Raw genomic sequence first — 71,929 nt, 5'->3', positions numbered from 1 at the left:
ATTCTGGTTATTAATCCTTTACCTGTTGCATAGTTTACAAATATTTTTTTCCATTCTGTTGGTTGCGTCTTCACTTTCCTGTTTATTTTGCATACAGAAACTTCTCAGTTTGATGCAATCCCAAATGTTAATTTTGCCTTTGACTGCCTGTGCTTCTGGGGTCTTTTCCAAGAAATCTTTGCCGGTACCAATATCTTGCAGGGTTTCTCCAATGTTCTCCAATAATTTGATGTTGTCAGGTTGTAGATTTAAGTCTTTAATCCATGTTGAGTGGATTTTTGTGTAAGGTGTAAGGTAGTGGTCTTGCTTCATGTTTCTGCATGTAGAAATCCAGTTTTCCCAGCACCATTTATTGAATAGACTGTCCTTGCTCCAGGAATTGGTTTTGGACACTTGAGCAATTATAAGATGGCTGTAGATGTTTGGATTGATTTCTGGTGTTTCAATTCTGTTCCCTTGGTCTATCCATCTGTTTCTATACCAGTACCATGTTGTTTTGATTACAACTGCCCTGTAGTATGTCCTGAAATCTGGCATTGTGATGACTCCAGCTATGTTTCTGTTGTACAAGATTGCTTTAGCTTATTTGAGGCCTCCTGTGTCTCCATATGACTTTCAGCATCATTTTTTCCAGATCTGAGAATGTCTTCAGTATTTTGATTAGTATTGCATTGAATGTATAAATTGCTTTTGGGAGAATGGACATTTTGATGATATTGATTCTTCCAATCCATGAGCATGGAAGATTTTTCCATTTTTTGGTATCCTCTTCTATTTCTTTCTGTAAGATTTTGTAATTCTCATCGTAGAGATCTTTAACGTCCTTGGTTAAGTTTATTCCAAGGTATTTGATTGTTTTTGTAGCTATTGTGAATGGGATTAATCTTAGAAGTTCTTCCTCAACTGTGACATTGCCTGTGTATACAAAGGCTGTTGATTTTTGTGCATTGATTTTATTCCTGCTACTTTGCCAAACTCTTCTATGAGTTCCAAGAGTCTCTTAGTAGAGGTCTTTGGATCCCCTAAATAAAGAATCATATCATCTGCAAAGAGGGATAGTTTGAGTTCTTCCTTCCCCATTTGTATCCCTTTAATTTCTTTTTCTTGCCTAATAGCTCTGGCGAGAACTTCCAGAACTATATTGAATAGCAGTGGTGAGAGTGGGCATCCCTGTCTGGTACCAGATCTCAGTGGAAATGCTTCCAACTTTTCCCTATTAAATAAGATGCTGGCTGTGGGTTTTACATAAATTGCTTTGATTGTATTGAGGAATGTTCCTTCCATACCCAGTTTGCATCATGAAAGGGTGTTATTTTTATCGAATGCTTTCCTCTGCATCTATTGCAATAATCATATGGTTTTTCTTCTGCAGTCTGTTAATGTGGTGTATCACATTGATTGTTTTGTGCACATTAAACCATCCCTGCATACCAGGGATAAATCCCACTTGGTCTGGGTGGATGATCTTTCTGATGTGTTGTTGCATTCTATTGGCGAGAATTTTATTGAGGATTTTTGCATCTATGTTCATCAGGGATATTGATCTGTAATTCTCTTTCAGTGCTGCCTCTTTTTCCTGCTTAGGAATTAAGGTGATGCTGGGTTCATAGAAAGAATTTGGGAGGACTCCCTCTTTTTTGATTGTTCTGAATAGTTTGAAAATTAATTGGAATTAGTTCCTCTTTAAATGTCTGGTAGAATTCAGCAGTGAATCCTGATCCTGGGTTTTTTATGTTGGGAGGGACTTTATTACTGATTCAATTTCTGTCTCAGTTATGGGTCTGTTTAGGTTTTCTATGTCTTCCTGGTTCAATTTATGTAGGTTGCATGTGTCCAGGAATCTATCCATTTCTGATAGGTTTCCCTGTTTGCTGGCATACAAGTCCTTGTACTAATTTCTGATGATTCTTTTGATTTCTGTGGTGTCTGTTGTTACATTTCCTTTTTCATCTCTGATTTTATTGATTTGGGTCTTTTCTCTTCTTTTTTTAGTTAGTTGGGCCAATGGGGTGTCAATTTTCTTTATTTTTTCAAAAAACCAGCTCCTCGTTTGGCTGATTTTTTGTAATGTTTTTTTGGATTCAATCCTGTTGATTTCTTCTCTGATTTTAATTATTTCTCTTCTCCTACTAGATTTGGGTATGGTTTCCTGCAGATTTTCTAGATCCCTGAGATGCATTGAAAGCTCATTTATTTGGTGCCTTTCCATTTTCTTGATGTAGGCACCCATTGATATAAACTTTCTTCTTAACACTGCTTTTGCTGTATCCCTTAAGTTTTTATATGTTGTGCTGTTATCCTCATTTGCTTACAGAAAGTTTTTGATTTCTCTTTTGATTTCTTCTATGACCCATTGTTCACTCAGGAGCATGTTGTTCAATCTCCATGTGTTTGTGTATTCTCTAGGGATTCCTGAGTTGCTAATTTCCAACTTCATTCCACTGTGGTCTGAGAAGCTGCATGGTATGATTTTAATTCTTTTGAATTTGCTGAGACTTGCTTTATGACCTAGTATGTGGTCAATCCTAGAGAAGGTTCCATGTACTGCTGAGCAGAATGTAAATACTCTAAGTGTAGCTTGAAAAGTTCTGTTGGGGGGAGGAGGCAAGATGGCGGAATAGGAAGGGAGCACACTGATAGTCCAGGGAGAGACAGTTTAATAAAAGTGGAGATACTGCAGGTTCAAGGAAGAGTAGGGGAGGAAACAGCAGAAGAAACTCTTCCAGAACATGTGATTCACAGTGGACCTGTGTGGAGAGTGTGGGAGCCCACAGTTCGGGACACCAGCGGCAGACTCAACACACCAGCGCTGGAACGCGAGGTGAGCTGAACCTCAATAGCCTGAGACACCGGCAGGCAAGCAGAGAGAGGAGACTAGAGGGAACGACCCCCGGGGGGCAAAAGTTCACCAGGCTAACTGGAAGAGAGAGAGAGAGAGAAAAAAAAGGTGACTGGTACAGACACGGGTTTCTTTCTCTCTCCGCTCACCTCTCAAGGGCGAGCAAGACAAAGAGCAGGCGCATCTTGGACATACATCATAAGCAGAGTGACCTCAGGTCTGCACCGGCCCTGAGGCTAGCAGAAAAACCTGACTCTGGGTGGGGCGAATTAACAGATTAGGACCTAGTAAATTTGTGGTGCTACTGAACTGAGACTGTGAAAAAAGAGACAGTGGGGGAGAGAACTCATGGAATTCATGTGAGTACTCTCCAGAGACGCTACAATTCTGTAACTTTGGCAACCCAGTGGGAGACTGAAGGAGAATTTGAGCCCACTCTGAGGGCAGAACAGATTCCCTGTGTGGTCCTTGGGAAAGAGCTTCTGATCTCTGGCTCCTGTGGGTATATCATTTGCCTGCTAACTACCTCCAACTTTGTTCAGCTGTGCGGAATTAGTTCCCTTTTGAATCAAAGAAAGAAAGAGAGAGAGAGAGAGATCTACCATGCCTAACATGGGAGTGTCACCTTTGGTACACCAAACAGAGCTCTCAGGCCACACCCATCTCAAGCCTCTAAGGCTCCATCAAAAACAGACAGTCCACTTAATCTAGAGTCATAGTATAGCAAGAAAAAGCACCGCAGTGAAGAAACCAAATATCTACAATATGCCAAATAACAAACGCAAAAACCGAGGTAATAAAAACAAGGAAGTCACCATGAAGTCCTCAAATGAAAAAGACACCCCAATTCAAGATTATGAAGATGATGAGATAGAAGAAATGCAAGAAGCAGACCTCAAAAAATTGATAAGAACATTAAGAAGTTCTCAAAAACAAATTCTTGAACTACAAAAATCCTTAATGGACAAGGTAGAAAATCTCTCTCGTGAAAATGAAATATTAAGGAGGAATCAAAATGAAATGAAACAACTAGTACAACAGGAAACTGTGATAGTGACGAGAAATCATAATGAAGTGAGTAATTCAATAGATCAAATGAAAAACACAATAGAGAGCCTTACAAACAGAATGGGTGAAGCAGAAGAGAGAATATCAGACTTAGAAGATAGAGCACAGGAAAACATACAGTCAGACCAAAGAAAAGAAGAGGAAATTAGAAATCTAAAACATATTGTCAGGAATCTTCAGGATACTATTAAAAAACCCAACATTCGGGTTCTAGGAGTTCCTGAAGGCACAGAGATCGAGAAAGGATTAGAAGGCCCTTTTAGTGAGATATTAGCAGGAAATTTCCCTGGTTTGGAGAAGGACAGAGAAATCCTAGTACAGGAAGCTCACAGAACCCCTAATAAACACGACCAAAAGAGATCCTCACCACGACACGTTGTAATTAAACTCTCCACAGTGAAACATAAAGAAAAGATCCTAAAATGTGCAAGAGAGAAACGTCAGATTACTCTCAGAGGATCTCCAATCAGACTCACAGCTGACTTCTCATCAGAAACCCTACAAGCTAGGAGGGAATGGCAAGATATAGCCCAGGTACTAAGAGAGAACAACTGCCAGCCCAGAATATTATATCCTGCAAAGCTATCATTTGTGAATGAAGGTGAAATAAAGACTTTTCATAGGAAACAGAAATTGAAAGAATTTGTCGCCACTCGTCCAGCCCTGCAAAAGATGCTTAAAGATGTGTTACACACAGAAACACAGAAACACGGTCATCAATATGAAAGAAGGTAAAGGAAGGAAACCTCACAGCAAAAGATCACAGGGAATTCAAAGCATATATTAGAACTTATCTTTGGCAAATGGCAGGGCAAAGTGACCACTTTTCATTAGTCACATTGAACGTTAATGGCCTGAACTGTCCAGTTAAAAGACACAGATTGGCTGATTGGGTTAAGGAACAAAACCCATCTATTTGCTGCTTACAAGAAACACATCTTTCCAACAAAGATGCATACAGACTGAAAGTGAAAGGCTGGAAAAAGATATACCATGCCAACAGAAATGAAAAAAGAGCGGTTGTAGCCATCTTAATATCGGACAACATAAACTTTACCACAAAAACTGTTAAAAGAGACAAAGAAGGGGCACTGTATAATGATTAAGGGATTGATACAACAAGAAGATATAACTATTAATGTATATGCACCTAACTACAGGGCACCAGTTTATCTAAAAGATTTATTTAGTGACTTAAAGGGAGACTTAGACCCCAATACAATAGTACTGGGGTAATTCAATACTCCACTCTCAGAAATAGATCAACAGGACAGAAGATCAACAAGGATACAGTAGATTTAAATGACACTATAGCCCAAATGGATCTAACAGATATATACAGAACTTTTAATCCTACAGCTAAAGATTTTACATTCTTCTCAGAAGTACATGGAACCTTCTCTAGGATTGACCACATACTAGGCCATAAAGCAAGTCTCAGCAAATTCAAAAGAATTAGAATCATACCATGCAGCTTCTCAGACCATAAAGGAATGAAGTTGGAAATTAGCAACTCAGGAATCCCTAGAGCATACATAAACACATGGAGATTGAACAACATGCTCCTGAATGAACAATGGGTCATAGAAAAAGTCAAAAGAGAAATCAAAAAATTTCTGGCAGTAAATGAGGATAACAGCACAACATACCAAAACTTATGGGACGCAGCAAAAGCAGTGTTAAGAGGAAAGTTTATATCAATAGGTGCCTACATCAAGAAATTGGAAAGACACCAAATAGATGAGCTTTCTATTCACCTCAAGGATCTAGAAAACCTACAGCAAACCAGACCCAAATCTAGTAGGAGAAGAGAAATAATTAAAATCAGAGAAGAAATCAACAGGATTGAATCCAAAAAAACATTACAAAAAATCAGCCAAACGAGGAGCTGGTTTTGAAAAAATAAAGAAAATTGACACCCCATTGGCCCAACTAACTAAAAAAAGAAGAGAAAAGACAAAAATCAATAAAATCAGAGATGAAAAAGGAAACGTAACAACAGACACCACAGAAATCAAAAGAATCATCAGAAATTAGTACAAGGACTTGTATGCCAGCAAACAGGGAAACCTATCAGAAATGGATAGATTCCTGGACACATGCAACCTACCTAAATTGAACTAGGAAGACATCGAAAACCTAAATAGACCCATAACTGAGACAGAAATTGAAACAGCCTTTATTATTGTTTAGTATAAATAAATAAATAAAAAATAAATAAAATAATAATAATAAAATAAAATAAAAATAATAAAATAAAAAATAAATAAATAAATAAAATTTAGTATAAATAAATAAATAAATATTACTGTTTAGTATAAATAAATAAATAAAGGCCCTCCCAACAAAGAAAAGCCCAGGACCAGATGGATTCACTGCTGAATTCTACCAGACATTTAAAGAAGAACTGACTCCAATTCTTCTCATACTATTCAGAATAATCGAAAAAGAGGGAGTCCTCTCAAATTCTTTCTATGAACCCAGCATCACCTTAATTCCTAAGCAGGAAAAAGATGCAGCATTGAAAGAGAATTACAGACCAATATCCCTGATGAACATAGATGCAAAAATCCTCAATAAAATTCTTGCCAATAGAATGCAACAACACATCAGAAAGATCATCCACCCAGACCAAGTGGGATTTATCCCTGGTATGCAGGGATGGTTTAATGTGCACAAGACAATCAATGTGATACACCACATTAACAGACTGCAGAAGAAAAACCATATGATTATCTCAACAGATGCCGAGAAAGCATTTGATAAAATACAACACCCATTCATGATGAAAACCCTAAGCAAACTGGGTTTGGAAGGAACATTCCTCAATACAATCAAAGCAATCTATGAAAAACCCACAGCCAACATCCTATTGAATGGGGAAAAGTTGGAAGCATTTCCACTGAGATCTGGTACCAGACAGGGATGCCCACTCTCACCACTGCTATTCAATATAGTTCTGGAAGTTCTCGCCAGAGCTATTAGGCAAGAAAAAGAAATTAAAGGGATACAAATGGGGAAGGAAGAACTCAAACTATCCCTCTTTGCAGATGATATGATTCTTTATTTAGGGGATCCAAAGACCTCTACTAAGAGACTCTTGGAACTCATAGAAGAGTTTGGCAAAGTAGCAGGAAATAAAATCAATGCACAAAAATCAACAGCCTTTGTATACACAGGCAATGTCACAGTTGAGGAAGAACTTCTAAGATTAATCCCATTCACAATAGCTACAAAAACAATCAAATACCTTGGAATAAACTTAACCAAGGACGTTAAAGATCTCTACGATGAGAATTACAAAATCTTACAGAAAGAAATAGAAGAGGATACCAAAAAATGGAAAAATCTTCCATGCTCATGGATTGGAAGAATCAATATCATCAAAATGTCCATTCTCCCAAAAGCAATTTATACATTCAATGCAATACTAATCAAAATACTGAAGACATTCTCAGATCTGGAAAAAATGGTGCTGAAATTTATATGGAGGCACAAGAGACCTCGAATAGCTAAAGCAATCTTGTACAACAAAAACAAAGCTGGAGGCATCTCAATACCACATTTCAAAACATACTACAGGGCAGTTGTAATCAAAAAAGCATGGTACTGGTAAGGAAACAGATGGATAGACCAATGGAACAGAATTGAAACACCAGAAATCAACCCAAACATCTACAGCCAACTTATATTTGATCAAGGATCTAAAACCAATTCCTGGAGCAAGGACAGTCTATTCAATAAATGGTGCTGGGAAAATTGGATTTCCACGTGCAGAAGCATGAAGCAAGACCCCTACCTTACACCTTACACAAAAATCCACTCAACATGGATTAAAGACCTAAATCTACGACTTGACACCATGAAGTTATTAGAGAACATTGGAGAAACCCTTCAAGATATTGGCACAGGCAAAGAGTTTCTGGAAAAGACCCGGGAGGCACAGGCAGTCAAAGTCAAAATCAACTATTGGGATTGCATCAAATTGAGAAGTTTCTGTACTGCAAAATCAACAGTCAGGAGAGTGAAGAGATAACTGACAGAATGGGAAAAAATATTTGCAAACTATGCAACAGATAAAGGGTTAATAACCAGAATCTACAAAGAGATCAAGAAACTCCACAAAAACAAAACAAACAACCCACTGGAGAGATGGGCCAAGGATCTCAATAGACATTTTTCAAAAGAGGACATCAAAATGGCCAACAGGCACATGAAAAAATGTTCAAGGTCACTAGCAATCAGGGAAATGCAAATCAAAACCACAATGAGGTTTCACCTCACCCCGGTTAGAATGGCTCACATACAGAAATCTACCAACAACAGATGCTGGAGAGGATGTGGGGAAAAAGGGACACTAACCCAGTGTTGGTGGGAATGCAAACTGATCAAGCCACTATGGAAGTCAGTCTGGAGATTCCTCAGAAACCTGAATATAGCCCTACCGTTCGAGCCAGCCATCCCACTCCTTGGAATTTACCCAAAGGAATTTAAATTGGCAAACAAAATAGCGGTCTGCACCCTAATGTTTATTGCAGCACAATTCACAATAGCCAAGACCTGGAACCAACCTAAATGCCCATCAACGGTAGACTGGATAAAGAAATTATGGGATATGTACTCTTTACAATACTATACTGCAGTAAGAAACAATGAAACCCAGTCATTTGCAACAAAATGGAGGAATCTGGAACACATCATGCTGAGTGAAATAAGCCAGTCCCAAAGGGACAAATACCATATGTTCTCCCTGATCGGTGACAACTGACTGAACACCAAAAAGGAAACCTGTTGAAGTGAAATGGACACTATGAGAAATGGTGACTTGATCAGCATAGCCCTGACTATTAATGAACAACTTAATACATTATCCCTCTTAGTATTTTTTTTTTGTCTGTTCTACTTAATATGACTGGTTTAATTTTGTAATTAATACACAGTTATTCGTAAGTGTTGAATTTTAACTGAAATGTGATCCCTGTTGAACATAAGCGTGGGAATAAGAGAGGGAAGAGATGTACAATTTGGGACATGCTCAAGCTGACTTGCCCCAAATGGTAGAGTTAGAAACATACCAGGGGACTCCAATTTAATCCCATCAAGGTGGCATGTACCAATGCCATCTCACTAGTCCAAGTGATCAATTTCAGTTCACAATTGATCATAGTGAAAGGACTAAGAGTCAAAGGGAGCACATAAACAAGTCTAGTACCTGCTAATGCTAACTGATAGAATAAATAAAGGGGAGAGCGATCCAACATGGGAAGTGAGACACTCAGCAGACTCATAGAATGGCGGATGTCCTAAACAGCACTCTGGCCTCAGAATCAGCCCTAATGGCATTCCGATCTGGCTGAAAAGCCCATGAGAGTATTTCAGGCATGGAAAGCCAAGACACTCTGGGAAAAAAAAAAAAAAAAAAAAACTAAATGAAAGATCTCTGTGAGTGAGATCCCAGTGGAAACAACAGGTCTTCAAAGAAGGAGGTACCTTTCTCTGAAGGGAGGAGAGAACCTCCACTTTGACTATGAGCTTGTCTAAACAAGATAAGAGTCGGAGAACTCATGGGGCTTTATAGCCTTGGAAACTCATGACTGGTGCATAGGGAGATTACTGATGCCACAAACAGGAGTGTCAATTTGTTAAGTCAACAACAGGAGTCACTGTGCACTTACTCCTCATGTAGGATCTCTGTCCTTAATGTGCTCTACATTGAGACTTAATGCTATAGTGAGTACTTAAACAGTATATTTCAATTTGTGTTTCTATGGGGGTGCAAACTGTTGAAATCTTTACTTAATGTACACTAAAATGATCTTCTGGAAAAAAAAAAAAAGAAGAAATTATCAATTCCCAACTTGACTCTCACTGGGATTAAACATGACAATAGGTCTGATCTGATTTCATCATCAGTTAAGAAATCATCTATTATTTTTCACTTTATGTTTCTGTGTGGGAGCAAACTGTTGAAATCTTTACTTAATGTATGCTAAACTGATCTTCTGTATATAAAGAGAATTGAAAATGAATCCTCATGTGAATGGAAGGGGAGAGGGAGTTGGAAAGGGGAGGATTGCAGTTGGGAGGGACGTTTTGGGGGGGAAGCCATTGTAATCCATAAGCCGTACTTTGGAAATTTATATTCATTAAATAAAAGTTAAAAAAATGAAAAAAAAAAAGAAAAGTTCTGTAGATATCTGTTAGATCCATTTGGGCTATAGTGTCATTTAAATCTTCTGTCTCCTTGTTGATCTTCTGTCCGGTTGATCTATTTCTGAGTGTGGAGTTTGAAGTCCCACAGTAGTATTTTATTGGGGTCTAAGTCTCCCCTTAAGTCCCTTAATATATCTTTTAAATAAACTAGTGCCCTGTTATTAGGTGCATATACATTGATAATCATATCTTCCTGTTGAATTGATCCCTTCATCATTATATAGTGATCCTCTTTGTCTCTCTTAACAGTTTTTATGTTAAAGTTTATTTTGTCTGATATTAAGATGGCTATGCCCACTCTTTCTTTATTTCTGTTGGCATGGAATATCTTTTTCCATCCTTTCACTTTCAGTCTGCATGTATCTTTGTTGGAAAGATGTGTTTCTTGTAAGCAGCAAATGGATGGGTTTTGTTTCTTAATCCATTCAATCAGTCTGTGTCTTTTAACTGGAGAGTTGAGGCCATTAACATTCAGTGTGCCTGTTGATTTGTAGTAACTTTGCCCTGCCATTTTCCCAAAGAAATTTTCTAATATATGCTTTGAACTTCCTGTGATCTTTTACTGGGAGGTTTTCTTCCTTTTCCTTCTTTCATATTGATGGCTGTGTTTCTGTTTTTCTGTAACACATCTTTAAGCATATTTTGCAGGGCTTGATGAGTGGTGACAAATTCTTTCAATTTCTGTTTGCTCTGAAAGGTCTTTATTTCACCTTCATTCACAGATGAGAGCTTTGCAGGATATAATTTTCTGGGCTGGCAGTTTTTCTCTCTTAGTACTTGGGCTATATCTTGCCATTCCCTCGTAGCCTGTAGGGTTTCTGATAAGTCTGCTGTGAGTCTAAGTGGAGATTCTCTGAGAGTAATCTGATGTTTCTCTCTTGCACATTTTTAGAATCTTTTTTTTTTATATCTTACTGTGGTGAGTTTGATTACAACCTGTCGTGATGAGGTTCTCTTTTGGTCATGGTTACTAGGGGTTCTATGACCTTCCTGTACTAGGATGTCCCTGTCCTTCTCCAAACCCGGGAAGTTCTCTGCTAGTATCTCACTAAAAAGGTCTTCTAATCCTTTCTCCCTCTCCATGCCTTCAGGAACTCCTAGAACTCGAATATTTGGTTTAATAGTATCCTGTAGATTCCCAACAAATTTTTTATATTTCTAATTTCCTCTTGTTTTCTTTGGCTTGACTGTATGTTTTCCTGTGCTCTGTCTTCTAAGTCCGATATTCTCTCTTCTGCTTCACCCATTCTGTTTTTAAGACTCTCTAATGTGTTTTTCATTTTATCTATTGAATTCTTCATTTCATTTTGATTTCTCTTCACTATCACACTTTCATATTCTAGTAGTTTCTGCATTTCATTTTGATTCATCCTTAAGATTTCATTTTCACAAGACAGATTTTCTATCCTGTCCAGTAAGGATTTCTGTAGTTCAAGAATTTGTTTTTGAAAACTTCTAAATGTTCTTATCATAATTTTTTTTGAAATCCATATCTTGCATTTCTTCTATCTCATCATCTTCATAATCTTGGCTTGAGGTGTCTTGTTCATTTGGGAGTGTCATAATGTCTTCCTTGTTCTTGTTTCCTTGGTTTCTGCATTTGTTGCTTGGCATTGTGGAGACATTCTTTGGTTTCTTCTTCCCTCGCTGTGGTATTTTTTCTCGTTATACTATGACTGTATTAAGTGGACTGTCTGCTTTTGATGGATCCTTAGAGGCTTGAGAGGGGTGTGATCAGAGAGTTTTGTTTGGTTCTTTAGGTTTAAGGGTGTGCCAAAGGTGACACACCCAGGTTAGGCATGGTAAATCTCTCTCTCTCTCTCTCTCTCTCTTTTTTTTTTTTTTTTTGATTCAGAAGGGAAGTAATTCCACACAGCTGAGCGGAATTGAAGGCAGTCAATTTCTGATCTCTGACTCCTGTGGGTATAATATTCATCTGCTCTGTCCCAAGTACCACACAATGGATTTACGCAGTCCTCAGTGTTAGCTCAAATTTCTCTGCCATCTCCCACTGGGTTGCCAAGGTTACCAAGTTTGTGTACTCTCCCGAGAGCACTCAAGTCTCCGTGAGGTCTCTCCCACACCTTCAGTCCTTCACAGTCTCAGTTCATTAGCTCCACACATTCACACGGTCCCAACCTCCTATTATTTCACCCCACAAGAGTCAGGTTTTTCTAGTTAGCTAATGGTGGGCACAGCCCTGAAGTTGCGCAGCTTTTACGTATGTCCAAAATGGTGCCTGCTCTTTGTCTTGCTTGCCCTTGAAAGGTGAGAGGAGAGAGTCTCGTGTCCATACCTGTCCCCTTTTTTTTTCTCCTCTCTCTTCTAGTTAGCCTGGTGAACTTTCCCCCACAGGGCCTCAAGCCTCATTTCCTCTAGGCTCCTCCTTCTGCTTTCCCACCGGTGTCTCAGGCTACTGAGGTTCTGGCTCACCTCCCTTTCCAGCACTGGTGCATAGATTCTATGGCTGGGGTCCCGAGCCATGGGCGGCCATGCCCTCCACGTAAGTCCACCATGAACCAGCAGTTCTGGAAGAAGTTTCCTCTGCTGTTTCTTCCCTAACTCTTCCTTGAAACTGCAGTATCTCCACTTTTATTAAACTGTCTTTTCCCAGACTGTCAATGTGCTACCTTCCTCTTCCACCGTCTTGCCCCAAGTCTTTGTAACCAGTTTTAGAAGATTGCCCTGAGCATGGATTTCCTTTTGATCCTGATGCTATGTATGGATTGTGTGACATCAAAAAGCATATCGAAATTTTCCCAGTCACTGTCAGTAATTTCTTCTTGAAAATCTTGACCAATATTTAGTATACATGCAGCTTCAGAAAATTTCTGTGAGCTTTTTCCTGTTTTCTGAATAGTAAAATTACACTAAATCAGACTTCATGTGCTAATAAGTTTCTTAAAATATAAACAAAAATATGACCACATATAAGCAGAAATGTGAAGCATTACCTTATGATCGCCAATGAATTCACTTGCATGATTCCCAGGACTATTTTTAAAAAAATATTTATTTATTTGAAAGTCAGAGTTACACACAGAAGGAGAGGCAGAGAGAGAGAGGTCTTCCAACTTCTGGTTCACTCCACTGATGGTCACAATGGCCGGAGCTGCCCCAACCTGAAAGCAGAAGTCAGGAGCTTCTTCCTGGTCTCCCATGTGGGTGCAGGGACCCAAGGACTTGGGCCATCTTCTATCACTTTTCTAGGCCATAACAGAGAGCTGGATTGGATGGGGATCAGCCAGGACTTGAACTGGCACCCATTCGGGATGCCTACACTGGAGGTGGCAGCTTTACCCACTATGCCACAGCACTGGCTCTTGGAGGACTTTTTTTTTTTTTTTTAGTGTCATCAACTTTGGGGCTAAGATGCAATTCATAGGCATAGATCATGTTTATAGGAGCTTTTTTTCTAAGATTTTTTAAAAGTATTTGAAAGTGTTTTATATATATATATATATATATATATAGAGAGAGAGAGAGAGAGAGAGAGAGGGAGACACACTGATCTTCCAGCTGCTGGATCACTACCCCAGAATGCTACAATAAGCAGGATGAGGCCAAGCACTTCTTCTGGGTCTCCTGTATTAGTAGCATTTACCCAAGTACTTGTGACTTCTTCCAGTGCTTTTCTCAGTCCACTAGAAGGGAGCAGGATCAAAAGCAGAGCAGCCAGAATACAAAGCATATGGGGTTGCTTGCATTGCAGATGGAAATTTTACTTTTTATGTGGCAGTGCAGGTCTATATTTATGGAAACTTTTACGTGACTGAAATTCAATTAATTTTATTTTGCACTTTAATGGAACTTTCTCTCCTGCTCACCAGGGTGTATCAGAATTTGATGTAGGACAAATCAGAAAATGCAATAACATCATGGCTTAACAAATAGCCATTTGATTTATAATTCCAATTCAATATTTTGTGATGGGCTCAGATGGGCAGTTCCTATGATCAGCCTGTGATCAGAAATGAGGGTTTAGTCATCTTAGGAGCTGATTGACACTCATGACTTAGAGATGGCTTCATTTAAATGGCTGGTGGTTTGTGATGAATCTTGGTAAGATCCTATCTCTTCAATGGGCAGGACCCAGTGCTTTCTAAAAGATAAGGAAAATCTGACAAGACAAATACTTTGCAACCTATCTTTTTCTATCACATTTACTGATATCCCAGGGGGTTAAGAAAATGAAAAATGAAATCCAGAGTCTTATGAAGGCATGGATAAAGGGAATGGTTTCATTTGGAATCATTACTGGTAAAGTGTACTGCATTAAATATACATTATGTATATATGTATATATATATTTTTTGACAGGCAGAATGGACAGTGAGAGAGAGAGAGAGAAAAGTCTTCCTTTGCCATTGGTTCACCTTCCAATGGCCGCCGCGGCCGGCACACCGTGCCAAAGGCAGGAGCCAGGTGCTTCTCCTGTTCTCCCATGGGGTGCAGGGCCCAAGCACTTGGGCCATCCTCCACTGCACTCCCGGGCCACAGCAGAGAGCTGGCCTGGAAGAGGGGCAACCAGGCCAGAATCCGGCGCCCTGACTGGGACTAGAACCCAGTGTGCTGGCGCGGCAAGGCAGAGGATTAGCCTATTGAGCTGGGGCGCTGGCCCAAAATAACTTTCTTTAGTGTAAAATTTAGTGACAGTATAATGTTTATCTCTTCAATAACTTCATTTATTTGAACAATCACCCTTAAATTTTACTACTATTTTACAAAATTTGTAGACAATGCTTTCATTAAGCCAATGATGATTCTGTTTAATCTCTACTACTTAATAGAAGTGGATGTGCTTTCTTATATATTTCCACGTTTAAATGTTTATTCCTCCACAGGGAAGCTGATGTTTCCTCAGTTAATGTATTCATTACTCTTTATTCATTGTATCACATTTTTTCTTTTTTCTAGTTCAGTGTAAAAGGAAACCAGGTAAGTTTTCTTTTAACTCCTTCCATTTATCTTCTCTTCCAGGTATAATTTGGGTACCTCCACATATTTTCAAAACTAAACAAAATTATTACATCACCTGTAAAAGGTTTTCTTAATTATTCCTCAGCTTGCTGTCAGTTTTCATTTTAGGAGAATTTTAATAATTTATTAATTAAAATGGAAAAATAAACATAAAATTCACTCTTAGGGAGTGTACACAAACAAGATGAATGATGAATTTGCCATGATTATAAAACATTACAATCATCTGAGATACAGCAATTTGGCCTCTGGTCTTTCTGTTGCCATAGCAAAATATACATGTGTTACATGTTTTGAGTTGAAACTTACAGTACGATTTGCTAAATTTTTTGGGTCATGATGTCTGAAATAGCAAAGATGATGTAGTGATCAGTGTTTTCATGCTACCCTGGAAATAAACACTTAGCATTCTGCAAGGGTAAGAGTTACATAGTATTAAAAAACACAAATCAGTTAAGCTTGTATTTGAATTGTTAGAGTAATGCAATCCTTAATTGTTTTGAGAAGCTGAATTTGATTCAGGGATAGGATCAGGAATGTGTGGGGAAAAGAATGTACTGCAGGTTCTTTTATTTTTTTAAGATTTATTTATTTATTTGAAAGGCAGAGCTACAGAGCTTGGGAGAGATGAGCAGAAAGAGACTCCTTCCATCTACTGGTGCAATCCCCAAATGAACATAATGGCTGAGACTGGTTCAGACCAAAGCCAGGAGCCTGGAATTCCATCTAGGTCTCCCATATTAGTTGAAGGAGCCCAAATATTTAAGCAACATTTCACTGATCTTTCAGGAACTTTAGCAGAGAGCTAGATTGGAGTGGAGTACCCTGGACTCAAATAGTATGATACCATGAGATGCCAGCATTGCAATTGGAGGCTTAACTGTCTGCACCACACTGGTGCCTACTGCAAGTTCTTAAACAAATCTCTATGCATTTCTCTCAGTTAGTCACAAATCCAGATTACACTGCACACTTTCCCAAGTTCTGTTTTTGGGCAATTAATTCCATTGTTTTTACCTTAATTTAATTTTAATAATGTTATCTCAGTTCTTCAAATGTAAAATAAGCATAGTCAAAGTCAAAAGATATTTTCTATTCTTTGTCTTACTTGAATATTCTCTCTTATTTAAAAATAATTATGGGCTTGATTGAGAAAGAAGTTGATGGACCAAGAGAGAAATGAAGAGAGAGCTCCCATGCACTTATTCACTCCATAAATACCCATACCAAGAAAGGTTGGGCAGGACTGAAGCCAGAAGTCAGGAATGGAGTCTAGCTCTTTCTCATTGGTGGCATCACTACTGCTTCTGCAGCATTAGCTGGGAGCTGGAAACTGGAACTGGCACTGGAAATTGAACCTAGGTACTTTGAGGTAGAAGTAGGGTATCTTAGCTGGCATCATAAACACCAAGATGAATGCCTGCCCTCTTTTTAAAAATATTTTTTCTCTGCCATATTTGAAGTGACTTTGCATGGTGTTTTTCTGAAAATTCTTCTGTGTTCACTCCCAACATAGCTCCACTGATGGTTTCTTGTCTTTTCACCTGAATACTCTACATTCTTCCCCTTAACATGGCTTATTGAAGAGTCAATATTTTCTTCCTTTCAACCTGCTGTGCAATTCCCCTTGACATATGTGGCCCCTTGTGACCTGAAACTCCTGTTTTCTTCCAGTTGTGGCATTTTTAACAGTCTTTAGACCATAGGTTTGACTCCCTGCTGAATGCTTCTGTGTGGCTGTCCAAATGCTCAATAATTCTAAAATGAAAACCCATCCTTCCTTCTTCCTTCATACCCATGTACAAGATGAAAACTGTCAGTCTTTGTTTTGTGACAGAGTTAATATGTTGACCAGAAATGTTCTTTTACAGATGATGCTAACATTTGAAGACCTGGCTATTTACTTTACCTGGGAGGAATGGCAGAACATGAATAAAGCTCAGAAAATTCTGTACAGGGATGTGATGTTGGAGACCTACAATAGCCTGCTTTTCTTGGGTGAGTGACACCCATCACATATCCAATGATAGCATTTTCTTGCTATTTGAAAAATAAGTGAACACTTTATAAAGTTTAATGATGGGCAGGTATAGAATTTGATTCCATAAATAATCTGTATGTCTACCATCTAGGAAAGGATCCAAATTGGAACATTTGTTGCATAGCTCCTGGAATAAGCTGTAGTCTTTTAAATAACCCAAGATAGCAGTTTTACAAAATCTTACATTGTTTGCATTAAATAGGACACTGCATCACTAAGCCTGATTTGATCTTTAAGTTGGAGCAAGGAGGAGAGCCATGGATGGTGAACAAATGCCTAAATCAGAGCCTTCCAGGTCAGTACGCACATAACAGATGTTGACTGATGTTCTTTCCATGAAATTTTCCCAAGTGTTACTCCTGATGACACCTGGTTTTGTGCATCAGACAAGGGATTCTAGAGTTTCTAAGGATGCCATTATATCTCTAACTCTTTTTTCTTGATGAAGATGATCTTTGATTAAAAAAAATTCTAATCTTTTTCTGATGTTACTAAGGGTTTTTCTAGGTTAGATATAGTCCCCAGATTCTAACTTGTCCTTCTATAATAACTTTTCCTTCATGCATTTATTCTATTCTTCAGTTCTTTTTTTTTTAAGATTTATTTATTTGGCTTGAAAGAGTTACACAGAAAGAGAATGAGAGGTAGAGAAAGGTCTTCCATCTGCTGGTTCACTCCCCAATTGGCCACAATGGCTGGAGCTATGCTGATCCAAAACCAGGAGTCAGGAGCTTCTTCCAGCTTGGACCATCCTCCACTGTTCTCCCAGGACATAGCAGAGAGCTGGATAGGAAGTGGAGCAGCTGGGTCTTGAACCGGCACCCATTGGGGATGCCAGCACTGCAGGCGGGGATGTAGCCACCATGCCACAATGCCAGCCTGTCTTCATTTCTTATAAGTTGGGCAAGTTATAGAGACTTGTTTCAGATTGAGTCCCCACTCATGGTTTTGGCCAGGCACAGAGCTTGCTATTTTAAGCATCTCACAACTGAACCAATAAATGTGTACGCTTTCTCTTTCTCTCTCTTTTCTCTTTCTCTGTGCCTTTCAAATAAAATAAGAAAAAAAATAGGTTGCTAGAAACATTGGAGGAGAGAGCCTGTGGCTGGCAACCTTCTGTTTCATTCTCCCTTTTTGTCTAATTCTCCATCTCTCTAACTCTCAAGTATGTAAATGAATAAGTAAATGCTAAGAAATGGTCAGAAGTAGGCCTCTGTGCAATGACATCAGAAACCCTGAAGCTAAGCATGAACTTATGTAAAAACATGAAAATAAGTGATCCTAAACTCACCAAGAAAGTCTTGAGATTCTGAATCCCAAGGTCAAGTAACTTCATGGTTTCATGTTGAATGTCTCAGATTTGTTTAAAAGTTAGAAGCATGAATTCTGTCTCAAATAAACAATAAAGATAACAAAGGCATAGGAAATGAAAATTTCTTTGAAAATAAGAGACAGCTGATCAATTCCTCCAGAAACTCAAATTATCACACAAAAAAATGTTTATAGAAAAAACCTGAGGGGATATAACTAGGGCTCATGATTTCAGAATGAGCTAGAAAATACTTTTCAAAGAAAGTAAACACACTCTGGGCTGCAGAAACAAATTCTTTAAGCTGTCAGAAAGTGGTAGGGTGGCACATTGCTATATTTCTGTAACTGCTGTAGTTCTGAGAAGCTGAAGATGTTAGATTTCCTTAGGAATATGGGGAAGCTGTCATAGAGTGCAAATAAAAGTTTCTCATTTGCAAAATCCCACAAATGCTGTTTACCTGGGAAGACTGAACATGAGACAACCATAAATTCAAATCTTGTTCCTTAAACGTGATCCTGTTTAGAGTACAGACACATTTCACTCTTCTTCACCTGTAAGTAAATGATCCAGTAAAACATTCCAATATTTATGGTTGAAAAAGTACAGGAAAAAACTGGTTGCTAGGCAATGGGGGAATATATTTATTAAATATTTGTCCATTCTTTAAAATCTTATAGTTGTCTCATCAATGCTAAAGACTAGAATGACAATAAGAGGAGGAGAGACAGAGATTGTTTATTAGCTCACTCCCCTAATGCCTGTGAAATTTAGGTCTGACTAGTCTGAAGCCAAAAGTCTGGAATTTCATCTAATCTTCCCTAACATATCACAGGGTCCCAAGCACTTGAACCATTATTTGCTGCCTTCTAGTTTACATAAGCTAGAGCTTTATTGGAATCGGAGTAGCCAGGGCTTATACTGGCACTATTTTGGGATGAAGGCACCATAAGCAGCAAATTAATACATCTAACCAGGAAAGCAATTCTGCCATACTTGAATAAAATTCAAGTAGTAAACATGATCATGATTGAAAATTAAGAAATCTATTGGTACAACCTAATATATCAATGTCTTAAGGAAAAAAAAATCATAATGAGCATAAATAAGTGTCTTCCACTGATTATGTTAAAATCTTATTCCACTTAGATAACAAGAAACTTCATTCCCTTTACATCAGTATTCCAGGAGAAAGCACATATATGTGATTCAGTGATTTTTGTTTTCCTCATTTCAGTTGCCATGAAAAGTGATGACATAATTAGGATGAACCAGGAAATTCAAGAAAAAGATTTCAAGCAGGATGTTATGACAAATAGCAAGACATCAACTCCCAAGAGAGTTGAATTAATAAAAAGACTTAATTTAAGTTCAAGTCATGTTTCAAAACTGATTATCAAAAAGGGAAGTTATTCAGCAATGAAACCTGAGGAATGCAATGTATGTCACAATGTGCATCCCCATGGTGGGCCTGATGAGCTACAAGCTGGAGAGAAGCTTGATGCCGCTAAGGTACCTGGGAACTCTGTCCAGTGCTGTGAGCATCTTAGTGAGGATCACAAGATTCAGACTGTGAAGCCTTCATTTGAACATAGTGGACAGGGGAAAGACTTCAAAAGGAAGAAGATATTCTTTAGATTTTGCACGGTCCATATGGGAGACCCCTGTAATAAGTCAACAATTACTGTTGGAAAGACAACTCAAATAGAAGAAACTCTTCATAAAAATACTAACCTCAGTAAGCATCAACAAATCAACACAGGAGAGAAACTCTATGAAGATATGGGGTATGTGGAACCTCTCATTTACAAATCAGATCTTCCAATAGATCAGAGACAACATACAGAGAAAAAACCTTATGCATGTCAGCCTTGTAGGATCTCCCATGTGTGTAATGAATGTGGAGAAACCACGTACCAGAAGTTAGATCTCATTAGACATCAGAAAATTCACACAAAGAAGAAACCTCATGAATGTAATGAGTTCCAAAAAACCATTTTCCAGAAATCATACCTCATAACACAGCAAAGAATTCATACAGAGGATAAACCTCATGATTGTAAAGACTGTAGAAAAGCCTTTGGCAAGAAGTCACAGCTTGTAGTGCATCAGAGAATTCACACAGGAGAGAAACCTTATGAATGAAATGGCTGTGGAAAAGCCTTTCTGTGCAAGTCACAGCTCATCAAACATAAGGGAATCCACAAAGGTGAGAAACCTCATGAATGTAATGACTGTGGAAAAGCCTGTGGCTTGAAGACAGACCTAATCAAACATTGGAAAATTCACACCACGGAGAAACCTCATGAATGTAATGACTGCGGAAAAGTCTTTGGCTCTAAGTCACAACTCATAACCCATCAGAGAGTTCACACAGGGGAGAAACCTTATGAATGCAAGGAATGTGGAAAAGCCTTTGGCAAGAAGTCAACAATCACTAGCCATCAGAGAATTCACACAGGGGAAAAACCTTATGAATGTAATGACTGTGGCAAAGCCTATGGCTATAAGTCTGACCTCATCAAGCATCAGAGGATTCACACAGGGGAGAAACCTTATGAATGTAATGACTGTGGCAAAGCCTATGGCTATAAATCTGACCTCATCAAACATCAGAGGATTCACACAGGGGAGAAACCTTATGAATGTAATGACTGTGGCAAAGCCTACGGCTGTAAGTCTGACCTCATCAAACATCAGAGAATTCACACAGGGGAGAAACCTCATGAATGCAAGGAATGTGGAAAAGTCTTTGGCTATAAGGCAGATCTCCTCAAACATCAGAGAATTCACACAGGAGAGAAACCTTATGAATGTAATGACTGTGGAAAAGCCTTCACCTGTAAGTCACATCTCATAATCCATCAGAGAATTCACACAGGGGAGAAACCTTATGAATGCAAGGAATGTGGAAAAGCCTTTGGCAAGAAGTCAACAATCACTAGACATCAGAGGATTCACACAGGGGAGAAACCTTATGAATGTAATGACTGTGGAAAAGCCTTCACCTGTAAGTCATATCTCATAATCCATCATAGAATTCACACAGGGGAGAAACCTTATGAATGCAAGGAATGTGGAAAAGCCTTTGGCAAGAAGTCAGCAATCACTAGCCATCAGAGGATTCACACAGGGGAGAAACCTTATGAATGTAATGACTGTGGCAAAGCCTACGGCTGTAAGTCTGACCTCACCAAACATCAGAGGATTCACACAGGGGAGAAACCTTATGAATGTAATGACTGTGGCAAAGCCTTTGGCCGTAAGTCGGACCTTACCAAACATCAGAGGATTCACACAGGGGAGAAACCTTACGAATGTAATGACTGTGGCAAAGCCTATGGCTGTAAGTCTAACCTCATCACGCATCAGAGAATTCACACAGGAGAGAAACCTTATGAATGTAATGACTGTGGCAAAGCCTTCGGCTGTAAGTCTGACCTCATCAAACATCAGAGAATTCACACAGGGGAGAAACCTTATGAATGCAAGGAATGTGGAAAAGCCTTCACCTGTAAGTCACATCTCATAATCCATCAGAGAATTCACACAGGGGAGAAACCTTATGATTGCAAGGAATGTGGAAAAGCCTTTGGCCAAAAGTCCCATCTCATAATCCATCAGAGAATTCACACAGGGGAGAAACCTTATGAATGTAATGACTGTGGCAAAGCCTACGGCTATAAGTCTGACCTCATCAAACATCAGAAGATTCACACAGGGGAGAAACCTCATGAATGCAATGACTGTGGCAAATCCTTTGGCTATAAGTCACAGCTCATAATCCATCAGAAAATTCACACAGGGGAGAAACCTTATGAATGTAATGACTGTGGCAAAGCCTACAGCTGTAAGTCACAACTCATAATCCATCAGAGAATTCACACAGGGGAATAACCTTATGAATGTAATGACTGTGGCAAAGCCTTTGGCCAGACGTCACATCTCATAATCCATCAGAGAATTCACATAGGGGAGAAACCTTAAGAATGTAATGAATCCTGAAAAGCCTTTGGCTGGAGTCAGTAATCATCAAACATCAGAGAATTCACACAGGGGAGAAACCTTATGAATGTAATGACTGGAAAAGCCTTTGGCAAGAAGTCACATCTTATAATCCATCAGAAAATTCACACAGGACCCTAAGCATCTGTGCATATACATTTATTTATACTTGCATCTTCCTGTTGAATTGATCCCTTAATCATTATATAGTGCCATTCTTTGTCTCTTTTAGTAGTTTTTGTTTAAAGTCTCTTTCCTTTGCTATTAGCATTGCTACATCTGTCCTGTTTTGTGTTCCATTGGCATAGAATATCTTTTCTCATCCTTTCACTTTCAGTCTGCATGCATCGTTGTTGGTGAGATGTTTCTTGTAGGCAGCAAGCAGATTGGTTTTGTTTTTAATCCATTCAGCCAGTCTGTACCTTTTAACTGGAGAGTTGAGGCCATTTACATTCAAAGTGACTGTTGATAAGTAATGACTTTGTCCTGACATTGTTTCATAAAGTTTCCTATTGTTTACTTTGGATTTCTTTTGTACTTTTGCTCGAGTATTTTTTTTTTGCTTTCAGATTTTTGAAAGATTATTTATTTGTTTGAAAGGCAGAGTTACATAGAGCCAGAGTCAGAGGCCAGAGAGAGAGAGGTCTTCAATCCACTGGCATACTCCCAAATTGGCTGCACTGGCTGGAGCTGGGCCAATCTGAAACCAGGAGTCTGGAGCTTATTTCAGGTCTCCCATATGGGTGCAGGGGCCCAAGGACCTGAGCCCTCTTCAGCTGCTTTTCCAGGCACATTAGCAGGGAGTTGCATCAGAAGTGCAGCAGTCGGGACTTGAATCAGTGCCCATAAGGGATGCTGGTGCTGTAGATGGTGGCATTATCTGCTATAACACAGTGCCAGCCCTTCTCATTCTTTTATCATGATGACTATCTTTCTGTGTTTCTTAGTGTAGCACTTCATTTAAAACATCTTTTGTAATGCCACTTTGTGATTGAAAATTCTTCCTACTCTTGTTACAAATGGTCTTTATTTCATTGTCATTCTTAAATGAGAGCTTTGCAGGATACAGTATTCTGGGTTGACAATGTTGTATTAAGACTTAGACTATGTCTTGCACTCCTTGCCTGTAGGGTTTCTTATGAGAAGTCCATTGTAAGTATAATTGGAGATCCTCTGAAAGTAATTTGGCATTTTTTTGTGCACCTTTTTGGAATCTCTTTATATACAGAAGATCAGTTTAGCATACATTAAGTAAAGATTTCAACAGTTTGCTCCCACACAGAAACATAAAGTGAAAAATACTGTTTGAGTACTAGTTATAGCATTAAATATCAATGTATAGCACACTAAGGACAAAGATCCTACATGAGGAGTAAGTGCACAGTGACTCCTGTTGTTGACTTAACAAATTGACACTCTTGTTTATGGCATCAGTAATCACCCGAGGCTCTTGTCATGAGCTGCCAAGGCTATGGAAGCCCCCTGAGTTCACTGACTCTGATCATATTTAGACAAGGCCATGGTCAAAGTGGAAGTTCTCTCCTCCCTTCAGAGAAAGGTACCTCCTTCTTTGATGACCCATTCTTTCCACTGTGATCTCACTCATGGAGATATTTCATTTAGGTTTTTTTTCTTTTTCCCCAGAGTGTCTTGGCTTTCCATGCCTGAAATACTCTCATGGGCATTTCAGCCAGATCCGCATGCCTTAAGGGCTGATTATGAGGACAGAGTGCTGTTAGGACATTTGCCATTCTATGGGTCTGCTGTGTATCTCACTTCCCATGTTGGATCATTCTCTCCCTTTTTTATTTTATCAGCTAGTATTTGCAGACGCTATTCTTGTTTATGTGATCCCTTTGGTTCTTAGTCCTATCATTATGATCAATTGTGAACAGAAATTGATCACTGGGACTAGTGAGATGGCATTGGTACATGCCACCTCGATGGGATTGAATTGGAATCCCCTGGTATGTTTCTAACTCTACCGTTTGAGGTAAGTCAGCTTGAGCATGTCCCGAATTGCACATCTCTTCCCTCTCTTATTACCACTCTTATATTTAACAGCGATCACTTTTCAGTTAAGTTTCAGCACTTAAGAATTGTGTATTGATTACAGTATTCAACCAAAAGTATTAAGTAGAACAAACAAAAAAAATACTAAGAGGGATAACATATTAAGCTGCTCATCAACAGTCAGGGTGAGGGCTGATCATGTCACCATTTCTCATAGTGTTCATTTCACTTTAACAGGTTTCCTTTTTGGTGCTCAGTTTGTTGTCACCTATCAAGGAGAACAAGTGGTATTTGTCCCTTTGGGATTGGCTTATTTCACTCTACATAATGTTTTCCAAATTCCTAACAGGGATCACTTTTCAGTTAAAATTTAAACACCTAAGAATAATTGTGTGTTAATTACAGAGTTCAACCAATGGTACTAGAACAAAAAAAAAATACTAAAATGCATAAAGTATTACATTGTACATCAACCGTCAGGGCAAGAGCTGATCAAGTCACTGTTTCTCATAGTGTCCATTTCACTTCAACAAGTTTCCCCTTTGGTGCTCAGTTAGTTGTCGCAGATCAGGGAGAACAGATGATATTTGTCCCTTTGGGACTGGCTTAATTCACTCAGCATGATGTTTTCCAAATTCCTCATCTTGTTGCAAATGACTGGGTTTTGTTGTTTTTGACTGCTGTATAGTATTCGATAGAGTACATGTCCCATAATTTCTTTACCAAGTCTACTGTTGATGGGCATTTGGGTTGGTTCCAGGTCTTAGCTATTGTGAATTGAGCTGCAATACATTAATGTGCAGACTGCTTTTTTGTTTGCCCATTTAATTTCCTTTGGGTAAATTCCAAGGAGTGGGATGGCTGGGTTGAATGGTAGGGTTATGTTCAGATTTCTGAGGAATCTCCAGACTGACTTCCGTGGTGGCTTGACCAGTTTGCATTCCCACCAACACTGGGTTAGTGTCCCTTTTTCCCCACATCATCTCCAGCATCTATTGTTGGTAGATTTCTGAATGTGAGCCATTCTAACTGGGGTGAGGTGGACCTCATTGTGGTTTTGATTTGCATTTCCCTGATTGCTAGTGATCTTGAACATTTTTTTATGTGTCTGTTGGCCCGTTGGATTTCCCCTTTTGAAAAATGTCTATTGAGGTCCTTGGCCCATCTCTTAAGTGGGTTGTTTGTTTTGTTTTTGTGGAGTTCCTTGATTTCTTTGTAGATTCTGGTTATCAACCCTTTATCAGTTGCATAGTTTGCAAATATATTTTCCCATTCTGTCGGTTGTCTCTTCACTCTCCTGACTGTTTCTTTTGCAGTACAGAAACTTCTCAATTTGATGCAATCCCAAATGTTAATTTTGGCTTTGACTGCCTGTGCTTCTGGGGTGTTTTCCAAGAATTCATTGCCAGTACCTATATCTTTCAGGGTTTTTCCAATGCTCTCTAATAATTTGATGGTGTCAGGTTGTAGATTTAAGTCTTTAATCTATGTAGAGTGAATTTTTGTGTAAGGTGAAAGGTAGGGGTCTTGCTTCATGCTTCTGCATGTGGAAATCCAATTTTCCCAGCATCACTTGTTGAATAGACTGTCCTTACTCCAGGGATTGGTTTTGGACCCTTGATCAAATATGAGTTGGCTGTAGATGTATGGATTGATTTCTGGTGTTTCAATTCTGTTCCATTGGTCTATCCATCTGTTTCTGTACCAGTACCATGCTGTTTTGATTACAACTGCCCTGTAGTATGTCCTGAAATGTGGTATTGAGATGCCTCCAGCTTTGTTTTTCTTGTACAAGATTGCTTTAGCTATTCGAGGTCTCTTGTGCCTCCATATAAATTTCAGCACCATTTTTTCCAGATCTGAGAAGAAGGTCTTCGGTATCTTGATTGGTATTGCATTGAATGTATAAATTTCTTTTGGGAGAATGGATATTTTGGTTATATTGATTCTTCCAATCCATGAGCATGGAAGATTTTTCCATTTTTTGGTATCCTCTTCTATTTCTTTCTTTAAGGTTTTGTAATTTTCATCATAGAGATCCTTAACGTCCTTGGTTAAGTTTATTCCAAGGTATTTGATTGTTTTTGTAGCTATTGTGAATGGGATTGATCTTAGAAGTTCTTCCTCAGCCGTGGCATTGCTTGTGTATACAAAGGCTGTTGATTTTTGTGCATTGATTTTATACCCTGCTACTTTGCCAAACTCTTCTATGAGTTCCAAGAGTCTCTTAGTAGAGGTCTTTGGATCCCCTAAATAAAGAATCATATCATCTGCAAAGAGGGATAGTTTGAATTCTTCCTTCCCCATTTGTATCCCTTTAATTTCTTTTTCTTGCCTAATAGCTCTGGCTAAAACCTCCAGAACTATATTGAATAGCAGTGGTGAGAGTGGGCATCCCTGTCTGGTACCAGATCTCAGTGGAAATGCTTCCAACTTTTCCCCATTCAATAGGATGTTGGCTGTGGGTTTTTCATAGATTGCTTTGATTGTGTTGAGGAATGTTCCTCCCATACCCAGTACGCTTATAGTTTTCATCATGAAAGGGTGTTGTATTTTATCAAATGATTTCTCGGCATCTATTGCAATAATCATATGGTTTTTCTCGGCATCTATTGTAATAATCATATGGTCTGTTAATATGGTGTATCATAATGATTGATTTGTGCACATTGAACCATCCCTGCATACCAGGGATAAATCCCACTTGGTCTGGGTGGTTGATCTTTCTGATGTGTTGTTCCATTCTATTGGCGAGTTTTATTGAGGATTTTTGCATCTATGTTCATCAGGGATATTGGTCTGTAATTCTCTTTCAGTGCTGCATCTTTTTCCGGCTTAGGAATTAAGGTGATGCTGGGTTCATAGAAAGAATTTGGGAGGACTCCCTCTTTTTTGATTGTTCTGAATAGTTTGAGAAGAATTGGAGTTAGTTCTTCTTTAAATGTCTGGTACAATTCAGCAGTGAATCCTTCTGATCCTGGGCTTTTCTTTGTTGGGAGGACCTTTATTACTGTTTCAATTTCTGTCTCAGTTATGGGTCTATTTAGGTTTTCTATGTCTTCCTGGTTCAATTTAGGTAGGTTGGATGTGTCCAGGAATCTATCCATTTCTGATAGGTTTCCCTGTTTGCTGGCATACAAGTCCTTGTAGTAATTTCTGATGATTCTTTTGATTTCTGTGGTGTCTGTTGTTACATTTCCTTTTTCATCTCTGATTTTATTGATTTTTGTCTTTTCTCTTCTTTTTTTAGTTAGTTGGGTCAATGGGGTGTCAATTTTGTTTATTTTTTAAAAAACCAGCTCCTCCTTTGGCTGATTTGTTGTAATGTTTTTTTTTTTTTGATTCATTCCTGTTGATTTCTTCTCTGATTTTAATTATTTCTCTTCTCCTAGTAGATTTGGGTCTGGTTTGCTGCAGATTTTCTAGATCCTTGAGATGAGTTGAAAGCTCATCTATTTGGTGCCTCTCCAATTTCTTGATATAGGCACCTATTGATATAATCTTTCCTCTTAACACTGCTTTTGCTGCGTCCCTTAAGTTTTTGTATGTTGTGCTGTTATCCTCATTTACTTCCAGAAAATTTTTGATTTCTCGTTTAATTTCTTCTATGACCCATTGTTCATTCAGGAGCATGTTGTTCAATCTCCATGTGTTTGCATATGCTCTAGGGATTCCTGAGTTGCTAATTTCCAACTTCATTCCTTTATGGTCTGAGAAGCTGCATGGTATGATTCTAATTCCTCTGAATTTGCTGAGACTTGCTTTATGGCCTAGTATGTGGTCAATCCTAGAGAAGGTTCCATGTACTGCTGAGAAGAATGTGAAATCTTTAGCTGTAGGATTGAATGTTCTGTAGATATCTGTTAGATCCATTTGTGCTATAGTGTCATTTAAATCAACTGTCTCCTTGTTGATCTTCTGTCCTATTGATCTGTCTATTTCTGAGAGTGGAGTATTGAAGTCCCACAGTAGTATTGTATTGGGGTCTAAGTCTCCCTTTAAGTCCCTTAACAAATCTTTTAAATAAACCGGTGCCCTGTAGTTAGGTGCATATACATTGATAATTGTTATATCTTCCTGTTGAATTGATCCCTTAATCATTATATAGTGTCCCTCTTAGTCTCTCTTAACAGTTTTTGTGGTAAAGTTTATGTTGTCCGATATTAAGATGGCTATGCCTGCTCCTTTTTCATTTCTGTTGGCATGGTATATCTTTTTCCAGCCTTTCACTTTCAGTCTGTATGCATCTTTGTTGGAAAGATGTGTTTCTTGTAAGCAGCAAATAGATGGGTTTTGTTCCTTGAGCCAATCAGCCAATCGGTGTCTTTTAACTGGACAGTTCAGGCCATTAATGTTCAATGTGACTAATGATAAGTGGTCACTTTGCCCTGCCATTTGCCAAAGATATGTTCTAATATATGCTTTGAATTCCCTGTGATCTTTTGCTGTGAGGTTTCCTTCCTTTACCTTCTTTCATATTGATGACCGTGTTTCTGTGTTTCTGTGTGTAACACATCTTTAAGCATCTTTTGTAGGGCTGGACGAGTAGCGACAAATTCTTTCAATTTCTGTTTGCTATGAAAGGTCTTTATTTCACCTTCATTCACAAATGATAGCTTTGCAGGATATAATATTCTGGGCTGGCAGTTGTTCTCTCTTAGTACCTGGGCTATATCTCGCCATTCCCTCCTATCTTGTAGGGTTTCTGATGAGAAGTCATCTGTGAATCTAATTGGAGATTCTCTGAGAGTAATCTGACATTTCTCTCTTGCATATTTTAGGATCTTTTCTTTATGTTTCACTGTGGTGAGTTTAATTACAATGTGTCGTGGTGAGGATCTCTTTTGGTCGTGTTTAGAACCCAAATGTTGGGTTTTTAATAGTATCCTGAAGATTCCCGACAATATGTTTTAGATTTCTAATTTCCTCTTCTTTTCTTTGGTCTGACTGTATCCTTTCCTGTTCTCTGTCTTCTAAGTCTGATATTCTCTCTTCTGCTTCACCCATTCTGTTTTTAAGGCTCTCTAGTGTGTTTGTCATTTGATCTGTTGAATTCTTCACTTCGTTATGATTTCTCGTCACTATCACAGTTTCCTGTTGTACTAGTTGTTTCATTTCATTTTGATTCCTCCTTAATATTTCATTTTCTCGAGAGAGATTTTCTATCTTGTCCATTAAGGATTTTTGTAGTTCAAGAATTTGTTTTTTGAACTTCTTAATGTTCTTATCAATTTTTTGAGGTCTGCTTCTTGCATTTCTTCTATCTCATCATCTTCATAATCTTGAATTGGGGTGTCTTTTTCATTTGGGGGCATCATAGTGACTTCCTTGTTCTTATTACCTCGGTTTTTGCATTTGCTGTTTGGCATATTGTAGATATTTGGTTTCTTCACTGTGGGCTTTTTCTTGTTATACTATGACTCTAGATTAAGTGGACTGTCTGTTTTAGAGGCTTAAGATGGGTGTGGCCTGAGAGCTCTGGTGTGCCAAAGGTGACACTCCCATGTTAGGCATGGTAGATCTCTCTCTCTCTTTCTTTCTTTCTTTTTTTGATTGAAAAGGGAAGTAATTCCACACAGCACATGTTCCAATGCTGGTGTGTTGAGTCTACTGCTGGTGTCCTGAACTGTGGGCTCCCATGCTCTCCAAGCAGGTCCACTGTGAATCACTAGTTCCGGAAGAGTTTCTTCTGCTGTTTCTTCCCCTACTCTTTCTTCAACCTGCAGTATCTCCACTTTTATTAAAGTGTCTTTCCCTGGAGCATCAGTGTGCTCCCTTCCTATTCTGCCATCTTGCCAGAACACTAAAGGATTTCTCTTAACACTTCAAATTAAACAAGATAGTTCCATTTACCTTTGGTTCTCAGTGGTGTATTTACATATGCCTGGTTTATAGCATTATGACAGTTTTACATTTTAAGGAAAATATATTTTTATACGTTGTGGCTTAACCTATTATAACACAACAGTGGCCCATTTCTGAGTTTTAATCATCAGTATTTATAAGATAGAATAAAATTTGATGACTTGGTAAATCTAAGCTGAACACATTGTAGAATAATTTAATTATAATATTTTTCCAAAATGAAAAAGTATTACTGAGTAAAATCAAAATCATTAACTGTAAATGTTATTTATATTTTGTGCCATTCTTGTTTCTATAAAATGTAGACATAAATGAATTTTTCATCTTATGTGCTATCAACATATTACTGAAATGTCAATCATTTATTTTTTGGCTGTAAGTTTATTAAGAGCTCCAGTAGAGTTAGAGGATAGAATATCCACTAACATACAATGTTATGCTTGACATTTTCAGCACACTTTAATCAACTTGGTATCATCAAACTCTGTTCCAGATGGTAATAGAATATTTGGCTTGGAGAAATGCTCATCTGCAGCAATAATACTGGTTTTATCAGAAAGTCTAGTTTGCTGTTAGGATCCTTTTAAAGGATATAGGAACTACACAGAACATTGAATTTGGAAAATAAGCAGCTTTCAGTCAGATCATGCCTAGTCCAGGACTTCACCAATTATGATTTAATGTTCTTGGGAACCAAGTTACTTAGTTTCTTTAGGCTTCAGTTTCATTTAAAATTTGCTTTAAAGTTAAGATAATAGAAGCAATCCAATTTTTTCCTGAAACCATAAAGTGTTAGAAATATTGTTTAGTATAGAGTAAATATTAGCTGTTATTTTTACCATCTATTTTTATTTTTACTATCTAAAAGAATCTAAATGTCACTTCTGCATGTTATATTGTACAAATTTAGGTACAACTAAAAATATTTGAAACACATTTGTGTACATTCAACTTATAATTTGAAACTTCATATTTTACATTTAATAATACACTCCTTTCACTTCCTGTTTAATTAGATTAATAAGGCATCTCCTACATAATTTCCTAGATACTGTAATTTATTTACTCTTTGCTTTTTGTGATGGTACTTTCATATTTTGGAAAAAGAGTAATTAAATGGTGCCATTTTCTTGTTTTAAAAATGACCATTGATTTTTGGGGCCAGCATTGTTGCTTAGCAGGTAAAATCATTGCCTGCAATGTTGGCATCCCATATGTGTGCTGGTTAGAATTGCAGTTTCTCTACTTTGATCTAGCTCCTTGCTAATGGTCTAAAAAAAGCAGCAGAAAATGGCCCAAGTGTTTGGGTCCCTGCACTCTTGTGAGCCATTTTCCTCTGCATCTAGCCAGATGAAGGGAAACAAAAGCAAGGAGGTGCACACTCACCCTTAAAGGCTCTAGCCTGTAAGTGATACACATCACTTCCATTCACATTCTGCAAGGAGGGATGTTAGCTCATTGCTTCACTACTACAGAGGAGCAGAATAGGGACACAGCTGGGAAATGTATTCTGGCCATTTGTCCTAGATTCCCGTAACTTTGGAAGGTGGCAGTAGGTTGTGGTAGATGGCTAGCAGTCTCACAAATGCTTCTGGTATGTATTATTAACTGAACTGTGATAATCATCCTTGTTTACAAGTCTTGGTGTACCTGGCCGAGGGGAGCTTCTTTGTATACACTGCAGACTGAAACTGCCCAGACGGTGCATCATCAACTTTAGTAAATATGGCCAAATTCTTTTCAAAGTGACTGCTAACATTCCAAACCATGCAGCAATTTACTTTGTTCCAAAACCTTGATACACCTCATACTGTCAAAATTAGTTTGTTGATTCTAATGAATCCTAATGAATTTGTTTTTTTAAACTTTTCCAAAAAGTGTAACTCAGTGTAATTAGTATTATTTATATTGGGGCTAGTGCTGTGATGCAGTGGGTTAAAGCCCCAGCCTGAAGTGCCAGCATCCCATATGGGTGCCAGTTCTTTTTTTTTTTTTTTTTTTTTTTTTTGACAGGCAGAGTGGACAGTGAGAGAGAGAGAAACAGAGAGAAAGGTCTTCCTTTTGCCGTTGGTTCACCCTCCAATGGCAGCTGCGACTGGTGCACCACGCTGATCCGATGGCAGGAGCCAGGTGCTTCTCATGGTCTCCCATGGGGTGCAGGGCCCAAGGACTTGGGCCATCCGCCACTGCACTCACTGTTAGTCAATGACGGGTAAGATCCCCTGGGGGACAACCTAAGACAGGCACAGCTGCGTATGGGGACCACATGGAAACGGGGTCAACAATGGTATGGCCAAGAATCATGCCTTCCGTTGCTCAAAAATAAAAAGGGAGAAATGTGGTGGAATGAGAAGGCCATGCCAAGGTGGCCACTGGCAAGTGAGTGTAAGTTACTCAGGAATGGCTTTGGAAACTGCCTGGCAACAGGCCGTGATTGGATGGCTTTGGAAACTGCCTGGCAACAGGCCGTGATTGGATGGCTTTGGAAACTGCCTGGCAACAGGCTGTGATTGGTTGGGGCATAGACCACCCCTTGACCAGATTGGCTGGTCTTGGCCATATAAGATGTTGTACCAACTGAAATAAATGAGTCTGCAGGCTGCACACCTCAAGCCTGCTTTCACCTGACTCCTGGGGTCTGTGTGGTGACTCCGTGCTTCTTGCCCCCACCATGCTGCTCCTCACAGAAACAAATTCACTGCAACATCTGGCGCGCCAGCATGACTGAGAGAAAGACAGTGTGTTGGACTCGGTGAGGTCCCCCCTGGATTTCGGCAAGTAGGCGCCTTGGTGTTTTGTGTGCTGTTTGGTTCTGTGAGGGTGAGCACAGAACCCCCTCCTATGCCCCTTTCCTTGTCCTTGGCCTCAGTCTAAGTGACCCCAGGGTAGGCACACACTGCCCAGAAGCGTACATCACTTCTTGGCTACTCCTTTTACTTTCAGTTCACCTGGCAAATTCACATAAGGGACTGATCTTCCCAGAATTCGGAACCAAGTCATCTTCCCTCACTCAAGAGAGGTGACGCTCTGGAGACACCATGTGGGCATATGGCCTTGACCTAATGAGTCAAGGAAGTCCCCCACTAAGCACAGGACATACTTACAGCCTGATACACCACTATCTATTTGTCTAATGTAGGGAAACCTCCTGCAAAATGCCATCAACAGCTGAGGTGCTAGGAATTTGCTTTGTTATGGCAGCAGTGCTATACATGTCTTTCCTTTGGCTAGAGTTGGCGTGCTGTGCCGCTCTTATGCGTTCAGACATGGGAAAGAAACCCCCCTCTCAGAATCCTGTGCAGATTATCATAGTGAATCTGTGTGATAAGAGCCTGACACTCCAGGTCCCTGTCTCGCAGACAATGGTTGATGACTTAGGGAGAGAAAACTCTCTGTGAAAAAAATAAGGTAGCAATGCCTAGTCAGCCACCCCCCATATACCTGTGGGATGAACTTAAAGGACCTCTAGACAATAACTCATGCAAGGTCATCCCATCTGCACCCAGTGAGGATCCCAACATTTGTGGCAGTACTCAGACACCCCCAGCTCTTTGGGCAGCAGCTGGACCCCGTACTACCTGCACATTTGCTGTTAATGTAGGAGAGGGTGCAGAATTCAGGCCCTGGATTCCAACACCCATAAAGGACCTTACTATGCTAAGAAAGGCTTCTCAAGAGTCAGGTCCTGACTCTCCCTACGTTGAACAAGTGCTCACACAATGGGCAGCAACCCTTCAAACTCATTTTGACTGGGTTGCACTGCTCAAAGCATGTTTGTCGAGACTACAGTTCTTACAGTGGAAAGCCTCCTATGAGGAAGAGGCTGAAACTGTGGCAAGGAATGATGCTGTCTATGGAATAGCAGTAACCTTTGATATGCTTACAAGCTGTGGCACCTACATTTATCCTCAAGAACAGGTCCGCATTGGAGTAGTTGCCTATTTTGATCAGGTCAGAGATTTGGCACTTAAAGCCTTAAAAAATATAAATCCTCCTGATTACAGTCATCTCTTTAGAAATCTAGTTCAAGGCCCAGGTGAATGGTTCCCCAATTTCCTTGCCAGAGTCTTGGAGGCAGTAGAGAAAAGATTACTGCCTGGCCCCAATCAAGACAATTTGGTCAAACAATTAGCTTGGGAAGGTGCTACAAAAGAGGCAAAAGCAGTAATTGCCCCAGTCTGTAATGAAGACATTTCTAAATGGATAGTAGCCACAAAGGAGGTAAACCCTGCCGATACACCCATAGAGGCCCTAACTGCAGCCATTAACAAATTGAGCACAAGGAAGTCTAATGACCTTCCAGTTTGTTGGGGATGCCAGGAAATAGGACACCTATGGCTAAACTGCCCAAATGCAAAAAGATGGGGCAAGCCCAAAACGCTGTGTCCCAGATGTAAAAAAGGCTTTCATTGGGCAAAAGATTGCAAGACCAAACATTTAAAGTCCCAGTGGGGCGGCCCTCAGCCCAGCAAGTAAGAGGGAGTCCCACCACCATTAACTGGTCGATCTGAGGCCAAAATTGACCTTATATTTAGATGACATTGCCTTTGTGGGTTTAATTGATACTGGAGCAGATGGTACTGTCTTAAAAGCTAGGGATGCAAGAAAAATACAACATTGGAAGACAGCACCTGGACCTGACCTGGACTGCCTCAGTGCATCCCTCCCAGCAATGAGGGTGGGAAGAAGAGCTTTTCAGAAAAAAAGAGATCCAGGAGATGAGGCCAGAAAGCTCCCAGCTGGTCAGCGGCTTCTGACCTGATCTGTGTTTGGTGGGGTGTGGCCTGTCCCCATCCCCTCCATCTGTGAGTGGGACCTCTTCCCCTAGCTGCAGCTCTACAGGAAGCTCCTGACGCAATCCTTGTGTTTAGCTCCTGACCCAATCCTTGGTGTCTGAAAGGATTCGGCAACTAAGCCTCTGCAGGGTGTGTGTGGGAGTGTTTGCTGTCCCCATTAAAATGTAGTAGTGGAGAAACTGTCACCAGACACATCTGGATGAGCTCTGCACTTACTCTGCCCTCTTCTCCAGGGACTCATCCAGGATGTACCACTTCTCCATGGGCTCCTCCAACTTTTTATGTTTTTAAAGATTTCACTCATTTATTCAAGAGGTAGAGCCACAGACAGAAGGAGAGGCAGAGATGGAGAGATCTTCCATCCACTGGTTCACTCCCCAAATGTCCACAATGGGCAGATCTGGGACAATCTGAAGCCTGGATCCAGAAGCTTCATCTGGGCCTCTCATGTGGGTACAGGGGCCATCTTTCACTGTTTGTCCAGGCTATAACAGAGAACTGGATAGGAAGAGGAGCAGTTAGGACTTCAACTGGCACCCACATGGAATGCTGGCATTGCAGGTGGAGACTTGGACTACTACACCACACAGTTCAAGTCCTATTTTTCTTTATGGGAGGAGAGGGTGTGGGTAGTACAAAGCTCTAGGACCTGCCTGTGTGCTAAGTGGAGGTAACCATGGAGGACCAAAGAAGTTATACCCTAGAATCCCATGGTTCTATGTCTGTCCCTAGCTCTCTGCTTCTTCTCAGGTTTTTTTTTTCTCTTTCTAGTTGTGAAACATGTGTCTGTCATCTAAAGACTGTGAGTCCTGCATCAGCTGCAGACACTTTTGTCTGTGGCTGACTGGTTCAGGTGTTTTGCATTCTTCTGCTGTCTCCATGCTGCCTCAGAGAGTGCTGGCCTTTGGTCATTACAACTTTTGACAACTGGAGTCTCGCCTACAGTATTTAGATAAGTATGTCTCATTTAAAATAATTTCTGTGTTTAGAAATAAAGAGGTTGTCATTACTGGTTTGACTACATGCCTATTTAAATGACTAATTCCACCTTGACTCAATTACTGATCTCCCAGTTGGAAGTTAATACATAATTTACCAACTAATACCTTCTCTTCAACTCTAAAACACTGCTGCCTGGCTTCTGAGTGACCTGCCTAGTTCCCTACTTCTTTACCAAGACATCCCTGATACCAACACTTCTGGCACCTGCATTAGCATTTATGCTTAGCAAGTATCTATGCACTTGGATTGCAACAGGTCTTTTAAATGTTCAAGAATTTATTTTGAATGGCCATCTTTGTGATGCAGTAGGTTAAGCATGTGATGTTGGCATCCCATATCAGAGTGCAGTTGGAGTCCCAGGTGTTCAGCTTTTAATCCAGCTTCTTGCTAGTGTATCTGAGAAGGCAGAGGAAGATGGTTCAACTACTGGAGACACTACCACTCATGAGGGAGACTCAGATGGAATTATGGTTCCCAGCTTCACCCTGGCCCAGATCTGGCTATTGTGGACATTTTGGGAGTGAAACAGTAAAGGAAATATCTGTATCTTCTCCTTCCCAACCCCCAATATAATTGCCATTCAAATAAATAAGAATTTTTTTTAGAAGTTTAAAATCCATGTATCATTTTGCATAATATGCATTTTGCTTAAAGTTTTTAAGGAGGATTTCAAAATTTGTTGCATAAAATAAACATCTTTTAATAATAATTTTCCACAAATTTTCTGAAAACCTCTCATATTTGCTTTTATATTTTCCTATAAATAATACATATATTTGCATGTCTTGCAAAGCATGGATTGTATTTCCTTCCTCATTTTGGCCTTACTGATATCACCCTAGTTTTATTTTCATTTCTTATCTGCAAAATTTTATTCTGTCTTGCAATTTCTTCTCATCTCAGTCTATCCTATGTGAAGTGATCAGATCAAACTTGTTGGAGAACAGTTTTTATCTTGTTACTCTCTTGTACAAAAGTGACTAAGAGAACAAAAAGGCATCCATATTTCATTAAGAATCAAGTACAAAATCTTTAGTCAAATGATTATGGATGTCATAAATCCAATGGCCTGTTAACTTTAAAAATAGGCTTATTTATTTGAAAGGCAGAGTGACAGGGAGGGAAATAAAGGGATGGAGGGAGGGAAGGACAAAGAGAGGGAGGTAGAGGGGCAGAGAGAGAGAGACAGAAAACCACAGCGCTGGGAGGGGTGTTTCACCTGCTGATTCACTTGCCAAATGCCCACACAGCTGGAGTTGGGTCAGGCTGAAGCAAGGAGCCAGGAATTCCATTCAGATCTCACACATGGGTATTAGAGCCCTAGGTACTTGGGCCATCATCTGGTGCCACCCATGCACATTAATAGGAAGCTGGGTTAGAAGCAGAGGCAGGATTCAATCCCAGGCATTCTGATATGTGTTGTAGGCATCCCAAGTGGTACCTTAACCCACTGCACCATAATGCCATCTCTAGCATTTTATTTGACATTTCTTTGATATTTTGAATTGTTTTACCTAACTTTATTTTTCAGAGCTAGTATTGTGATCCAGCAGGTTAATCTGTTGCCAGTGATGCTGGCATCCCATATGAGCACCATCTTGCATCTCGGGTGCTGCATTTCCTATCCAGCTCCTTGCTAATGCATCTGGAAAGCAGCAGAAGATGATCCAAGTTCTTGAGTTCCTGCCTTCCATACAGGAAACCTGGATGGAGTTCCAGCTACTGGATTTGGCCTGACCCAGCCCCAGTCAAAGTGGCCATTTGGGGAGTGAACCAGCAGATGGGAGCTGGATTTCTCTCTCTCTCTTTTTCTCTCTCTCTCTGTATCTCTGTCTCTGCCTTTCAAATAAGTAAGTAAATCTTTTAAAAAGTGAATTTTTTTTCAAGTTTTTTCTCTAGCTTCTAGAATAGCATTCTCCCTTGGTGCTACAGCAATCTGTTGACTTGTCCTTCTCAATCTCTGAATAGAGCACAACACATCTCCCAAATGTTGACATCCTGTCACAGATGTTGGCCTCTTCTGTTCTCTAAACTACAGACTCTTGAGCACCTAAATAACTTTCATGCATTAACTTGCATACACATACCCGAGGACTCCAAAATCTTAGATTGCAGGTCTGACTTAGCTTTTATTTTCAAATGACTGATGAGAAAGCATGTCAGGAAGACAGCATTTAGCCTTGTGGTTAAGATGCCAGTGTCACATACTGGAGTTTCTGGGTTTGATTCCAAGTTCTGACCCCTGACTGCAGCTTCCTGCCAATGCAGATCCTGGAAGGCAGCAGTGTGATGGTTCAAATGATTGAGTTCCCTGCTCCAAGGCCATCCCTGAACATTGTGTACATTTGAGCAGTGAACCAGAGGGTGAATCTTTCTTCTCTGTTTTTTTTTTTTTTTGCCTCTCAAATTAAAACACAAAATAAAACAAAAAAACAGTGTCTGTGTCTTCCAATAAAATGGCTTAATGGCTAAAAGTATTTTCATTGTTAAATTCAGCAAAAATAATTCTTGGATGTAAATGATATGTGAATAATGTATAATTATAAATCAAACTTACATAATGGATAGAGAAGAGAGAAGATGTGGGCAATAATTTTTACATTTGGATTTGATACATTTTTGTCATGTAACCTTAAAAAGTCCATGTGAATGCATTGTGCCTAAGTTTGATGTCCTTAAAATTATGGGCTCATCTGGTTGAGGCAGGTAATATAGGAGAGGTACCTGACAACTCATCTTGCTTCTGCCCTAGAACAGCTAAGAGACACTGGCAAGTCATTTTACCTCTCTAGTTCTTTCTCCTTTGTAACATAAGAAGACTGTCTATTTATTTCTTTTTTTTTTCTTTCTTTTTTTTAATTTAATGAGCATATATTTCCAAAGTACAGCTTATGGACCACAATAGCCTCCTCCCCCCCGTATCTTCCCTCCCACCCACAACACTCCCCTCTCCCACTCCCTCTCCCCTTCCCCTTCACATCATGATTAACTTTCAATTATCTTTATATACAGAAGATCATTTTAGCATATGTTCAGTAAAGATTTCCACATTTTGCTCCCACACAGAAACACAAAGTGTAAAATACTATTTGAATACTAGTTATAGCATTAATTAAACACCTAAGAGTAATTGTGTATTAATTACAGAGTTCAACCAATAGTTTTAAGTAGAATATAAAATGCATCTTTTGTATTGTTGTGGCTTCCCCCCTGACCTCCCTCCCTCCCGTGGCCCTCCCCTCACCCACTCCCTCTCCCATCCCGCCCTTCATCATGTTTCATTTTCAATTACCTTCATATCTTGAAGATCAACTTAGTATATACTAAGCAGGGATTTCAACAGGTTGCACTCACACAACCGAACCAGGTATAGGGTATTGTTCGACTAGTAGTGTTGTTTTTGAGTTTCATAGTTAAACATATTAAGGACAGAGATCCTGCGTGGGGAGCATGAACCCAGTAAATCCTGTTGTTGATTTAACAATTGGCACTCTTACTTATGATGTCAGCAATCACCTGAGACTCTTGCTATGAGCTGTCTAGGCTATGGAAGCCCCTTGAGTTCAGCAACTCTGAATTTGTTTAGTCAAGGCCATATCACAGTGGAGGTTCCTTCCTCCCTTCAGAGAAAGGTGCCTCTCTCCTTGATGGCCTGATCCTTCTGCTGGGGTGTTGTTCACCAGGATCCTTCATTTAGACTGTTTTTTGCCACCGTGTCATGGCTTTCCATGCCTGTGAGACTCTCATGGACCTTTTAGTCAGATCTGAATGTCCCAAGGGTTGATTCTGAGGCAGGAGTGCTGTTTTGGGCATTTGCCATTCTATGAGTCTGCTGTGTGTTCTGCTTCCCCCGCAGGATCATTCTCTCCCTTTTGATTCTATCTTTCATTATTTGCTTACACTGGTCTTATTTGTGTAATCTCTTTGACACTTACCCTATCTTTTGGATCAGTTGTGTATTTATATTTGTCACTTTACCAAGTGTGCTGGCATTGGTACCTGCCTCCTTGGTAAGATTGAGTTGAAATCCCCTGGCACATTTCCAGTTCCACCATTGGAGGTAGGTCTGAGTGAGTATGTGCCGTCCTATATATCTCCTCCCTCTCTTATTCCCACTCCCATGTTCCGCAGAGATCAATTTTCTGTTAATTTTTAAACACTTAAGCATGGTTGTGCATTGATTGCAGAGTTCAACCAGTGGTCTTGTGTAGAGCAAACCGAGCAACAACAACAACAACAAAAATACTAAAGGAACAAAATAGTAAGTTGTTCCTCAACAGTCTAGACAAGGGCTACTCATGTCATTGTCTCTCATAGTGTCCATTTCACTTCAATGGGTATCATTTTAGGTGCTCATTTAGTTGCCATCGATCAGGGAGAACATGTGATATCTATCCCTTTTGGACTGGCTTATTTCACTCAGCATGATGTTTTCCAGCTTCCTCCATTTTGTTGTAAATGCCCGGATTTCATTGTTTTTTTTTTTTTTACTGCTGTATAGTGTTCCATAGAGTAGATATCCCATAGTTTCTTTATCCAGTCATCCGTTGATGGACATTTAGGTTGATTCCATGTCTTAGCTATTGTGAATTGAGCTGCAACAAATATTGAGGTGCAAATGGCTTTTTTCACCCCTTTAATTCCATTTGGGTATCTTCCAAGGAGTGGGATGGCTGGGTCCTGTGGTAGTGCTATATTCAGGTTTCTGAGGACTCTCCAGACTGTCTTCCATAGAGGCTTTACCAGTTTGCATTCCCACCAACAGTGGATTAGTGTCCCCTTTTCTCCACATCCTCACCAGCATCTGTTGTTGGTTGATTTCTGTATGTAAGCCAATCTAACCAGAGTGAGGTGGTATTTCATTGTGGTTTTGATCTGCATTTCCCTGATGGCTAGGGATCCTGAGCATTTTTTCATGTGCCTGTTGGCCATTTGGATTTTCTCTATTGAAAAATGTCTGTTAAGGTCCTTGGCCCATTTTTTTATTGGGTTGTTTGTTTTGATTCTGTGGTGTTTTTTGATCATTGTGTAGATTCTAGTTGTTAATCCTTTATCTGTTGTGTGGTTTGCGAATAACATCTCCCATTCTGTTGGTTGCCTCTTCGCTTTCCTGACTGTTTCCTTTGCTGTTAGGAAACTCTTCAATTTGAGGTAATCCCATTTGTTTATTTTATCTTTGATTACCCATGCCTGTGGGGTCTTCTCCAGGAATTCTTCGCCTATTCCGATATCTTGAAAGGTTTCCCCTATGCTCTCAATTAGTTTCATGGTGTCGTGGCGCAACTCTAGTTCTTTGATCCATGTTGAGTGGATTTTTGTATAAGGTGTAAGGTAGGGGTCTTCCTTCATACTGCGACATGTGGACATCCAGTTTTCCCAGCACCATTTGTTGAAGAGGCTGTCCTTGTTCCAGGGGTTGGTTTTAGGTCCTTTGTCGAATATGAGTTGGTTATAGATGTTTGGATTGATCTCCGGTGTTTCTATTCTGTTCCATTGGTCTATCCATCTGTTTTTGTACCAGTACCAGGCTGTTTTGATTATAACTGCCCTGTAGTATGCCTTGAAGTCTGGAATTGTGATACCTCCGGCCTTGTTTTTATTGTTAAGGATTGCTTTAGCTATTCTGGGTCTCCTGTTTCTCCATATGAATTTCAGCATCATTTTTCTAGGTCTTTGAAGAATGACTTTGGTATTTTGATTGGTATTGCATTGAACTTGTAAATTGCTTTTGGGAGAATGGACATTTTGATGATATTGATTCTTCCAATCCATGAGCATGGCAGGTTTTTCCATTTTTTTGTGTCATCTTCTATTTCTTTCTTTAGTGTTTTGTAATTTTCATCATAGAGGTCTTTGACCTCCTTGGTTAAATTTATTCCAAGGTACTTTATTGTTTTTGTGGCTATCATGAATGGGATTGATCTTAGTAGTTCTTCCTTGGCCCTGGCATTGTCTGTGTATACAAAGGCTGTTGATTTCTGAGCATTGATTTTGTATCCTGCTACTTTACCAAACTCTTCTATGATTTCCAGTAGTCTCTTATAGGAGTTTATTGGGTCCCCTATATATAGTATCATGTCATCTGCAAAAAGGGATAGTTTAACTTCCTCCTTTCCCATTTGTATCCCTTTAATTTCTTTTTCTTGCCTGATGGCTCTGGCTAAGACTTCTAGGACTATATTGAATAGCAATGGTGAGAGTGGGCATCCTTGTCTGGTGCCAGTTCTCAATGGAAATGCCTCCAACTTTTCCCCATTCAATATGATGCTGGCCTTTGGTTTATCATAGACTGCCTTAATTGTGTTGAGGAATGTTCCTTCTAACCCCAATTTGCTTAGGGTTTTCATCATGAAAGGGTGTTGTATTTTGTCAAATGCTTTCTCTGCATCTATTGAGATAACCATATGATTTTTGTTTCTCAATTTATTAATGTGATGTATTACATTGATTGACTTTCGAATATTGAACCATCCCTGCATACCAGGGATAAATCCCACTTGGTCTGGGTGAATGATCTTTCTAATTTGTAGTTGGATTTGGTTTGCCAGGATTTTATTGAGTATTTTTGCATCTATGTTCATCAGGGAGATAGGTCTGTAGTTTTCTTTCTCTGTTGTGTCTTTTCTGGGCTTAGGAATTAAGGTGATATTGGCTTCATAGAAGGAATTTGGAAGGATTCCCTCTCTTTCAATCTTTTGGAATAATTTGAGAAGAACTGGGGTTAGTTGTTCTCTAAATGTCTGGTAAAATTCGGCAGTGAAGCCATCCGGTCCTGGGCTCCCTTTAAATACTTTAGTAATTTTTTCAGGTAGCCAGGCGCCCTGTAATTAGGTGTGTATACATTTATAATAGTAATATTTTCCTGTTGGATAGATCCTTTAATCATTATATAGTGCCCTTCTCTGTCTCTTTTAATAGTTTTTATGTTAAAGTCTGTTTTGTCTGATATTAGAATGGCCACACCAGCTCTTTTTTGATTTCCATTAGCTTGGAGTATCTTTTTCCATCCTTTCACTTTCAGTCTGCGTGCATCTTTGCTGATGAGGTGTGTCTCCTGAAGGCAGCATATAGATGGATTCTCTTTCTTTATCCAATCAGCTAGTCTATGTCTCTTTGTCGTGGAATTAAGACCATTCACATTCAATGTGATTACTGTTAAGTACTGTCTTTTCCCCTTCATGTTTCCTGAAACGAGCTGTTTATGTATTTTGAACTTTGTGGGTTACTCTACATCACTTTTTTTTTGCAGTGAAGTTCTTGTTTTTGTATTTCTGTGTGCAGCACGTCTTTGAGCAAGTGTTGTAGGGTTGGACGCGTGGATACAAATTCTTTCAGTTTCTGTTTGTCGTGGAAGATCTTTATTTCCCCTTCATTCATAAATGATAGCTTTGCAGGATATAGTATTCTAGGTTGGCACTGTTTGTCTTTTAAAACTTGAAATATATCATGCCATTGTCTCCTTGCCTGTAGTGTTTGTGATGAGAAGTCTGGGGTGAGTCTGATTGACTTACCCCTGAATGTGATTTGTTGTTGCTTTTCTCTGGCACATTTTAGGATTTGTTCTTTGTGTGTCACTGAACTGAGTGTTGCCACAATGTGTCGTGGTGAATTTCTCTTCTGGTCTACTCTGTTCGGAGTCCTGGCTATCTGTTGTATTTGTGTGTTGTTATCCAGCTGCCTTTGTTTAAAGTTTTCTGATATTTTTTCATTGAAGACGCCTTCTAATCCATTCTCTCTTTCCACCCCCTCAGGGACTCCTATTATCTGAAAATTACACCACTTGATTGAATCTTGTAGGTCTCCAACCGTATTTTTTAATTTTTTAATTTCTTCTTCCTGCGATTGAACTGACTGTATTATTTCTGGAAGTTTGTCTTCGAATTCTGATATTCGGTCTTCTATTTCATCTGTTCGATTTCTGAGGGATTCCACGGTGTTTTTTATATGGTCAATTGAGTTTTTCAGTTCTAGTATCTCATTCTGGCTTCTCTTTAGGATCTCTAATCCCTGAGCTTGTTTTTCATTCAGCTCTTGACACTGTTTCTCATTATTTCTAAGTATTCTGATTATTAATTTTCTGAATTCTTTTTCTGGCATGTTTTCAACTTCTTCTTCTTCTGCCTCTGTTATGGTTGGTTTAGCCTGCTCCATTGGCAAGTTTATATGTTCTTCTATATTTGTTTTGTCTTTTTGGCATTCCGTCTGGGTGATTTATCAGGTTGATTTCCCTCTACTATAGGCTGCTGTGAGTCTCTACCGATATCCAGTGTAATCAGGCTGCTCTACACAGCCCGCAGGTAAACAGACAGGATGGCTGCTCTCTGCCCACTGCAGCTCTGCATCCTGCACTTTTTCCCCACCAGCAGGCGCTATTCAGTTTTTTTTCTTGTAACTTGAGTAGAGGGGTGTCAGGACTTTGAGCTGCCCTCCCTCGAGCAAGAAGTGTCCTGTTGCTCCGCTCCACCTTTGGGCTCCACCTCCGAAGGTTAGCGTGGAGGCAAAGACAGTTCTCCTTTAAGCCCAAATGTAAACAGACAAAATGGCTGCTTCCCGCCAGCTGGAGCTCGGGGGAGGTGCCAAGAGATACTGGCTTACTCAGTCTCTCAATTAGTACCCCTGAATTGTGCACTCTCTCCGCAGGCACCACTCACTCTGTTCCGTTTTCTATTTCCTCCCCCACTCAGTCGTGTGTGTCTCAGTGTCCATCCCAGGGTGTGTTGGGGGAGGGGCTGCGGCAGCTGTGCCATGGTGCTGGGCGAGTGCCCCGTCTCACCTCAGCTTCCAGCACTGGTGCGTACACACTCCTGCTGGTGTCCTGAGTCTCAGGCGTCCGCATCCTCCTTGCATGTCCACCCTATCTCCCCAGTTTCATGAAGGGCTTCTCGATCCTTAAAAACTACAAATTCTCACCCCTCTTTCAACCTTCCCTTAGTGGACCTTCGCTGTGCTCCCTCCCTCTCTATTCCGCCATCAACAATGATGTCTTTCTATTTAAATGATTTACTCTACACATTCCTACCTTAAGGTAAGGTTCACATGACTGTGGAACATTTTGTGACTGTCAGGTCTTCTTCAATTCTACTGCACTGTTAACAGTGTAATAATCAAGTTGGCATTGAAGATGAAGTGCTAAACAACATAGGACTGCCAGGGCTTGTGGTTCTATTTGGAGTTACAAAGAATCATTTGAGTACATGGAAATTTTTAAATTTAAAAATAGAATCACTGAATTATTGTTCAGAATAAATATAGTTACTAAAATTTTTATTTATAATAATTGCATATTGCTAGTGTAATTTCTGATAGTATATTCCTAGTATTATATATTGTAATATTGGACAATAGTATATATTGAGTATTGTAGTTATATAATACTTATAGAATAACTAAAAGTATAGATATCAATATTTATTGCTCCTCTTTTACTGAATTTGATCATAGCATATGTCAATAAACCTTTCTATTTTAAATTAATGATTAAAGAGAGTATCCACTGTTCAGCCTAATGGCTTTGGCCTGGCCCACTCTGCAATGCTGTGGATATTTGAAGAATGAACCAAAGGATGAAAGATCTCTTCCTCTCTCACTCCCCCTCTTGCTGTAAATCTGCCTTCAAATAAATAACTAAATTTGTAAAACAAATTATCCACTACAAATTGAACACAATCAGAAGGAAAAATTCAAATTGGAAAATATAACAATTTGGTAAAGATGAAGGTATTTGTACAGTAAAGAGATTGTTATGTGACCCAGAATTTCCCCAAATTTTATGGAGGAAAAGGAGCACTGGTCACTGACTCTCACCCTTGGAGATTTACTTGACTTTTCTATCTGTATTTTCTGTTTTTTTTTTTTTTGGCACCTGTATAATTGTCAATCCAAGTTTGCATCTTTAGCTATTGTAGAAGGCAGTTGATCACCTTGCCACCCACCTCCAGTTTGACACACACACACACACACACACATACTCACACTCACACTCACACAGTTTGGTTAGGAATGCAGTCAGCCCATTGGGAAGTTTAATCTCTCTGGGAAGCTTATAATTTCTATGACTATCTGATGATTCTCAGAGGATGCATAAATGCATAAAAAGAAACCAATTTTTGTAAATATGGTAATCAAAATATTAAAAGCAAAAAATGGTAGAGAAGATGTTCACTTTCTGAAAAATAGAAAACACACTATTTTCCCTATTTCTTTCCACTGAATACAACTAAAACGTTTGTACATTATAGAGAAAACAAACATAAAAAGTCTGAAGTGTAGGGGTCAGCATTGTGGTGTAGTGCATTAAGCTGCTGCCTGCAATGCTGGCATCCCATCTGGGCACTAGTTTGTGTTCCTGCTGATCCCATCTGCTCCACTTCTGATCCAGTTTCCTTCCAATATGCCTGGGAGAACAGCAGAGGATGGCTGAAATGCATAGGTTGCTGCCACACACAAGGGAGACCTGGAAGAAGCTCCTGACTCCTGGCTTCAGTTTGGCCCATCCCTGGCTGTTGTGGCCATTTGGAGAGTGACCCAATGGATGGGAGATCTCTCACTCCCTCTCTCTGTAACTCTGTTTTTCAAATTAATAAATAAATCCTTAAAAAGAAAAAAGACTGAAAGGTAGAGAGAAGTAGGACAAACAGCTAGAGACTAGGACCCAAGAAATGAGATGGTGGAAAGTTCTCTAGCTTGTCCTTTGGCCTAATATATGTCAGACTTGGAACCCAACAACTGGTAACTCAGAAATGCCAGGAAGAAGACAAAAAAGTCCCAACAAAAGCTTTATTTCTTAAGCCAAATGATAAGGAAAGGGGCAGCCTCACAAGACAGATCTGTTTATTTTATTTTATTTTATTTTATTTTATTTTTTGACAGGCAGAATGGACAGTGAGAGAGAGAGAGACAGAGAGAAAGGTCTTCCTTTGCTGTTGCTTCACCCTCCAATGGCCGCCACGGCCGGCGCACTGCGCTGATCCGATGGCAGGAGCCAGGTACTTATCCTGGTCTCCCATGGGGTGCAGGGCCCAAGGACTTGGGCCATCCTCTACTGCACTCCCTGGCCACAGCAGAGAGCTGGCCTGGAAGAGGGGCAACCGGGCAGAATCTGGCACCCCGACCGGGACTAGAACCTGGTGCGCCGGCGCCACATGTGGAGGATTAGCCTAGTGAGCCACAGCGCTGGCCAAGACAGATCTGTTTAAACAATAACTGCCGACCTCTACCCAGGCCAGCAAATGCTGAAAGCAGAGTATAAACTGCAAATCTAGACAAGCTGAAAACCAGGGCCATCCATAGAAACCAGCAGAGAGCTGCATCTCCACACCTGTCCAAAAGGAAAAGGATTGTCCCTCCTTGCTGGGGGCCAACTATAAGCCAGCAGGGAACCTGGACTTATTTCCCATTTGAGAACAAAGCAGGACCTCTTCTGTTGGAAGAGCACAGCCCAAAACAGGTGCAATAGGTTTGGCTAAATAGGATGAGGTTCTCATCATAATTAATCAGACTCAGAAAATCACCTGTCATACCAAGAACGAAGCAAATCTCAACTTGAATAAACCCAGACAATCAGTAGATATCAACAATGAGAAAGCAGAGATGATGGAATTATCTGACAGGGTTTAAGGCAATAATTATAAATTTGACTGCCTATATTTGCAAAAGACATGATTGTCTCTATAAAACAACAAATTCAAGAATCTACAAAAATAAAATACTGAAGCCAATAAATCCAGTGAGGTCTTAGAGTACAAGATAAACATGAAACACAGTAGAATTTGTATAAAACAGCAATGAATTACAGGCAACAAAATGAAAAGTCTGATAGCAAGTATAGCCACTCAAGTGAAGAAAGGGATCAGCTTTAGAGCACAGCAGTTTATGCCACTGCATGTGATGCTGGCATCCCATGTGGCCACCTGTTCAGGTCCCAGCTGCTCCATTTCCAATCTAGCTTCCTACTTAACGTGCCTTGGAAAGCAGCAGAAGATGGCCCAAGTCTTTGGGTCCCTGCACACACATGGGAGACCCAGCTGAAGCTCTTGTCTCCTGGCTTCCTTCAACTTGGCCCAGCCATGGCTGATGTGGCCATTTCAGAAGTGAACCAGAGGATGGAAGATCTGTGTGTGTGTGTGCCATGTGCTTCTCCTTCTCTCTATGACTGCCTTTTAAGTAAATAAATCATAAAAAAACCCATAACTTGTAAATCTAGGCCGGCGCCGCGGCTCACTAGGCTAATCCTCCGCCTTGCGGCGCCGGCACACCGGGTTCTAGTCCCGGTCGGGGCGCCGGATTCTGTCCCGGTTGCCCCTCTTCCAGGCCAGCTCTCTGCTGTGGCCAGGGAGTGCAGTGGAGGATGGCCCAGGTGCTTGGGCCCTGCACCCCATGGGAGACCAGGAAAAGCACCTGGCTCCTGGCTCCTGCCATCGGATCAGTGCGGTGCGCTGGCCACAGCGCGCAGGCCGCGGCGGCCATTGGAGGGTGAACCAACGGCAAAAAGGAAGACCTTTCTCTCTGTCTCTCTCTCTCACTGTCCACTCTGCCTGTAAAAAAAAAAAAAAAAAAAAAAAAAAAAGAAAAAATCTAAAAAAACCCATAACTTGTAAATCTAACAAAAAATGTGTAGAACATATATATTGAAAACTACAAAACACTGATTAAAGAAAAAATACAAGTAACATTGTGTAAAAAACAGTAAACAAATAAACTGGACATTGAATAATCTTATTGACAGAGGAGATAGCTCTAAAAAGTAAGTACAGAAAGTGATGCTTTGAGCTATATTATTTCAATAAAATGCTATAATGGATGTATGAATAAAATACTGCAGGAGATAAGAAGAAATTATTCATCCTGCCTGGAGTTCATCTGTGAAGTTTTGAAGAAGTCCAATTTTATCAAAGAGCTGAATAATGTTAAGATCACCTCAATCAGAGGATAAAAGGCTATTTTAGGCACAAGAACAGTGCGTTCAAAGGGCTAAAGGTGTGGCACCAAACAAGAGGCTGACACTGACACTGACACAGAACAGTGAGATCTCTCCCTTGGTAGTAGACAAGGTGCTTCAAGACAGAGCTTGAAAATAGTTCTTGCTAACGCGCACTCTGGGAGACTGCAGATAATGACTCAAGTATGTGGGTCCTTGCCATTCCGGTGGGAGGTCCAGATGGAGTTTCCAGCTCTTGTTTTTGGCCTGGCCCAGCCTAGGCATTTGTGGGCAACTGAGGAATGAACTAGTGGATGGGAGGAGCTTTCTTTATCTGCCTCCATCTCTCTCATATCTAAAATAAATAAGTACAAACTTAATCATAAGGATGAAGATGATCTTGATCATTAGTCTGGTGTATCATCACAAGATTGGCACAATAGTTGGATAAACCTGTTATTCTTGATGATTTCAGAAATAATTCAAGAGATTTTTTTATGTCATTAAACTTGGTGAATTCCTTATTTATTTATTTTTTTGACAGACAGAATGGACAGTGAGAGAGACAGACAGAGAGAAAGGCCTTCCTTTTGCCATTGGTTCACCCTCTAATGGCTGCCACAGCGTGCTGATCTGAAGCCAGGTGCTTCTCCTGGTCTCCTATGCTGGTGCAGGACCCAAGGACTTGGGCCATCCTCCACTGCACTCCCGGGCCATAGCGGAGAGCTGGCCTGGAAGAGGGGCAACCGGGACAGAATCTGGCACCCTGACTGGGACTAGAACCTGGGGTGCCGGTGCCGCAGGTGGAGGATTAGCCTAGTGAGCCACGGCACTGGCTGAATTCCTTATTTATTGAAGGATTACTCTTGTTATTATGAAGTAAATGGAAAGTATGTCATCACAAAACTTAAAAGGAAGGAAGGATGGAGGGAGGGAAGGAGAAAGGGAGAATGAGAAATATTATGCTCTTAAGATTGTATATACAAAATACATCAAATCTGTTCCCTTGACATACATAAATTCTAAAAGGTAAATAAAGTAATGATTTCAAATTTTAAAATATCACATACTGTATTTTGATTAAAAGATTATTTTTATAGACAAAGATTATTTTGGAACTAAGAGAAAGTTGTGACCTAGCTAAAATAACTTTTACATTTATCCTATTCAAAGAGGATTTGTTATTAAAAGGCAGAGTCTAGAGTTTAGTTGTTCAGTCAATACAAATTCATGGAGGGGCTGGTGCTGTGGCTCAGCGGCTTAACACCCTGGACTGAAGCATCGGCATCCCATATGGGTGCCGGTTCTAGTCTTGGCTGCTCCTCTTCTGGCCCAGCTCTCTGCTATGGCCTGGGATAGCAGTAGAAGATGGCCCATGTCCTTGGGCCCCTGCACCCATGTGGGAGACCCAGAAGAAGCTGCTGGCTTCAGATTGGTGCAGCTCTGACTTTTGTGGTCCTCTGGGGAGTGAACCAGCGGATGGAAGACCTCCTGTCTCTACCTCTCTCTGTAACTCTGTCTTTCAAATAAATAAAAAATAAACCTTTAAAAAAATTCATGAAACATATAGAATGTGCCTTCCCAGGCAGTCAAGTCTTTTTGTCTCATCACTTAGTTTTTTTTTTCTCACGAGCATTTGTCAAAATCCAGAACTACCTTGTTTTATTTTGTGACTTATTACCTTTGACCCCAATGGATTGTAAATTCCACAGGGGCAGGAATTTCCTTTCTTCCTCTAGGTGTCACTAGGGCCTTATTTGAGTAGGTACTCAACAAGTATATTTTGAACCTGAGGTTGGGCTGGAGAATAATGAACTGTTGTACCTTAAGATGTTGAGCTGAGTCTTGAAGAATGTGTCAGATGTGGGAAGATTAAGGGAAGAGGGAGCAATCCAGACAGAAGGTCATCACGAGTAAAATCATGGTGTTTTTGTTTATTCTAATCGGGAAGGCAGCAAATGGATAGAAGCCATGATTTTATGTTAGATATTTTTGGTAAAAAAAAAATAAAGTTGTCAGGGTAGGGACATATTCTAATGAACATCCAAATCCAGACAGAATTTTGGAGCTGGAAGCATTTTTATCGATCTAGTCAACTCCCTTAGAGATGAAGTAACTGAGGTCCCAAGGGATGATGGTTACTGGGTTAACCAGAAAGTTAATGCTGTATGATCAGAATCTTATTCACTAACTTAAATCCAGTGCTCTTTCCATGGTACTTTGGAAATATTTGAAGAGAAAACAATATATGGTAAAATAGGTGTTTATTAAAAGAAATCTTGGGCCAGCACAGTGGCATAGCTGGTAAAGCCACTGCCTGCATTGCTGGCATCCCATATGGGTGCCAGTTTGAGTCCCAGTTGTTCCACTTCCCATCCAGCTCTCTGCTATGGCCTGGGAAAGCAGTAGAAGATGGCCTAGGTGCTTGGGCCTCTGCACCCACATGGGAGACCCAGAAGAAGCTTCTGGATCCTGGCTTCGGATAGGCCTAGCTCTAGCTTTTGCGGCCAATTGGGGAGTGAACCAGCTAATGGAAGACCTCTCTCTCCCTGTCTGCCTCTCTTTTTCTCTGTGTAATTCTGACTTTCAAATAAACAAATAAATCTTAAGAAAAAAAAAAAGAAATCTGACTCCATATGTAAGATGAATTGGAAAAAGGAAATATGAGAGAACCCACAAAGACTATGAAGTAACATTGGCATGACACAAATGAAGCCTTGATGATGGTAGTGAATATGTGAAGGAGAAAGAATAGATACCATTGGAGGTTAAACAAGCACAACAAAATCAAGTGCTACTCCTTCAATGGTTCACCCTATGAGAAAATAGCTCTTGCCCCATGGATATTTTTGTTCAGTCCCACCTAGAATATTTAAATGATTTGTTTTCAGTTACATTTTAAAAAATATTTTAATTATTTGAAAGGCGGAGTTAGAGAGAGGCAAAGTCAGAGAGACAGAGAAAGATAGAGAATTTCTATCCACTGGTTCACTCCCCAAAATGGCCATAATGGCCAGAGCTGGGCTGATCTGAAGCCAGGAGCCAGGAGCTTCTTCCAGGTCTCCTTCCTTTGGAGCAGCGGCCCAAGAACTTTGGCCATCTTCCACTGCTTTCTCAGGCCATAGAAGAGAGCTGGATCAGAAGTGGAGCAGCTGGGTCTCAAACTGGTGCCCATATGGGATGCCGGCACTGAAGGCAGTGGCTTTACTCACTATGCCTCAGTGCCTTCCCCTTCAGTTACATTTTAAGAACACATTTTTGATTGACTTATTTATTTGAAATGCAGAGACACAGAGGAGAAAGAGAGGGAGGGAGAGAGTGAGATATTCCATCTGCTGATTCATTTCCCCACATGACCACACTGGGTGGGATTGGGCCAGGCCAAAGCCAGGAGCCAGGAGCTTCTTCCAGGTCTCCCATGTGGGTGCAGGGGCCCAAGCACTTGGGCCATCCTCTGCTGCTTTCCCAGGGGCATTGGTAGGAAGCTGGATTGGAAGTGGAGTAGCTGGGAAAGGAACTTGTACTCATATGGGATGCCAGCACTGCAGGTGGTGGCTTAACCAGCTATAACACAGTACTGGCTCCCCACTGTATGTAGTTTCAATTAAGAGTTTGTTAGGGGCCAGCAATGTGGTGTAGCATGTAAAGCTACCACCTGCAGTGCCAGCATCCCTTATTGGCACTGGTTCCAGTCCCAGATATTCAAATTCCAAAATACATCTCTCTACTATGGAGACCTGGAAGAAACTCCAGGCTCCTGGTTTTGGATTGAGCCCAGCTCCATCCTTTGAATGCACTAGCAGATGAAAGATCTCTCTCTCGCTCTCTCTCTCTCTCTCATTCTCTCTCTCTCTGCCCCTGCCTCTCAATAACTCTGCTTTTCAAATAAAAAATCTTTTAAAAAAAGTTTGTGCATCATTCAACCAATCAATTATTTAATTAGATCATCAATGAGCAGTGGGTCCTGAATATCTTCCAAGACTGCAACTTTATTAATTACTTTGAAAATGAAGTAGAGTATGTCGGAATGGTACAGTTATTGATCATTTACTTGAGAAAGAAGACTTATATACCCTTGAGGGTAGTTCATGGAAATGAATCGATCTGAGCCTTGACAAATGAGTAAAATTCAAGTGAACAGAGTATTTTGTTTTTAAAAAAAACTTTTTAAAAAATACACTTGAAAGGCAGAGAAAGAGGGAGGGAAATTGGATCAATAATAGGAGATAGTTTATCTTGGGCCCCATAAAAAAAGCCTGTATCAAATATTGCTGATAGGAGTAGCAAGGCAGAAAACAAACCAAGCTATTAGAGAGAAATTGTAGTCTTAGGCACAAGAGTTTACCATGATTTTAGAGCCAAGGAGTCCAAGTTTTCTGAGCATAAATGTAATATGAGAAAAATGTTAAAATAAATTTTCAAGAACAGGTCAGAAGCAGGACACAGGTACTGAGGCCTTCTGAGATCCAGGTGAAGAATGACAACACCAGCGAGGAAGCAGGTGGCTGCAGTAAGAGAAGGACAGGGTGCCTGGGACATTCTGAAGGTAGATCTGGTAAAGTCTGTCAAGTTGTGGATGATGACCTTACCCTTGATGATCATATGGAAATCTGTTTCTAAGAAAATAAGGTTTGAGTCTCCATCTTTTCTCTCCATTTCCTCCCCAGTAGACAACCATGTCTTCTACTCTTTTTCAGATCACTGGCCCAGATAAGCCCATCACAGATATTTGCCAAAATACGGTTCCATGGAACATGTCAAAGAAAGCTTAGAACCAAGGGGGAAAAGACAAAAGAGGGAGGCCCATGTTCCCCTTATTTGGCTCTTTCTTCATTGGAGCAATTGAATAACCTAACATTGGTGCTTGTCTCCACACCCTTCACTTCTATTTAGTTGGTTCTTAATACTCATGAAGGGCTTTAAATCAAAGTCCTATTGTTCTTATTAATGACCTTGATCTTTAAAAAATTATACCAAGAGGCTTGACACAGGGTGGTTCTAAGGATGTGCTGTAACTTAGGTTTAGAAAGTTGTATCTTCCCTGCTACCCTCATCTGAGAATCAGAGAATCACTCTGGGGGATGCCAGCTCTCCAAGGACAGGCACAGCAACAGATGCTTCTGCTTCCCTAGACAGATGTTTCCCCTTGGGCTTGACATATTTCCAACTATTAAAATCAAATCAACTCATACCTGGACTCCAAGCATTCAATGGCATTATTTATCAAAAAATGTATTAAAATATCCAAAGACCACTTCAAACTTCTGCTGCCTTCAAGACAGTTTTTGGCACTTGTAACAGACACTGTAGCTTTCTACACATGAGCACCCACTCTATTTCACAAACTATCTAGCAATTCAAACAGACCATTTCAGGTTCAACCATGCATAAGAATAGTATGGATGATCTGGAGTCACAAGAACTTCAATACTCTTGCACAGAGCAAACCTGCTAATGTTAGGACTCAAAACTGAAAAATAAAGCCACTATGTGGTAACATGGACGGGTTTAGGGAAAGATGTACAGCCAGCTAGCCAAGACCACATAATCTCATTGATTTTTCATGTGTTTGGATAAATTGTGTTATCTTCCATTTCATATTCTTGCTTTTCCAGTGAGACCCTCCACATTCAGGCCACATATTCTTTCCATGTGTCTGTAGAGCAGTGGAAGTTATTCTGATACAAGATTCTCCTAGACAGTCAGCAGCTTCCTGATTCATTACCCAACTTGGAATCAGTAGTTCTGAGAGATGTTTCCCAAACAACCAGGCTGAATTCAATGTCATTCTCTTTGGTAGGTGACAGCCTTCTACCTCAGGATGCAGAAAGACATGTCTCTCACTCTGGGGCTCCCTTTTTCAAATCATATAGCATGGTGCTCTGTGGTGATTTGTGGTGTTTTACACAAGTTCTGGTAGAATTCTGATGCCAAGAAATGGGGATAGGAGTTATTCTCCATCAAGCTGTAAACCCTTTTCTGTGCAGATGTAAAACAGCCAGTTGTAGCATTTTGTATATTTTGGACAATAAGGATTTTGGTTTGGAAGTCTATGTTTACCTGAAATAAAACAAAAAAGCAGATTACTCAGTATTCATTCCTAGAGAATCACTCAGTACCCATTGCTCTGCTATTTGAAAATGAAACACAAAAAGAAGCTGTACCATGTGATGAGCTTCACCTGCCAGGTCTTCAGATACAGTTGAAAACCAGAATGCCAGGGGAGATATCCTTTCACCATTCCTCACCCCTGGTTTAATCTAATGTCTAATTCTTTTGCTGCCTCTTGGTGCCAAGGATGTCCACATTATGCTGAAATGAGTATTTTTATCTTACCTCTTTTGGGGCATCTTTTTCTAGGAATTCTATATATATTTCCTTTGCTTTTGAGGACAGCTTCTGGGATGATTTGATTTTTTTGAAGTCTTCACAAGCCAGCCAGAAGTCTATATTTTCTTCACAGAATTGAGATTTTAAAAAGGCCCTAAAAACAGCCACACCATCTATAAAGATAGAAGAGATGGGAGGAGAAAGAACACAGAATATGAAGAACTGAATAACCAAATAATTATCACTTAGCTATTTTCTAGATTTCATTCAAACACATAATCCTCAGAATTTAGCTCTTTTAAAAAATATTTTATTTATTTGAGAGGCAGAGTTACAGACAGTGAGAGGGAGAAACAGAGAGAAAGGTCTTCCTTCCATTGGTTCACTCCCCAAATGGCTGCAACAGCCAGAGCTGCACCGATCCAAAGCCAGGAGCTAGGTGCCTCCTCCTGGTCTCCCATGTGCATGCAGGGGCCCAAGCACTTGAACCATCTCCACTGCTTTCCCAGGCCACAGCAGAGAGCTGGATAGGAAAAGAAGCAGCTGGGACTAGAACCGGAGCCCATATGGGATGCCGGCTTTGCAGGTGGATGATTAACCTACTGTGCCATGGTGCCAGCCCTCAGAATTTAGATCTTTAAAGACAAAGATGCTGGATGGGAACAAGATGCTGGGATTCCAAGATGCTGGAATAGGGAACAATTTACTACACTTGGCTAGAGAACTATGCTCATAGTGAGGACTGTGCAGATCATTTGTATGGTTCACATAGTGGCACAGATAAGTACTGAACACAGGGAAAACACCTAGGCATTGCTCTGCTTGGAGGAGAGGGGGTGGGGGTATGAGCATAACAATAGAGGTACAAAGAGCTATCAAGAGCTGTATGCCAACTAACCTGGAAAACTAGAAAAAAAGAATAGATCCCTATGGGTCAGCACCATGGCTCACTTGGTGAATCCTCTGCCTGCAGTGCCAGCATCGCATATGGGCACCGGGTTCTAGTCCCAGTTGCTCCTCGTCCAGTCCAGCTCTCTGCTGTGGCCCGGGAGGGCAGTGGAGGATGGCCCAAGTGCTTGGGCCCCTGCAGCTGCACGGGAGACCAGGAAGAAGCATCTGGCTCCTGGCTTCAGATTGGCACAGCAGCAGCCATAGCAGCCATTTGGGGAGTGAACCAATGGAAGGAAGACCTTTCTCTCGATCTCTCATTATCTATAACTCTACCTGTCAAATAAATTAAAAACATAGATCCCTAGACACAAGCCACCTACCTAAATTGAGCCATGAAGACATAAAAAACTTAACTGACCAATAACCAAGATGGAAACTGAATCAGTAATAAAGAGCCTCCCAATAAAAAAAAAAAAAAAAAAAACCTAGGATCAGATGGCTTTATTGCTGAATTCTACCAGATATTTAAAGAACTAATTCCAATTCTTCTTGGGTTATTCAAAGCAATTGAAAGGGAGGTAACCTTCCCAAACTCCTGAAGCCTGTGTCACCTTAATTCCTATACAAGAAAAAGAAACAGGGAAATTGTTCTGTAGTTCTTTCTCTGATGAACACAGATGCAAAAATCCTTAACAAAATACTGGCCATTTGAATCCAACAACACACCAAAAAGATCATTCATCCAGAACAAGTGATATTTATCCTTGGTATGCAGCGGTGGTTCAACATTCACAAATCAATGAGTGATACATTACAGTAACAAACTGAAGAAAAACCATATGACTATCTCAATACATGCAGAGAAAGCATTTGATAGTATATAACATCCTTTCATGATGAAAACCTTAAGAAAATTGGGCATGGGAGGAACATTCCTCAACACAATCAAGGCAATTTATAACAAACCCATGGCCAGCATACTATTTTTTTTTGACAGGCAGAGTGGACAGTGAGAGAGAGACAGACAGAGAGAAAGGTCTTCCTTTGCCGTTGGTTCACCCTCCAATGGCCGCTGCGCTGTGGCTGGCGCACCGTGCTGATCCTAAGGCAGGAGCCAGGTACTTCTCCTGGTCTCCCATGGGGTGCAGGGCCCAAGCACTTGGGCCATCCTCCACTGCACTCCCTGGCCACAGCAGAGAGCTGGCTTGGAAGAGGGGCAACTGGGACAGAATCCGGTGCCTCGACAGGGACTAGAACCTGGCGTGCCAGCGCCTCAAGGTGGAAGATTAGCCTATTGAGCCACGGTGCCACCCGCCAGCATACTATTGAATGGGGAAAAGTTGGAAGCATTTCCACTGAGATCCAGAACCAGACAAGGATGCCCACTCACCATTGCTATTCAATACAGTACTGGAAGGTTTAGCCAGAGCCATTAAACAAGAAGAAATCAAAGGGATACAAATTGGAAAGGAGGAAGTCAAACTATCCCTATTTGTAGGTGACCCCACTGAGACACTACTGGAACTCATAGAGTTTGGAAAAATGACTAGATAAAGAAATTATGGTGTATATATATACACTATGGCATACTAGTCACCTGTAAAAAAATGAAATCTTGTCTTTTGCAACAAAATGGATACAACTGGAAACCATTACACTTAGTGAAATAAGCCAGTCCCCAAAAACACAGATACTATATGTTTTCCCTGATCTGAGTTAACTTATAGAGTACCTGAAATGTAATGTATTAGAGTGCAATGAACATTTTGAGATTCAATGATTGTTTAAAGCCCATCTCTTCCATTGAGGAACAGTGGGTTTTTTTCTTCATACCATGTCACTCCCCCTCTTCGTGGAGGAGCAACACTGAACCCTGCGCTGTTCTTTCATCTGCTCGGCCCTCCCCGGGTTTGCTGCTGGTTCTTCCCGGGTTGGCTACTGTCCCTTCCACCTCCGTGGAAGGGCAGTTCCCCCTGGCCACATTCCCCACTTCCGCAGGGGAGCGGCACACCGCCGGCCGGCTCTCTTGGGGGCTGCACAGGTGTTCCTTCAGATAGATGTTCCCCTTAGATGTTCCTGGTGCATGCCGTCTCTCTCCTCCTTTATAGTCCTCCTCTGCCAATCCCAACTCGGCTGCCCACACGCCGAGTACGCCGCTCTCCTCCAATCAGGAGCAAGTCCTACAGTTTATTGGCTGAACTGGAGGCAGCTGTGTAGAAGCTGTTTTCTTCTCTCCCAGCGCCATATTGTGGGAGAGCAGATGCATAGAATAAGTCTTAATTCCAGTAACTCAGTCCAGTCCGAGTTGCTCCCCACAGATCCCCCTTTCTTTTTATTTTTTGGCGTTGATACGCGCCTGTCTTCGGTGTCCCACGGCACACACTCTGCTCTACTTGCTAGAGTTGCCACAGGTTCTTACAAGTCCTATCAATCAGGCAAACCGAATCCGGGTCCTCTCTTCGCCATGTTGTGAGGAGGTTTTTAGGCGCTGATGCGTGCCTGTCTTCAGTGACCTGCGGCTCATACTCTGGTCGAGCCGCCTGCTGGTGCTTATCGCCCTAATCAGGCAGACCGAATCCAAGCTCTCTCATTGCCATGTTGTGGGGTGACTTATTAGTGTTGATAACGTGCCTGTCTTCGGTGACCTGCGGCGCATAAGCTGCTAGCCGCCCACAGGTGCTCATCGCCTCACTAATCAGGCAGACCGAATCCAAGCCTTCTCATTGCAGTATTGTGGGGAGGCCTTTCTATTTCTCTATTTCTCTATCTCCGGGCATTCCTATTTCTCCTGTTTTACTTCTATCTACCAGCATTCCTATTTCTCTCATTTTACTTCTAGACTTCTGTTTCTCTTATCCCTGCGGCTTCCCGGTGCCCGCCCTGAGGCTGCTTCTCGGCACCTCGCCCCGCGGCAGCTTCACAGCTCTGCGCGGCTTCCCGGTGCCTCGCCCCACCGGCGGGCTCCCGGCTCTGCGCGGCTCGGCTTCGCGCGCACGCTCCACGGTCTCCATGCACTTCGCGCCCGCACCACGGCCTCGCGCCAGCCCCGCATTCCCTATCTATTCACGCCCCGTGCTCTCTCTGCACGCGGCAGCTTCCGCGAATGTTTCCGCCACCACCGGCATTCAGTCCAAGTTCCCCGGACTAACCTGGCGAACTCCAACCTGGCGGCCCACGTCTCTGCTTCTGGTTCCAGATCTTCGCCTCTTGCTCCCCGGGGTGACTTGAAGAATTCCAAGGTGGCTTATATCTCCGCCTCGGCCTGCACTCGCGGCTTCATCCTCCCTAACATTTTTCTCTACCCGGTATGTTTCCTTAAGTTTTCTTCCAACAATATTCCTCTCATTTCTCCTGGCTACTCCCCACAGTCTGTATCCGAGTCCAAGCCTCCTCCAGGTTTCACTTTCGCTTTCAATCTCCTAGCTTCCCCGCCATAGTCCGCATCCGAGTCTATGAAAGCTTTCACTTTCGCTTTCAATCCTAACTTCTTTCCCACAGTCCATATCTGAGTCTATGCCTAGGCTTTCAATAGCTTCTTCCGGCACCTTTTCCGTCCAGCTTTTCCCTAGGCTGTTTGCTAGTCTCTCTCTCCGGTATTTTCCCATTTCTTCCCGTTTCTTTCCTCCTAGGTTTCCTATCCGTCCTAGGTTTCCTATCCGAGTCACGGCACCATTATGTCGCTCCCCCTCTTCATGGAGGAATGACACTAAACCCTGCCTAGGCTTCATATCCGAGTCACGGCACCATTATGTTGCTCCCCCTCTTCGTGGAGGAGCAACACAGGACCCTGCGCTGTTCTTTCATCTGCTCGGCCCTCCCCGGGTTTGCTGCTGGTTCTTCCCGGGTTGGCTACTGTCCCTTCCACCTCCGTGGAAGGGCAGTTCCCCCTGGCCACATTCCCCACTTCCGCAGGGGAGTGGCACACCGCCGGCCGGCTCTCTTGGGGGCTGCACAGGTGTTCCTTCAGATAGATGTTCCCCTTAGATGTTCCTGGTGCATGCCGTCTCTCTCCTCCTTTATAGTCCTCCTCTGCCAATCCCAACTCGGCTGCCCACACGCCGAGTACGCCGCTCTCCTCCAATCAGGAGCAAGTCCTACAGTTTATTGGCTGAACTGGAGGCAGCTGTGTAGAAGCTGTTTTCTTCTCTCCCAGCGCCATATTGTGGGAGAGCAGATGCATAGAATAAGTCTTAATTCCAGTAACTCAGTCCAGTCTGAGTTGCTCCCCACAATACCATTTGCTGAACTCTTACTTAGTGTAGGATTAACTGTATGATCATTAAGTAAACTGAAAGTAGCTCATTGTAAAGAGTGGGAAAGGGAGAGGGAGAGGAAGAAGAATTGGAGCATGGGTGGGAGGGAGGGTAGCATGGCAAGTATCACTATGTTCCAAAATCTATACAAATGAAATAAATGAAAGTTATACAACTTACATAAAATCTTAACAAATTTTAAAGAAAGACAAAGATGCCAGTAGACAAAATACTTAAGTATAAAAACAAATACTTATGTTTGCTGTTGATGCAAAAAAAATGTCTTCAGGGGAACCACAAATTCTCTGGGAACAAGTGTCTTGTAAACAATATATGCAATGGAAAAGTGGACAACTTCAACTAAGAGCACTGCCACTGTGCTGTTTAAGGCTAATTTGTCTTCCCCACTCAGAGTCAATATGCTAAGAAATAAGGGGAGAAAAAGATATTCTAGGCTCCTGTGACTATTGAGTCCATTCCTCCTCCTGTGAGCCACTCATTTGCTGTGGAGACACACCTTTCTAGACTCTTGCAATATTTGCAGTAGATCAAATTCAAGGTTAACTCACATTTGCTGGCCAGCAGCTCCTCGAATCCTTCTGACCACAGCAGTGCTTCCTCTGGGGAAGGCCTGCAAGAGAAGTTTTCAGTTAAGAGGGCACATATCAGGTCCCCTTTCCAGCTCAGCAGTGAGCTGTTCAGGTTTGTGAGCACAGGATTCTCACTTACTTGCTGAAAGTTTGCTGTTTGCTTTTCTTGCTGGTTTTGGGCTTCCCAGGAGTGGAAGAATTTTGCAAGAAGGAACTCAATCGTGTCTTCCAATCTTTTAATCTTAAAAAAAAAGTCACTAAGTGGCCATGCTTGAAAACACAACTACAGCTGAATGTATTTTTATCCAATAAAGCTATCTAGTAGCTACAGGCAAACCAAATGAGACAAAATCAAGTATCAGCCTTATCAACCTAATATTTAAACCCAGCACTGAAATACTGAATAGTTTTCTCAGACTATAACTACTAGTGTTAAGAGTAAAGGTAGGAACTACCTTAAAATTCACAAAAATATTATCTCAATATGCTGCATACCCAAAAAGCACATACTGGGGCCCAGTACTATGAGTTAAGCCATCCACCCCATATTGGCAATGGTTCAAGTCCAGGCTGCTCCACATTCAATCCAGTTCCCTGCTAATGCACCCAGGAAAGCAGTGGAGGATGCCCAAGTCCTTGGACCCCTACACCCAAAGACCCTGAAGAGCTTCTGGCTCCAGCCTTGCCCAGACCCTGTGGTTGTGGCCATTTAGGGGAGTGAACCAGAGGATGGAAGACTTCTTTTTCTGCCTCTCTAACTGCGACCTTCAAATAAACCTTAAAAGAAAATGAAAACCTTATGCTATTTCTGGCCCACAAAGAGCGGCAGTTCACTCCTTCCCCTTCCACCCATGGTCCTGGATGCACCAGAGGCCATGCATAGGGAGTGACACTGGCCCTCCGACCTACAGTGCTCTTTTGAGGAAGATTTGTTCCACAGTCATGACTGCCTGAGAACAGCTTTATCATGAAAAGGTGAGAAAGGACTCAAAACGAGATCTTCAGCCAGCAAATGCTCTTCCCCTGATATGGTCAGGCAGATCGGATTAAATTAATCAGATTCATGAACTGGAAAACCACGCCTCCACCCCTTATGTATCCCACCTGTATTCACCCACCTGCCACTCAGACCATTAACCATGCCCCTTTGGGGACTGAATAAAAAGGGTGGAGCCTGCTGGGCCCACCCTTGTTCTCCCAAGCCTCCAGGCACAGCTTTTGGCTGCCCCTCATCTGTTTGCCTGCACCTTGTGGTTTTGTGGTCATTCCTGCCTGCACAGTTTTTCCTTTCCCCGTGACTCTGACCCGTGATGGCCTGCACGTGGCCCTTGTTCACCTCATGCCTCTTGGTGTGGGCGGCCTTCTGGATGCCACTGGAGCCTGCTGACTTGCCTTGCCGCTGCTCTCTGGCCCACAGGCTCTCCCTTGCAGGCTCTGGCCTACTCCCTGGAAAAGCCTGGTATGCAACTGCCGGTTTAAATTTCTGATTCCTTTCTCTTAATAAAGCCTTCATCTTCCTGTGTATTTCTCTCACACTCTAAATGCTAAGCCATACCACGCTGTCTGATTTACAGAAACTCGATATTTAGAATTGTAAGGTCCCGGGTTTCGGCACCAATGTAAGTTCACCACAAAACACACCAAACACTGGAGTAAGGTAAAGGGTTTATTGGGGAAAACCCGGCAAGCTGGAGGGGAGGGGCAAGGAAAGAAAACAAGTAAGAGGGAGAGAGGAGAGGAGAGAGGGGAGTGAGAGAACGGAGCCGACAGAGCGCCGCGTGTTCAGAAACAGGCCCTTTTAAAACTTCGCCGGGGGCGGGCAGGGAAGGAGGAGCAGAGAATCCCATTAGGATGGGGGTGGGGCTGACACCAGTGGTTGGGCCATGTGGCCGCCTGGCTTGCAGCAATGGCAGTGGGTGCTAGAGCCTAGGATGGTGTCAGGGTGTAGGTCTCACCAGAGATAAGACTGCGCCACTTTCCCAACAAGAATTCTTATCTAAATAGACAAGAACACTTTAGATATCAATCTTAATAATTTTAAAATAAAGGTAAATGATTTCCCGCCACCCAGCAGAAGCACACGATGTCGACCAGGGTTCTCAGCTGCGCTGAGATGCACGCAGAAGGCCGCTCCATAAGGTCCCAGCGCGCCTCCACCCTCCTCCTACCAAGCCCTCCCGAGTGTCCACACTCACAAAGCCAGCACAGCCCTCGTAGATGTAATTGCCCTGAGTAAATTAGCATCGTGCGCTTGGTTTTTCTGCAGAGGCTCAGGCTACAGTGTTTCCCAAAGTGCCCCATATACAGCAAGCCGAACCGACAGAGAGGCGCCTACTCACAAGGACCGTTTCATCTTCTCCTGCTTTTCCACGCTCTTGGTGTCACTGCCTACGCTCTCGTCCATACCTCCACAGTCGGGCTGAATCTCCATAAAAACGACACTTAGCATTCGCTGATCTCAGTACAGAGTAGCGGCCTGCAGGTCGCCACAGCTTTTATAGCCTGCCGGCGTGGGGGCGGGGTCTCTCTGGGCCAGCCCCACCTCCTAAAGCGAGGATTGGCCAGAGGCCTACGGCAGGGGCAGAGCCTGAGCAGGCGCGGGGCGCGAAGCCCGCTGACTGGCTGGAAGCCTGGGAGCTGCTGACACGTGAGACTAAGGCTTAGAACATGATCTGGCGGGACACCTCCAGTGGCAGGGCGCTGAGGGCGACGGGTTTTTCCAGGCCGCAGTCCTGTGGAGCAGTCTGGCTCAGGCCCTTCTTTGCCCAGCCTGCCGAATCCCTGCCTGCAAGCTGAGCCGGATTCCAGAAAGAACACACTGTGCCTCTGCTTCCCTCACTGGTGGGCGGGCGAACCAGGAACTGCAACATCGGGCCGGGCAGTCTTCGGGAAGAGAGCAGGAGACAGTGACTTTGTCCGAAGGCGACACCTGAGCTGGGCCTGCTTTTTGGGTCAGCTCTGGAGCCCGGAGTCCTGGTGGGCAGGGAGGGAGAGTGAGGCACAGTGAGCTTGGCACTGGGACACACCAGGGTCCTTGGAGTTCATCAGTGCAAGCAGTCGGGCTTGCCTCCTCCGTCACTGCTGGTCAGCTTAGAATTTACCAAAACTTTTAACTGGCAAAAACAATGTGTATAGGGGTGCGGTGGGGGTGAGAGCAGCTTACTTCAGTGAGCTGTATTTGTAAATTCTTCAGAAACCACCCCTCCCTGCTCCTGCTGACTTAAATGATTGGTCAGGACAGAGTCCCTCAACTATGAAGTGAGTCAATTTTGGATACTATATTACAGTGTGTATTCCAGTGGTTCTCTCCCAGGCCTGTAGTGGACAGTTAGGTTAACAGTAAGGCATTAGTTACTGTAGACACTCTCCTTGCTTTGCATTAGATCTATCAGAAGAAAATATAAAACCTGTGTTTGAATATTGGATCCAGTCAGCATGTTCTTAGGGTGAGCTGCCAGTACTAAGAACTCCAGGTTTGACTTGGAGAGCAAAATCTCTGTTGTTACTAGGGAGAACAGTTAGGTGTAAAGGAAAACCACTCAGACATCAGGAAGACAAAACAGAGTTCTGTGGGGCTGGCACTGTGGCGTAGAAAAGATTCCATCTGCAGCGTCAGCAGCCCATATGGGCACTGGTTTCAGTCCAGGCTGCTCCACTTCTGATCTGGCTCCCTGCTAAGCTAATGCACCTGGGAAATCAGCCCAAGATGACCTAAGTGCTTTGGCCCCTGCACCCACGTGGGAGACCCAGAGGAAGCTCCTGGCTCCTGGCTTCGGTCCAGACCTGGCTGTTGCAGCCATCTGGGGAGTGAACCAGCGATGGAAGAGCTCTCTGTCTCTCCTACTCTCTAACTCTGCCTTAAAAAAAGGTTTGTGTATTTATTTTCACTTATTTGAAATGCAGAGAGAGTTCTTAGATTCATTATTCATTCTCCAAATGTCTGCAGCAACCTGGGCTGGGTCAGGCTGAAGCCAATAACTCAATCTAGGGCTTCCCATGTAGGTGGTAGGGACTCAAATACTTGAACTGTCACCTGCTGCCCAGCAGGGTTCTATTAACAGGAAGTAGAATCAGAAGCAGAGCTGAGGCTTGAACTCAAGCATTCTGAATGGGATGTGGAAGGCTTGATCACTATGCCAAACAAGAGCTCCAGTCACATTTTAAACATGTTTGCAAAACTCTAAGACTGTAACTTTTTAAACATGCTCTTCATCTCAAAAAAGTCTTTGCCTGGTATTTCTGTATCCAATTTTACTTCCATATGATTCAGTACTTATTTATTGAATGTATGTATTATATAGACACATGCTTCATCTCATCGATACAAACCTCAATAAATTTTTGACTGAGAACCTTAGATATTACAATTTACTCATAGACTGAATTTCACTCATAGGCTGGGAATTCTGACAGAGACCGTAAGAAGAATCTAGATGTGTGTCTACCTGAGACCTAATTAGAGTCGGGGCCTGATCACTAGAATCTAACAATTGGAACAGTCTCTTCACACCTCTTTCATCTGTAATGAGAAAACCAAGTCCTTTTTGCCAGTTTCACATGTTCAAGTAAGTTCAAGTCCTAGAAGCTAAGATTTTCAGTGTTATGTACGTCTTACACAAAAGGCCTTTTATAAATTCTAAAGTAGCACACTAAAGTCGATTTTGTATTTGCATATGTGTGAAAAAAGCATAATGTGAAAGGCATAGCTATTCAAGAGAGGGAAGTTATGAGAATTAGCTCAGGTTATAAACGTGTAAGCATGGGGCCGGCGCTGTGCACAGTGGGTTAATGCCCTGGCCTGAAGCGCAAGCATCCCATGTGGGCACTGGTTCAAAACCCGGCTGCTCCACTTACTGTCCAGCTCTCTGCTATGGCCTGGGAAAGCAGTGGAATATGTCCCAAGTGCTTGGGCCCCTTCACCCATGTGGGAGACCCGGAAGAAGCTCCTGGCTCCTGGCTTTGGATTGGCACAGCTCCAGCCATTGCAGCCATCTGGGGAGTGAACCATCAGATGGAAGACCTCTCTCTCTCTCTCTCTCTCTCTCTGTCTGTCTCTCCTCTCTTTGTGTAACTCTGACTTTCAAATAAATAAATACATCTTTAAAAAAAACATGTAAGTATCAAATATCAAGATAGTTAATACAGATTTGTAGAGTGTGAAACTCATGATAGATATTTAATAAATGCTGTCTGGTGATAAGCAATGAAATGAAAGCAACAGATTAGCATTTAAACTCTTCAGAGAGCTCCATGCAGGGAAATACATTGCTCTCCATATATTAGCAAAAGTCAATCTGCATATATACATGCAAGCAACTGGTTTAAATGAGGGGTACCATAGAGCTTTTTTTTTTAATAAATAAAGGTATTTAATAATGTTAATTGCTTTTTTTTTATTTTGACAGGTAGAGTTATAGACAGAAAGGTCTTCTTTCCATTGGTTAACTCCCCAAATGGCCGCAATGGCTGGCGCTGCACCGATCTGAAGCCAGGAGCCAGGTGCTTTTTCCTGGTCTCCCATGCGGGTGCAGGGATCCAAGCACCTGGACCATCCTCCACTGCCCTCCTGGGCCACAACAGAGAGCTGGACTGGAAGAGGAGCAGCTGGGACTAGAACCCGGTGCCCATATGGGATGCTGGTGCCACAGGTGGGGGATTAACCAAGTGAGCCATGGTGCTGGCCAGGTTAATTGCTTTTTTTCATGAACACTTTCATACTGATAGCTGATGCTGAGTGGCAATTTTTTTTAAATTATGTGGTTGATTGAGAAGTCTATCCATCAGTTTATATTTTTTGTGTCAATAAGTACTGTTAAGAGTTAAGACGATAACTGCTACAGCCAGAAACCTATCCTTAAAAATTGTCATGTTTATATCTCTTTTTAGATAAGCTGAGCTATTTAAAGTGAAACCTTTTATTTGATGACTTCCCCTTGGGCTATTTGCTGCCACTGGCTTTTGGCTAAGTGGGATGGCATCATACTAATGTGGAGGAGAAAGAAACAAGGCAGAGGGTTGTTAAAGGTGGGCAGTGAAGCCACAGCCTGAGAGAGGTAGATCAACTCACTTTGCATTTTCCACTTTGTGTCTACCTCACTCTCTGCTGTAGAGATATCTGATTGCAAGCATTGGTGGTGGAGGTTCTCAGAGTGGTTCTTGAATTTTCATAATTTCTTAAAAGTGTGAATTCCAGAAAAAGGCAAGCAAAAAATTTACAAGCTTCTGATAGTATCAAGGAGAGATTATGGAGAATAAAAAGTTTACCCCACCATACTTCCTCTTCTCTATTAATTACTAAAAGTTAAAAATATTTACATATAATAATGTTCATGATTATACTTCAGAAATTTAGAAAACAACATATATGCCTTAAGAAACACCACAAAGTATAATTTTCTTATGTACTTTGCTTTTTTCAGTCAGTACAATATCTTAGGTCCTAAATGTATGAGTGTGGTAAGCCTCTTGCTTACCTTATGAAAGTTTAAGTGGTTCGTGTTTATTTCTTTTTGAAAAAAAATTGAAGAATTTTATTTATTTGAAAGTCTGAATTATGGGGGTGGGATCGAGATAGAGATTGAGATAGACAGATATCATCTATCTGCAAGTTCACTCCCCAGATGGCTGCAATGGCCAGAGCTGGGCAAGACTACTAAAGCCAGGAACCAGGAGCTTCATTGGGTCTCTCATGTGAGTGGCAGTGTCCCAAACACTTGTGAAGTAGGCATACAGGTTAAAATTGATTCGGTTTGTGAGCTGGAAGACCACATCTTCACCACGCCCCTACCTGATACCTTCACAACACCCCTGTGTGACCTGATGCCCCTACCTGGCCACACCTGAGTGCCCACTGGCCAATCAGGTTAATTAACCACTCCCCTTTGGAAGTGGGTTAAAAGCCTGGAACAGGGTGTGTCCTCTCTCTTCTTTGCCCTGGCCTCTAGCCAGGAGGGGGCTGGCTGAAGCCCTGCACCCCCAGGGCATGTGGCCTTCGGACCACCCACCCTAGGCTTCCTGGCCTAGATGCTCTTCTACATGGCTGGTTCCTGGTACTCAGTATGAATCCAGATTTTCCCTTCTCCTTAAACTGAACTAAAGCCTTCACTGTCCTATGCATCTTTCACACTACATAAAAGCTTAAAACATACCATGCTGCCTCATTCATTTATGCCAGTATTTAGAATTCTTCTCTAAATATTAGGCAAGAACCCTCTAGGGCATATAACTATTGGGGGTTTATTAATAAGCATATGGTGATATCATCTGGCACCCCAAATTTGGGTAACATATGTGGCACCCCAGACTCGACCTCTGGGGAACTTTGACGGGAAACATTTTCATATGTAATTTTAGGGGGTCATTTCTGATATTAATTTTCTGCTGCTTTTCACAGGCCATTACCAGGGAGCTGGATCAGAAGTGGAGCAGCTGGGACGCAAACTGACCCTTATGGGATGCCAGCATTATAGCTGGTGGCTTAGCAGCAACATTGGCTACAAGTGGTTAGTTTTAAAAAGGAACAAGAAAGAAATGTGATGAGTAATTGGAAAAATTGAAAACTTTTAGTACCTATTTGTTGGTCATATGAAAGAAGTGTAATACTTGTCTTTATTACTGCTTTTAGTCTTATTTAATTTTTTACTTAATTGAGAAGGAGAGAAGGAGAGAGAGAGAGTGAGAGAGAGAGAGAGAGAGAAAGAGAGAGATTGAGAATGCATTCAATTTGCTGGTTTACTCCCCAAATGCCAACAGCTGGGACTTGCTCGGTCAGGCTGAAGCCAGGAGTGGGAGCTCAGTCTAAATGTCCCATGTGGTTGTCAGGAACCCAACTACTTGAGCCATCACTATTGCTTTCCAGGATTGATATTAGCAGGAAACTGGAGTTAGGAACCAGAGCTGAGCACTGAATGCAACTACTCTGATATAGGACTTGCGCATCTTAACTGCAGGGTAAATGCCTGTCCCTAATTTAACTTTTTGATGGAGAAATCTTCATTAATAGAATGAGCCTATGACCCCACAAGACTATGTACCTATTCATAATAGGATCTATGGTATAAAAGTCATGATTAATTTCTTAGAATGTAATTTGTATACCTAGTAGCTAAGAGAGAAAATTAGCTTTTTCTGTCAGGCATGAATCAGAGTTTGCAACTAACAATTGAAGTTAATGATTTTACCAATCCTTATGTTAGAATTGAAGTTAATGATCTTACCAATCCTTGTGTTAGAATTTCCACTTCATGTACTTCATGGTTATACCTGAGATTTATCTGTAGTATGGCATATGTTATACTTCAGACCAATAGGGCTTCCTTAAATTTAATAGCTACATCTTTAATAAGACATCTAGGGGTGGGAGTTTGGCACAGTGTTTAAGATGTTGCTTGGGATTCCTTTATTCCATATTGGAGTGCCTTGGTTCAAGTCCTGACTCTGCTTCTGATTCCAGATTTTTGTTAATGTGTACCCTGAAGGCAGCAGGTGATGGCTCAAGTACATGAGTTCCTGCCATCCATGTGGTGTGGGAAGGTGGGCAAACTGATGGGTGAGGGGATAAAGTTATAATGAGTGACTAGCAGAAATTCCACCTCATTTGCCCTCATCTAACTCCCTGCCTGGTTTCCCCATTGTGTTTGGATTAGTAGAATGAAATTTAGAAAAAAAATTTGAAAAACAAAATTTGACCAAATTTATCCAAGCCATGTTGAGGGGAACCATCATTCAACAAGCATTTATTTATTTATTTTTAAGATATATTTATTCATTTGAAAGAAAATCTACAGAGAGGAAGAAAGAGAGGGAGAGAGAGGGAGGGAGGGGGAGAATCTTCCATCCATTGGTTCACTCCCCAAATGGCTGGGAAAGGAAGCAGAGGATTGAGGCTGTAACTCCAAAGGAGTTGTGATCAAGGAAACATCTTTTTTCTCTTCCCTCTCTCTTACTTCCATCCATCCTACTTCCCTCCCTTCCTTCCTTCCTTTCTGTATAAATACTTAATTGAGAGGGAAGTTTTCACAGAAGTAATTGGGAATGTGATCCAAAACCCAAATGAGAATACTATAGGAGCAAGAACACATCATCTGTTGAAAGAGGAGGAAGAAAGGTAGAGTTTATACATGGGAAAAGTGTTTTGGATGGTAGGAATATGAGAGAGCTCCCATCTCATTCTTTATACTTGCTCAATGAAGTATGAGCCAGGTCATCAGCAGACAGTAAGGGAAAGTCAGGGGTATTACAAATTGAGGAGGAAAAAGGTATAAAAAAGTAACATGGATAGTGGGAAAACCAATAGCCTGGGGAAGTACAGTATAACACCAGTGTTGAGTGCCCACTTGAGATCTGAGATTACAAATAAAAATGGGATTGTTAGTTTGGTTATGTTCAGCCATATTCAAATGCTCCTGAAATAGGTGTGGAATGTGCAGAATGTTTTACTTTAACAGTGTCAGGGTTTTACTGAGTACTGCACGGGGAGGCAGGTGTCAAAGAGCAGTGACCTATTCAGAGCTTGGATAGTGGGGATGGCTGAACACAGCACAGCAGGAGTATGCTAGCATTGACTTCAAATTTTTAAAATGTACTTCCCAACATGTGTTATTATATGAGGGTAATTCAAGTATTTGTGGAAAATGGAATTAAAGCATAAAGTTATTGAGGTGCCTGCCACCCCTTTGGGAGATCCACACTGATTTCACACCTCCTGAATTACATAGTGCACATTCATTAAAATTCTGGGGCTTGTGTTATTGTGTGCTGGGTTAAGCCACAGCTTTCAATGCAGGCATCCTTTATCACAGTGCCAATTTGAGTCCTGGATGCTTTGCTTTCAGTACAATTCCCTACTAATGTTCCTGTGAAGGTAGCAGTTGGCCCAACTGGTTGTGATCCTGCCACCCATGTGGAAGACCTGGATGGAGTTCCACATTCCTGGATTTTGCCTGGAGAGTGCTGGCCATTATGGCCATTTGGGTAGCCAGCTAGTATGTGGAAGCACTGTCTCTCTTGGCCTTTTAAAATTTTTTTAAAAATGTTAACCTTAACCCATAAGGGCATTAGTATAATTGTGTCCTTAAAGTCATGTTAATGATATGGCATTTATCTTACAGAAAAAAAAGCCTAATAAGATTTATAAATGTCATTATCAAGTGCAATTTTTAAAGCAATTTTCAATAAGCGTATCTGTGTAGGAAGTGTTTTATAGTTTCCCATTTTTCTTTCTGTAGTTGGATAATCTGAAATCCCTCATTACCATTCATATTCCTCATAAGTGCCTAGCTTTCTAGATACTCATATCTTCCTTTGCTTTATAATTTCAGTAGTCTATAAGAACATAGCTAAGTGTTGAATGTTATGGAGTGATTTTCTTAAATACATTTACACTGTATAAACATATACATTTGAATATATTCTGCACTTAAAGTATACTTTAAGTATAAATTTCTTTTCTTTTTTTTTTTTTTTACAGGCAGAGTGGACAGTGAGAGAGAGAGACAGAGAGAAAGGTCTTCCTTTTGCCGTTGGTTCACCCTCCAATGGCTGCCGCGGCCGGCGCACTGCGCTGATCCAAAAGCAGGAGCCAGGTGCTTCTCCTGGTCTCCCATGGGGTACAGGGCCCAAGCACTTGGGCCATCCTCCACTGCACTCGCTGGCCACAGCAGAGAGCTGGCCTGGAAGAGGGGCAACCGGGACAGAATCTGGCGCCCCAACCGGGACTAGAACCCAGTGTGCCAGTGCCACTAGGTGGAGTATTAGCTTAGTGAGCCATGGCACCGGCCTTAAGTATAAATTTTCAAAATTTGTTCCATTGCTTCAGCT

At 41.3% G+C, this 71,929-nt stretch overlaps 2 protein-coding genes and 1 long non-coding RNA gene across 6 annotated transcripts; 2 read left to right on the top strand and 1 right to left on the bottom strand.

Moving 5' to 3' along the window:
• The first annotated feature begins 19,695 nt into the window (after positions 1 to 19,695).
• Positions 19,696 to 22,925, top strand: LOC149124807 (uncharacterized). Its single transcript, XM_089301854.1, is given in 1 exon segment — positions 19,696 to 22,925. A coding segment is annotated over 1 exon segment (2,631 nt). The 5' UTR covers positions 19,696 to 19,716; the 3' UTR covers positions 22,348 to 22,925.
• A 30,722-nt stretch (positions 22,926 to 53,647) lies between these two features.
• LOC149124806 (regulator of G protein signaling 2-like) lies at positions 53,648 to 63,637 on the bottom strand. Of its 3 annotated transcripts, none has more exons than XM_089301851.1 (5): positions 63,451 to 63,623; positions 61,251 to 61,352; positions 61,091 to 61,152; positions 55,384 to 55,550; positions 53,648 to 55,107 (listed from the first exon to the last, which is right to left on the bottom strand). In XM_089301851.1, exons 1-5 carry the CDS (start codon positions 63,558 to 63,560, stop codon positions 54,913 to 54,915), a joined length of 636 nt encoding a protein of 211 aa, XP_089157977.1. In that variant the 5' UTR covers positions 63,561 to 63,623; the 3' UTR covers positions 53,648 to 54,912. The 3 variants fall into 3 exon arrangements, with proteins under 3 accessions (XP_089157977.1, XP_089157978.1, XP_089157979.1); XM_089301852.1 differs by lacking the exon at positions 63,451 to 63,623 and adding an exon at positions 62,021 to 62,165; XM_089301853.1 differs by lacking the exon at positions 61,251 to 61,352 and having other exon boundaries at positions 63,451 to 63,637.
• A 102-nt stretch (positions 63,638 to 63,739) lies between these two features.
• On the top strand, positions 63,740 to 68,614 carry LOC149124805 (uncharacterized). Of its 2 annotated transcripts, none has more exons than XR_016211531.1 (3): positions 63,740 to 64,062; positions 65,508 to 65,676; positions 68,505 to 68,614. It is a non-coding gene; the product is annotated as an uncharacterized LOC149124805 (long non-coding RNA). The 2 variants fall into 2 exon arrangements; XR_016211530.1 differs by having other exon boundaries at positions 63,740 to 64,979.
• The last annotated feature ends 3,315 nt before the right edge of the window (positions 68,615 to 71,929 follow it).

Source organism: Oryctolagus cuniculus, chromosome 8, assembly GCF_051225735.1.
Source record: "Oryctolagus cuniculus isolate XC-2025 breed Fujian yellow rabbit chromosome 8, ASM5122573v1, whole genome shotgun sequence".
In the NCBI taxonomy this organism is placed as follows: Eukaryota; Metazoa; Chordata; class Mammalia; order Lagomorpha; family Leporidae; genus Oryctolagus; species Oryctolagus cuniculus.
This window is presented reverse-complemented; position numbering and strand designations above follow the sequence as displayed.

What these genes read in the sequence shown, in the direction of transcription:
- LOC149124806 (XM_089301851.1), bottom strand. Translation starts at nt 63,560, where the DNA reads ATGCTAAGTGTCGTTTTTATGGAGATTCAGCCCGACTGTGGAGGTATG. An exon ending in AAACAGCAAACTTTCAGCAA is followed by an intron (nt 61,153 to 61,250) that starts GTAAGTGAGAAT and finishes CTTCTCTTGCAG; the next exon opens with GCCTTCCCCAGAGGAAGCAC. An exon ending in AAAAAGATGCCCCAAAAGAG is followed by an intron (nt 55,108 to 55,383) that starts GTAAGATAAAAA and finishes GTTTTATTTCAG; the next exon opens with GTAAACATAGACTTCCAAAC.